This window comes from Apteryx rowi, unplaced genomic scaffold, assembly GCF_003343035.1.
Source record: "Apteryx rowi isolate R43461 unplaced genomic scaffold, aptRow1 scaffold_326, whole genome shotgun sequence".
NCBI classification, from domain to species: Eukaryota; Metazoa; Chordata; class Aves; order Apterygiformes; family Apterygidae; genus Apteryx; species Apteryx rowi.
The window spans coordinates 228,296-281,067 of NW_020449708.1; the positions used below are offsets into that span (position 1 = coordinate 228,296).

At 55.8% G+C, this 52,772-nt stretch overlaps 3 protein-coding genes across 3 annotated transcripts; 2 read left to right on the top strand and 1 right to left on the bottom strand.

Moving 5' to 3' along the window:
• Window positions 1–1,435: 1,435 nt before the first annotated feature.
• Window positions 1,436–43,395, top strand: TWF2 (twinfilin actin binding protein 2). Its single transcript, XM_026071506.1, has 9 exons — window positions 1,436–1,562; window positions 15,667–15,744; window positions 26,677–26,855; window positions 29,011–29,106; window positions 29,914–30,018; window positions 38,559–38,684; window positions 38,781–38,931; window positions 39,517–39,638; window positions 40,299–43,395. The coding sequence occupies exons 1-9, from the start codon at window positions 1,451–1,453 to the stop codon at window positions 40,464–40,466; spliced, it is 1,137 nt and encodes a 378-aa protein (XP_025927291.1). The 5' UTR covers window positions 1,436–1,450; the 3' UTR covers window positions 40,467–43,395.
• Window positions 43,396–43,420: 25 nt separating this feature from the next.
• On the top strand, window positions 43,421–46,741 carry LOC112968850. The gene is made up of 4 exons (XM_026071508.1): window positions 43,421–43,696; window positions 44,219–44,518; window positions 45,288–45,706; window positions 46,335–46,741. Exons 2-4 carry the CDS (start codon window positions 44,288–44,290, stop codon window positions 46,372–46,374), a joined length of 690 nt encoding a protein of 229 aa, XP_025927293.1. The 5' UTR covers window positions 43,421–43,696; window positions 44,219–44,287; the 3' UTR covers window positions 46,375–46,741.
• A 72-nt stretch (window positions 46,742–46,813) lies between these two features.
• Window positions 46,814–50,006, bottom strand: LOC112968847 (hyaluronidase-like). Its single transcript, XM_026071505.1, has 4 exons — window positions 49,992–50,006; window positions 48,156–49,013; window positions 47,897–47,986; window positions 46,814–47,191 (listed from the first exon to the last, which is right to left on the bottom strand). Exons 1-4 carry the CDS (start codon window positions 50,004–50,006, stop codon window positions 46,814–46,816), a joined length of 1,341 nt encoding a protein of 446 aa, XP_025927290.1.
• Window positions 50,007–52,772: the final 2,766 nt, after the last annotated feature.

Below are 52,772 nucleotides of genomic sequence, written 5' to 3' on the forward strand. Positions count from 1 at the left end.
TCCGCTCAGCCCCAAGAGCGCGACGGGGCAGCGCGCTTTCCTCCCCCGAGCGCCTCCCGGTGCTCTCGGCTGCCGGAGCTGCCGGGCCCCGAATCCGTTCCGACGTGGCCGCTGCGCTGGAGCGAGCYGTCGTTTCGGGGGGAAGCTCCCCCTCTCCGCCCGCACCGCCGGCGGGCAGGAGAGCGCCAGGCCCCGGCGAGGCCTGGCCCGCGTTTGCCCGGCCCTGGCGCGGGGCTCCGCTCTCCCTCGGCCCGCGGGTGCCCGTTCCCAGCCGGCCCCGCGCGTCCCGCTGGTGTGGGGAGCCCGCGGGGACTTGGTGCCTGCCCTGCTCCCCGCGTGGGGTAAATGCACCCCCTTGCTCTCTGCTGACTTTTTGGGGCTGCTGTGGACCAGGCGCCCTTGAAACGCACGTGTGTTTCCCTTGCCCGTTACGCCCATGCCACCCCGCTTTGGCGACTGTTCTGAGTCCACTTAAAGCAGTGGAGGATACGGTACCGGGAAGGTACGTTCAAAGAAATATGGAAAACGTATCAAAAGAAAAACAAATGCTGTTAGTAATATCCTTAAAACCCTTTCTTTGGATGGAGAAGGCCAATTCAGAGAAAAAATGAGAAAATTGGGAAAGGACTCAGACTGATGGTGATGACAGCTCTCAGATTTATGAGCGAGTTTGGTGTGTGATTGTGTGCATCTTCATAGTGTTTCCCTCCTACTCCCCACCTGGCAGCTTAATTGACAGTATTAATTAGAACTATAGTTGCTGCATAATTTATGTAACCCAATCATTATGCGAGCAGAGATGTTAGAGATGGAGCCTCTGAAGCCGCGGTCTGCCCAGACAGCGCTGTGCCAGGTCGGGTGTCAGCGGCGTTGGCGCTGATGCACACCGCTGCTCCCAGGGGAAGATCTGGGCAGCAGCGCAGGCTGGTGTCCCTGCTCGCTGCCTCATGTTGAATACCTTTGTGCAGGCGTGTTGAATTTATGGCCACTCTTTCCTCGTGGGGTGACCCTTCCCTTCCTGAACACGTTCCTGTTGCCTGAGGACATGGCCAAGAGCATCCTTCCCTCTCAGGTGCTCTTACAGGGGCAGTGCTTGTGCAGCAGTTACTGATGGTGCTTGGATGTGTTTCTCCTGCTTTGCCTGAGAGGGTGAATGAATAAGGGGTGTCTTGATAGCTGTCAACATTTGGGTTCACATTTGTTGCCTCCAGTTTAAGCCCTAGGCTGAGATGCTGAAGTTCAGGATCTAGTTGATCCTGATCCTCTACTGTAAAAAAACAAAACAAAACAAAAAACAGTGGGATGAAGCCAGACCACAACACCCACTGACCTCTCTGTGGCCCAGTTCCACTGCGGAGAGCTCTCCCATGGGGTCTGTTGCAGAAGAGGTTGGTCTCTGTGGCTATACCCTCCCGTGCCGCTCTGTTAGGACTGTCTTCCCTGGCGGGGGATGCGAATGCCCTGTTGCTTGAAATGGAGCCGGAAGAGATCCACTCACTTTGCAAAGCTGATGAGCTGCTATCAGAGAGCGCCGACCTTCACCAACCTTGGAGTGAATTGCAGTAAGTGCTGGGTGAGGAGGCAGCAAGATGGCTGTGTCCTGTTCCTGCGATGCATTGTCAGTCCTGCTTGAACACAGCCTTTGCCATGCTGCACTGTGAAGTGTGGCAGAAACAGGCAGGGTTAGATCAAGTCTGTCAGTCCAGCTCTTTCCTCTTAGTTGTGTCGGACAACCTGCATTTCATGTCCCCTCTCTTGTCCTCCCTGGTGTTTCTTACGCAGAGTTAGCTGGGAAGTCGCTTGGAAAACTTGTCCATGCGTTAAGCGGTTATGAAAGAGTAACTTGCATCGGATGGTCTCGCTCTCGCAGCATCTCTGACATCTTTCTAGGTGTGCAGGTTTCTGAAGCAATTTCACTTATCTCTGCTAACTGAACTGACTTACTATTCTGGGATGAGCATCAGCATAAACAAATGATGGAGACGCAGGCCATGATCCAGAGCTTTCTGCAGATCTCTCCGTTCTGCAGCCCCTTCACGTGGGGTAAGATCTTTGTGCCTTTCTCTCTGCTTCAGACAAAGAAAGACYGAAGGCTGTTTTGAGCCTCTCCTTCATGTCTGTGCCAGAGCATGGCACGGGTGGCTCAGTTCTCTGAATCTGTGTATCGGTTTTGTGCCATGTGTTATCTCTTCCAGGAAGTGGTAATTTCCTTTCTAAATGCAAATCTGCTTATATGCCTGTGATGCAGTGCTTAAGGGAAACACCTGATTCGTTTTGGTGTCTTTTGGTCTCCTCCGCCACGCAGGCTTCCCTTCCCTGCCACTGCTGTCATAGTAATTCTTTCACTTTGTGGAGAGCCGATTCGACATCGGATGAGAAGCAGCAGTCCCACTGCTACTTTCTTTTCCTGTGCTAAGAGCCTGAGCCTGTCATTTGCCAAGAAGGAGGAATTTTCCAGATCCTCCCCCCTTCTTCTTTTTTTTTTTTTTAAATGTTTGTCTCCCTTTTGCAGGAAGGCATCTGTTCCCAGGATGACTATGATACTACACGTCAGCTGGTTTAGGAGAGGGGCTGTTGGCAAGCAAGCAAGAGATTTTGGTCAATACTGTACTAAATCAGTTTGGGAACAGGGTTAACAGTAAATGCTGCAGGAGCCCTGGTGTAGTTTTCCAGTGCTACTGAGGCACCGCTCTCCATCTGCTGAACTGCAGAACGGCTCTGGAGATCATCTAGTCCAACTCCGAATGGTGCTGAGCTGCGCTGTTGAGACATGGGCAGACACAGGCTTGCTAATAACCATCCCCAGCACAGCGGTTGGGCTTGGGCCTCGACAAGGGGTCTGCCAAATGTCAGCAGAGCAGAGAGCTTGTCATATCGCCAGGGTTGTTTCTAAGAGGCAGGTAGAGCTGTGCAAAGCCTCCGTTGGCTACTCGGTGCCCATTGGGCAACGTGTCAGCTGCAGCAAGAGGTCCGCTCGCAGCAGGCTGGAGGTCTCCCTGTCCCTGCTGGAAAGCAGGGGATGGCTGGAAGCGAGCGAGAGGCTGTGGAAGGAGGTGGCAGCCTTTCTGTCTGGAGAAATGGGCCCTTGGCCTTCCTTTCTGCTTCCCTGCTGGAAGAGGAGCAGGGAGGGCAAACCCTCTTCTCTGGGCAGAAGAGGGTCTGTGGGGCCTGTCCCCCAGGCCCTGCAGAAGGTGTGTGTGTGGCAGTGGGCTTCCTCCAGGTGCCCTGAGCGTGGCCGGGTTTGGGGCAGGTGTGGGAGCTGCGTTTCCCTGCCCCGCAGTCCAGGCTGCCTTTTCCCCCCTTGCCCTTCTGGCTGCTTCTCCGTGGTCTTTCCCTAGTCACCACTTGCTTTGTGGGGCAATAGCGGCTGCTTGGCTTGTTTACTGTGTGCCCAGTGCCTGCAGCGTTGTGGCCACGAGCTGTGACCGTGGGTGCTGCTGGCCACGTGGCTCCCAATGAACAGGTTTTGGATAATCCGTTGGACATCATTAGCAAGCCCTGTCCGAAGCGAGTTTTCAGCAGCAGCTCAGGAGGAAGTGAGAATTCGGTATCAGCTGACAGTTGAAAGGGGAGGGACCTATCTGGGTGACTTGGAAACTCGAGTGACCTCCTTTTCCTTTTGCAGCCAGCCCCGAGAAGTGGGTGTGCTGCCAGGCGTAGGGATCTGCGCTTTTAATCTGCCTAATTGGCCCCAGGGGAGGAAGAACCAATGCTGTTCTGCGTTTGTCGGCTTTGGGGGAAGAGAAGATGCCTCATGGGGAGGGGAAAGGAAGGCAATAGTGGTGCTCGCTCAGGAGCATGGGAACTTGAGGTGTTTGTCAGGGCTGAGCGGTAGCTCGGCTTTTAACCTGGAGGCAAGAGACAGATTTTTTTGGGTATGTGTGGCAGCTCACCCGAAGATGCTGGCGAGAAGACTGGGCTGCTGCGGGTGACTTTCAGGCAGGGTGGAGAAATGCGATGAAGCTGTTTAAGGACTGCTGTGGGTTCCTTATGGCTGGAAACTCGCTTTTTAACTGCAACTGGGATGCAGTTACCAGATGGTGTTTTACAGCCTATATTCTGCCCTGAGCTGTCTTAGATGGAGACAGTGCTCTCTCTCCTGGTTTAAGTCCAGGGTTAGCCACGGGGCCTTACTAAAGAGATGCTGATCATGTAGACCTGAGGCAAAGTTTTGATACTGGTGGGAAAATATCCACTTGCTTTGGGGGAGGTTTTCAGTTGCTTCTAGGGACTCTTTCTGATCTCTGAGTGGAAGAAAAGAAGTCTCTTAACAGGAATTTTTTTTGATCTAGACAGTAAAGAAATCTGTATTTTCTAAGGGGAACTGCTAATGCATATGTTTCTTCAATCAGAAAAAAATAGAGGTTGGTGTCTGTTCTTCCACACAGAGTTTTACTGGAGTCGTAGGAATTAGTTCTGGGGGAGGAACAGGTCGTGGCAAAAAGTGAGGACGGGGGAATGTGGGAAGGACCCTTGATGTGACCATGTGCAACACCTTTGTCGCTCCTGTTCGGCAGCTGACCCTCTCTTGAAGAAGAGAATAAAGAAGAGAATAAAGTGAGGGGAAAAAAGAGCAGAAAGGGGAAAAGGTATTGCAAAATTGCACAACAGACAGGGAGCTTGGGGGATATTTCCCATCCAGTTAATGACTGCTTTGTTTCCAAAACACACTGAGCTCCTGGTCAGCTTGGAGCATTCAGCTTTCCTTGGCCACCCTCTGCCATCCTGCCCAAGCGAGAAAAGGCTCTGTTATGGGACCTCTCCGTAGCTCTGCTCCCCTTTCTGGCAGTCCTGTGAATGAGGCCAAGAAAGCCCTCTTTGGGCAGGGTGGGTCATGCCCACACACACCCAGGGCTGGGCTCATCCCTGCGCTGGGTGGCGGGGGTACGTTAGAAGACACATCAGCTGTTGAGCTGACTAAAGACAGGTCTGTCTTTAAATCTAAACAGGCCCCAAAATAACATGCCTGGCAGGGGACAGTGAGAGCAGCACGTTTTGTAACTTCTGACCTTGGCTTCTGCTATGGGAGAAGGGTCTTCTGGGGTTGCCACCTGGAATTATCACCAGCATGTACCTTGGTTTGCCTGCTCTGAACTGACTGCATCGCTCACAGGACATTTCTGGGGTAGCAGGGGATCTGCTCATAGTGCAAAGCTCACCTTCAAAAGCAGCAGGCTTTCTGGCTCTTCAAATAGAAGAAAGCTCCAAGACCTTGTCCTGCAGAGCATTTGAAGAGTGGCTCCTCTGCAAGCTGCTGCGGAAGCGCTGCTTGCTGTCCTGCTGGCTGGCAGCATGGATGGGGAAGTGATGGGGTTAGGGACAAGCTGTTGCTGTGACCACATGGGGCAGACATTGCCAGATGGCTGAAGCGATGAGGAACTCTCCCCTTCGGCTGCTCACGTGGCTCCTCTCTCCTTCTGCTGGGCTGGGAGGCAGGGTTAGGCGCTGTACATGCGTGGCTGTCCGAATTGGGTGGCAGCTTCAAGCAGATGCAGGAGGTAACCTGCTAACCTGTGGTTACAGTCAAGTCCATCACATCGTTGCTTCAGTGTACAAAGAGGGCGGTCCTTACTGGCAGGGTCCCTGGCACGAGTACAGTGCCAGTTTGCGTTGGAAAGGAAAACAACTGTGGTGATGGGCTCAGCTAGATGGTTCCTGTTATCTTTTGTGGTAGGCTTTGACATTATGATGTTCTCTCCCAACACCAAAAACTGGATCTGGGCTTAGACCTTGCAGTGGAGTTTCATCTCTGAAGAGCGTGTAGAGTCTATGGGTCCACTCCAAGGGTGGTGGCAGATCTGTGCATGTGGGCGGGGAGGAGTTGTGAAGAGCAGAGTAAAGGTGGTCTCTACTGAGGTATGATCAAGGCGACCTGCCCAGTTTCTGCCCGTCACTGCTGTTTTTCTGAGCTCTGCATCCCTGTGGGTTGCCAAAAGCATGTCTCTGAGCAGAGGCAGCAGAGCTCGTTGGGAAGCCGTAATGTGGTGTCATCTGCGCTGCGCTCAGCGGGGGCTGTGGGATGGCGAGGCTGTTGCTTTTCGGTGCATCCCAGACCTGCGAGTGCTGTGTCCTTTGTACGTCGCCCAGCCCAAGATAGTTATTCGTGTCTCTTGGAGCATGTGCTAAAAATGAAGCAAATGCCCTCATGGCTCAGAAAGTGGAGAGAGAGAGAGAGAGGGGGAGAGAGAGGGAGAGAGAGAGAGAGGCTTCAACCCCTGCAGAAGTTGAACCTGAGCTGCAATTTTATAGATGCATAAATAATTAAAGCCCCTTGAATTTAAGCACTTAAAGTCGCTAGAGTAGAGGAAATCCCTTGAAAAGTGTGTTGCGAGCCTTTAAATGAAATGAGATCCCTGCTGGGATCCATCCCTTGGTTCTGGGCCCCTGACACCTGATCCAGTGCTCCCAGTCATGGCTTTGCGCTTGGGAGACTGGGGAGAGGAGCAACAACCAGTGCAACAGTTCTGCAGGGACTGAGTTCAGACAGGACTGCATGGACTGGAACGACATCTTTGCTCTCAGAGGCTGCGTCGTTGGACATCATGGGGCCAAATGCCCTGACAAGTGCTTTCTGGAGGGTGTAGTGGGTACTGCATCTCCTAGGCTGCGGAAAGGTTGGGCTAACTCTGATCAGAAACTGGGAGATGCCGAAGCAGAGAAAGGAAGAGTTCTCAAACATGCATGTGGAGAATGAGGTGTTGCAAAGCAAATTGCTCACAGTAGACAAGTGGCTGAAAGTCTCCAGGCAGGATTTGTAATCTGGGCCAGGAGTCGTCTGCATTAAACCCTCACGGGGAATAGAGCCCAGTCTCGTGGAAAATTGGAAAAAGCTTTGGTTGTGTCCTCTCTTGCTCAGATGTTTTTTTCCTTTCTTTCTATTTTTTTTCTTGATCTCTGAGCTTTTTCTTACAGAAAAATTTTCCTGCAAGGACAATTCTTTTTTTATGGTGAGAAATAAAAACCCCCCTAGCGTCTTAAATTGGCCAGAGCTGTCTGTATAAAAGCATTCTATACCAAGCAGGTTGAGCAGGTGATATGTGATGGAGTTGCATGGGGGCAGACTGAAAAGGAGATTTTTTTAGGAACAGTGGCTCTTTTGTGCCTCCTCTTTCATGGAGCTTGGCTTGTCCAGCACAGGCTGAAGCTGGGCAGAACAGTTTGTGCAGGGATGGTGTGCCTTTTGCAGTGGTAGCCTGGTTTATCCTTCAGCATTTCCTTGACTGCTCTGTGGCCAGGCACCCTTGAGTTAAGTGGTGGGTTTGGTCTGGGCTAGTCAGCCAAAGCCATTAGATCTTGTTTCCACTTTACACAGGGAGCCCAAATGGAGCAGAACCATCTAAATCAGTTGAATGTTGGCAGTCCCCTGACACCTTTCCAGAGGTCTTTCATCTTATTCAGGATGGGCAAGTTCTGCCTGGGTTTCTGGCTTGCTCCTGGCTGCACAAAGGGTCAGCGAGAAGTCCTGGCCAGCCCCACCACTGTGTGCACTGGGTACAGGGTGGTGTGCACAGCAAGGTCCTTCTGCCTGGACTGGAGGGAGGYGAAAACCAACAGACTCTTCTTCTGGTGCAGAATTAACACACCAGTTTTCAAGCAGAAATCGCTATGCAGATTGCATGCAAGCCTGGGGCGTTCTGGCGAGGTGACAGCCTGCTCTGCAGCCTCACCGAGCCCTAACGCTTCCTACGGGGGCGAGCCAGGGTGCCGGGTCCTCGTCAGGAGGACGTCCGCTGTGTTGCTGGTGTATCTCTGCCCATCTCTCTGGGGTCTGCATCCCAGGGGTTGCAGGCACAGAGCACGCACTGCGCCCCCGAGCAGAGGGGCTGCAACCGTGAAAGGAAAGCAGCTGCTTGGAGTCGCTTCAACTTGAAGATTATGTCCGGAGAATGAAAGATTGATGGCCAGGAGCTCAGGTTGCCTGTCAGGAGGCCCAGGTGACTCAACGTGTTCAGGAAGGCATCTGTTTCAGGCAGCATGTATTATTGATCCAGGAGCACCGAGCTGTCATCGGGCCACGGGGTGATCGGGAAGGTTCGGCCAAGCGGCAGCCTGCTCTTCCCCCCCCCCCCAAGGCGGGCGTGCGAGGGGGCTGCGCGGGTCTGGGGAGGTGCCGTTTTGCTTCCCCGGCTGTTTGCACTTCGCCAGCCAGACGGGTGCCTCTTACACCATCACGCCTTCGGGGAGAGCCTGGGCGGTTGCCGTGGCTACGCTGTCACCGGTGCACCGTGGTGGCTCGTCCCCCAGGTTCGGTTGACAGCGGATGCGTTGGGAGAGAGGGCTTGGAAAGCAGAGCTGCTGAACGGCTGCGGCACGGACAGCGCGCTGTGGCGGGCCTCGTACGGCCTGGCTCTGCTTAAATACACTACCTGGGCTCGTACACACTGGCAGGACTTGTCTTGAGGACAGCTTTTGTGCTGGAGCGGTGACCAGTTTGCTGCTGTAGCTCACGGGGCTGTCAGGCAGTGTGAGGCTTGAAGCCCAGCATTTAAGTCTCCTTGGGATAGGTCCATATTCAGGGCAAAATGAGGCAAATAGCCGTGTGTCGGGGTGGGGGAGAAGGTGGCTGCGTTCTGGCTCCAAAACGTGTGTTTGTTGAGTAGGTGGTTCCCCTGCAACCGTTTGGGTGCCCCACTGATCTCGAAGGAGTGGGTCTTTACGCTCCATCTCACCTCGCTTTCAGCTGGTCGGTGTTGGTCCAGAAGGGATGTGCTGTGTTTGCCCCAAGAGCCCCTGTTGTGATGCAGCAGCTTGCCTTCACAAACAGGGCCTCCTGAAGGGCAACCGTCCGTTCTCCCGGCCCTTGTCCTCCCCTGACCSTTGTCCTCCCTGCCATGCCGACAGCTGCCCAGCCTGATTGCTGGGGTCTCCTGGGCTCCTATGAAGGAGGCCTCTCCTCTCCTCTCTGCAGCGTTCCCCTGGGCATGTGAGGCTCAAGAAGCTCTGCTGGCGTCTGCAAACCAGAGTACAGAGGGRAGAGGGAGGTGTTGCATAGCTCAGACTGATTGGAGGGGATTTTTGAGCTAAACATCCGGATTAATGTGATTTTTATAGCAGCAGTGTGTTAAATAATGTGGGAGGGGTGCCTGAGAAGGCATGGGTGTTTGCCCACACCATGCTGAGTGTCTGCATAGCTTTCCATGCTCCAACACTGGACAAGTGTTGAGTAGCTTTAGTGGGCTGCAGACTTCTGGTCTGGACCTAGAAATTGTCTGGAGGGCTCTTAAGGAATAACCTTTTGCAGCTCCTGTAGGAAACAAGTTCACTAGAGATGTCTCTGTGCTCCCGATATTGTTGCATGTTTTTATTGGTATTGCTCTGACCTCCCATTTGCGCTTCCCTAAAATCCTCTGTGGTCAGATGCTGAGGCTACTCTGGCCCAGCAGGGGAGCATCTTCAGAGGCCAGCCGGCTCATGGCTACGGATCCTGCATTCCTTTCAAACACTCTCACCTTAAATAGGAAGCAATCCTCTACGTGGCCAGCTACTTTTGTTCTCTAATTCAACAGTGGCCCTTCCTAGGCGCCTGCCACAGGCTCCTGAGTCAAGTGACAGTGGCTCTTGAGGTGGCTGTGATCGCATGCTGCCTCTAACAGCTGGTCTGGCCCCAGCTCCAAGGTGAGCAGGGTGGGAGAGGACCGGTCGGGCTTCTGACACAGGCCCCCTACTCCGAGCGGGCTGTCCATGTAGAGGGCATGGCAGGGCTGAGTCGTGGAAAGGATGGTCAGAAGTTCTCAAGGTGCCACTTAGCTCAGCCAACCTCMAAGCAGCGGTGTACCTGGCAGGTGTCTGAAAGTCTTTCTGGGCAGGTTGGGCAGGGATGGAGGCATCCTGTCCCCCAGTCTTTTCTGGGGTTTGGTCATCCTTATTGCTAGAAAATTTCCCAAATGCCTAGGCAGGGCCACACTTGCTGCTGTTTAATGCCTGTCAGTTCTGGCTGAAGAACCGATGAAAGTAGTTCACTGTTTCGCCCCTTGTTCTTCTCCCCGTTGAGCTGAGCAACCCCAGCTTCTTCAACCTTCCCTTGTGTGCTGTGTTTTCGAGTATAGTCACCTTGCTGCTGTCCACTAGACGCTCTGCAGCTGGCCTGTGCCTTTCTCCTAGCACAATGCTGAGCCTGGAAGCGGTGCTCTAACCAAAGCCTTGTCAGCACCAAATAATGTGGCTGTGGTTGAGGGCCGTGCTCTTGTTTATGCTTTCAGGAATGACTTTGCTGCTTTTTTTTTTTTTTTTTTTTTTGCAACAGCATGATGTTTTTAACCCGTATTTAGCTTGTGACCCAATGTAACTCCCTCTTCCCCCGAACTGCTGGACCAGCTGTTCCCTACCATGTGTCAGTGTAACTGGCTGTTCTTGTCCCAGTACAGTACTTTGCTCTTCTTCCTATTGAGTTTCATCCTATTTCTTTTTTTCCAGCCTGTTTCTCCAATCTGCTGAGAGAATGATGAACTCTCCTCCTTGTACTCCAGTGCACATTTGCATCTCTTCTAGCTTCCAAGTTACAACTGCAGAGAACACACTATTGCAATTGTCAGAGCTGTTAATGAAAACGTGGACTAGGACTGGACCCACAACAGGCCCTTGGGAGATCTTGCTTGATCCAACCTTTAGTAACTTCTGGAGTGAATTATTGACACAGTATTGTGCCTTGTGCTGTAGGGATTCACCGAGACCGTGTTTACTAAACTGGCTTATGMAACTTGAGACACTTAACCTGAGTGGAGCTGAGATCCACGAAGTCCAGTGCTTCTGCATGGCCCACAGGCCTGTTCCTCTGTTGGAAGGAATTAGATTGATCTGAAGCAATTCATTCTCGATAGATCCCTGCTGGCTGTAGCCCAGCTTGTGTTTATGTTTTTGGATTGTTTGATGATTTGTTCCAGGATTTTCCAGGAACTGATGTTAAGCTGGTGAGTTTCTGATTACCCCCTTCCCTCCCACCCACAAAGGCAGGTGGTATGTATGTCTCCTTCCAGTTTTCTGCTCCGTCACTCGTCCTTTCCCAGTTGTCACGTGGGAGCTGCTACCGGTTCTGAGCCTCTATCAAGCAGCGCTGTAAGTACGCTCTGTGACACTTATAAAGCCCAGCCAGTTTGAAAGCATGTGGCTTGTCTAAGCACTCTCTAAACCACTCTTTGGTGTGGTCATGCCCTTTTTTCCAGGGCTCTCAGCTGTGCTAACTGCCCGCATGCTGTTGGGTTGCTGTAGTGCAGTGCGGGGAGAGCTGTCTGCCGGCAGCATTTGCCCGTGCTCTCCTTGGGCTCTCGCACACCTGGAGCGGAAACGTTGCTGTGAGGATCTGTGTTGGCCATGGTTAGTCCTGCACGTCAGCCCTCCTGGTGCTTTGCCCAGCTTCCCCTTACTGCTCCTTTGTATTCCTCCTTTCTCACCTCACCTAGTTTCCAAATGCAAAAAGGAAGCCTCAGAAAAAGAAGCCCACAAAGCTTGTGGTTTACCCTGGCTGGTCTCTTACTGTCCCCAAATGGCCATGTTGTAGAGATGTGCGTACAAACCGTGGTTTCTCTGAGGAACTGTCAGCTCTAATGAACTTCTTCTGACCTTTAGTCTTGCCTCCATCCTAACCCACTTCCTGACTCTGGCCTCCCCTGGCTTGAAGCACCTTGGTGGTGTTTTGCTGTTTTGATTTGCCATCTCCTCTGTGCTGCTTCACATCAAACTGATCGGAGCTGGTTTTGATTTAAAAAAAATAAAATAAAATTATCACCACTGTGTYCCAAGAACTTGTTGATCGGCTGTGACCTGCTGGAGTTAGCTTCCCACCAGTGCAGTGCACAGGGCTCTGGATGAGCTGGTTGCTGTCAGAAAGCCTCGCTCTGCTTGTCCGGGGTCAGCAGCCGGGGGAGGTCCGTACTGGATTAACACACAGCTTCTTCTGCCCTTTAGCTGGTACCTGGATGGCCTTTCGTACCATCTCTATTGCTCTGCACCTCGGTGCCGAGGTACTGCTCACCTCCATCTCCAGGCTAATGTGTCCTCCCTTCCCCCTGCCAGTAACAGCAGGCTGTTGCCTTTTATATTAATATTTCAGGCATGCAAGCCATCTCCTCATGGCTGCTTGGCCAATTAAGTCGTAATCATGCTGTAATGTAACAGTTGCTGAGCTCGTGCTGAAAACCTTCCTAGCTAGCTTATTCCTCTTCCTCTTCGCTGGGTTGTGATTCTGAGTTGCAACAGACAGAAAGGAATTTCAAAGACACCCAAGTGATTTTTAAAGTGAAAAAAATKTTTTTTTTAATTTCAATGAAATTTATGGCCAGAAGTCTGCTTTGAGGTTTTTGAAAGCTTTCTGTCCCTCAGAAAAATGGTTCTCTGGCCCATGTTTCAATCTTTCCCCAGTACTATGGGGTCCTCCTGGAAGTGATTACCTGCGGTTTTCCATATCCTCTTAAATCCTTTGGAACAAATAGACGTCCAAGTATTAGACCTGTGCTTGAAATGAACAAATGTATTATTCAAGTATCAGTTCAATGCTTTTGGCTAGTCCTAATGTTTTCAGGTATGTGGAGGGGGCAGGAGAGCAGCTGGGCATTTGCCCATGCTCCTGGCCATTCTGCTCAGTGCTGTGCACCCTTGGCCTCTGGAAAGGACAACTTCAGTCTGCTGAGTGATTTTCAGGTCTCTGTTAGCACTGCAGAGCTTTAATCTTTCTTCTCAATATTTGGTACTGTAGGACCATCTGAGACAAATGCTGTTCTCTTCTCTCTCCTGATTTGGTGGTATAACAGGAATCAGTGAGGGTTAAGACTTATGAGGACCTTTTGCTTCTTGTACTAGGCTTCCCAGGTGTATAAGTCTCTCTTTTCCTCTTCCACACCTGTGGGAAACTTCATCAATTGGCAATAGCCACAGATGCTGCTGGAAGGAAACAGCCAGCCTCAATGAGGAAAGGGGGTTAAAAATATCAGAACAGCCTTGGGTGGTAGCTGTGGGAAAAAGCCGAGCTCAGAGCTGGTGCTGGGAGAAGATAAAGGTCTGAGCAGGTGTACTGGAAACAGGGAGAGCCGTGTGCCTGGATGCTGGTGAAGGAGAAAGGACAGTTTTCTAGTGGTGGGATTACCCCAACAAAACTTCTGTCTGCCCTAAAATACCATTGGGGACTGCATGGTACTGTCTCCTCTGTCACTAATGTGCCTTAACCGGGTCTCTGCATGCCCTTACCTGCTGCTGGTGTGCCTGGTGTCCTGCTGAGATACAATCTCTGGGTTTGTATATGACTTCTGTTGTTTGTGGGATAACAGCCTGGGAGCTAGTTCTCTTTCCATTTTTGCCTTCTCCTTCCATAGAAGAAGAAATCTTGAGGGGGAGGGAAAGTATCAAGACCTCTGATCAGTTTGAAAACCAGTTTGAAAGCAGACCTGGTAGACAGTYGCAGCTCAGACTTCTCATGTCAGGAAACAGTCTGCAGTGCAGATGCCTGGCTGTTGGTCTACAGGAAGCACTAGTTCCTTGTTGGGCTCCGCAGGGTGTCCTGTTCCACCTCTGGCTGTGTCATTAGCATTTCGATAYGGACAAGGAGAAAAAGACATGTCCACTTATTTCCTTCTCCCTCAGGGGCTGTGTGAGCTGCAGGTGTGGGGCAAGCCCCTGCCCAAGGTCTTTTCTGGGGGACCGAGAGCACCAGCGTGTGACCAAGTTGGTGGCTCGGGGCTTAATAGTGCGTGTTGCTTGGGCTGGCAGTGTGTAAGCTGCAGGCTTTCTGCCTCTGTCTCCCCTCTGCATGCAGCGATGCAGGAGGCATCTGCATGGGAGCTCAGGGCTTGTGCCCAAGGATGAGTTTTCTTTGCAGCCGTCCCACAGCAGTGCCCAGGTATCCGGTGTCCACGACGCCAGCGTGACTGAAGTGGAACAGATACGGCCCCTGGTGGCAGGGGACCGCTCATCCTGAGCAGTGCTGAGTGATGGCCGCAGCATCTTTCTGCACTGTTCTCTGCTAGCTGAGTAGTGACAGCTTCCTGTGCAAAGCTGTGGGCTGTGGACATGAGAGCTTGTAGGCTTCTCTGCGGGTGCTTGGCGAGCAAAGCAGGGCTCCTTCTTGCAAAGGCCGGCTGCAAACTGCTTAGGAAAGGCCAACTGCAAAGGCGGCATGGCACAGCGACAGGAATGGGGGGCTGCTTGCAATGATCCAAGCATTGATCCTGAGGTGGCCTAAGAGGGGTGGCTGCTTGGGGAGAACTGATCTTTGCAATGCTGGTGTCTATAGTGTTTCTAAAAGTGCTAGAGCTGTCTGCAGCTTGCAAGTCATGGACTGGGATGTTCCAGCTGGGGTGTCCTGGAGTAAGTGGCATGCCCAGGTTCACTGCTTGGAAATGGGTGCACACAGAGCAAGCACGTCAAGAAAGGCAGCTCGGGGAAGGGGCCCCCTCCAGGGAACCTCCGGGCCCTGCTGGGTGGGTTTTCTCCCACAGACCTCCATGTGGCTGGTGGCGGTTGCCTTTCTGAGCCCTTCATCTCTGGGAAACACTGAGTAGTCTGTGCTCCCCGTGGAGCTTTGAACCGTGTTGATCGCAGCTCTCCATGCAGTATCCTTGTCAGCCAGGGAATCCCCTGCCCCCCCCCCCCCAGGAGGTGTTTTGGCATGTCACCGAACTGGCTTTCCATGGGAGCTAGGCGCCTGAGCGCTGGGGTTGGAAATGCTCCTTGTCCTAGGGCTCAGCCCCTCCAACCTGCATCTCTGCATGTTGTCTTCACCTAAGGTCCTCCACGTAACATTTCCTGGGTGGGATGGGGGGGCACAGTGCCAGTGACGCTTTCTGGCAGATGAAAGCCCAAATCCCAGCTTGAGCTTGGTTATTCACCCCCTCGCAGCTCTTCGGGCAAGAGGCAGCTTTCCAGGCCCGGCCTTGCAGGTGCCGCTTCCGACAGGTACAGCAATGCCCGGGTGCTTTGCTTGGTTTCCGCAGCTGTGGCTGCRGAGATGCCAGGGAACGAGCTGGCATGATTAAAACGAGCAGGGCGGTCGCTGCCGATCCTGGTGTCCGAGAATGTAACCCCCTCTGAGGTTATGCCCCGCTGCTGCACATTTGCAAACAGGGGAGCTCCCCGAGCCCTCGCGGAGCCTGGGAGCAGTTATCCCTTCCTTCCTGAGGGGCTCAAATCCAAACTGGTGACTCCAGTTTGGATTGGTCCTGGCCTCTGGCTGCCTGGGGAAGCAGGCAGTGCTGGGGCTCGGCAGCACCGCTGCCGCCTGTCATGAGGCCTGGACGTCAGAGCCATCCGCCTGTCGTGACATATTCCAGCCACCCTTCACGCAAACCTCGCTGCTCTGTAAAGTTAATAAACTTGTCACTTGAGCTCTGCCTGCCTGCACCAGCCAAGCCATCATCTAAATTTGGGTGATTATGTTCACCCAGGCCAAGTATCAAGTTACCTGGATCACATGTGCTCCCAGCTGCTATTTAACTGTGAAGCCTCTGGGAGACGCAGCTCTTCACTGCCACTGATGAAAGGCTAATGAAGCCAGTTGTTTGGTTTTTGTATTATTATTATTTTTATAACTATCTTTTGCACTAGTGGTTTTTTTTGTTTTTTTTTAAGTTTTTGTCCTGCCAAGTTCCTTATCTCCACAGCCTGTGCTGCTCTCCCATTGAAGAGCAGCGTAACAACTGGTTTGATTGCTAAATCTGACCACAATGTTTCTGGTTCTTTCAGCAACCACGGAATTAAGGGACTTTTTTGCCAAAGCCCGAAATGGTTCCATTCGGCTCATCAAAGTCATCATTGAGGATGGTAAGTCCTGTTTTTCAGTGCTTTGATTTATGCTGTTTTGTGTCTCTATTTCACGTCTCCTCCTTTCCACTTTATGGCTGTAGCTGAATGTGGCGTCGTGGAAGAGGACTTGTGTTTCTGGAGACCCCGTGGAAAGTCCTGCTGGGGGTTTCTGGAATGCAGCAGGCCAGAATAGACCAGCGAGCACAGAGCAGGGGGGACATGGATGAAGCGCTACAAGTGCAAAATTGGGGTTGCTGTCGATCCTTGCTGGGGGATGTGGTGCTGGCGAGCAGCTTTCAGCAGGCAGAGCCCCGAAGCCTCTGCTGGGGTGACTCAGGCACGCTGCCACTGTTCAGCATAGGCAGTGACTTTGCTGTTGGAGCAGCTGTGCCTGATGTTGGTGTCTGTGCTCGTGAGCTGAGATAGGTGCTGGGCTCTGGGTGGCTTTTACTGCCTCTAAAGCGAAGTGCTGCGTTGCAGGGTGCCCTGCAATAGGCTGCCGTGGTGACAGGTGCTATAGAAACATGTGCAAAGTGGGTGGCAGCCTCCCAAAGCAACAGGGGCGTTCAGAGATGGCAGCATGCAGAGTGGCTTGTGCTCCCCGCAAAGAAGGCGGGGGGAGAGTGCCTGAGCGTTCCCTGCTGAGCTGTTGAGCTGCGGGAGTGATGCATGGCCTATTCCACAGCTGTCCCGTCCCCCCCTGGAAGAGGCATCCCGAATTAGGTGTATGCTCTGTCCTTCCCTGAATGCAGGCAGAGATGGGCAGGAGAAGGTGCCTTGGCCCAGCACCTTGGCTGCCTGGAGCACGGCTGAGCTCTCCACCCTTGGCTGTGCTTGCAGGCTCTCCCAGCTCTTAAAAGCAGCAATGGGAGATATGGCCATTAAACCCACCTGACTGCAGCACCTGGTTCTTTCTGCTGGTGTTATGCTGGGGGCTGCATGTAGCCCAGTGTGCAGGCCTGCTTGCGTTTGGCCCGTCGGAAGGTGACTTTGAGATGCCTCTATATTTATCGAATAAGCAAATGGAACAAAGCACTGATTTAGCATCTCAGCGGGGAACCCGTGTGGTGTAGGTTTTTCCATAACCTCAGTCTCATACAGTTGCATGAATGATTTTTCTCGTGTGAATGCGGATGTTAGTGCCCTGCCAAGCCGCTGTCACGGGCTCCATCAGGTGGGGAGTCCAGGCACTGGTAAGTGTGAAGTGGTTTGCTTCAGCCGTGCTGGAGCTCAGCAGCCAACACGACTTTTGGGCTCCCTTCCTCCCAGTGCTTTGGGAGCACTGCTGCTCCAAATTGCAGGAGGGTGTTCAGCTTGGCACCGCCAGGGCTTGTGGATGTGTCTAAACCCCAGTGTCTTGCAGGGCAGAGATGATCCCTCTCCTCTGCTCTAGCGTGAAGGAGCCCTGATCTGGCAGACAGTCCTCGAGTAAAACAAGAATAACCTTGCACTGTAGCTCTGTGAACACAAAGCAGCAAACATTGAGAGAGACATGTAATCTGTGCTCCCGCCTCCAGCACTGAATGTGGCTGCAGGAGCTGGGAGGGAGTTGTCTTAAAGGGCCCATTTCAACCTGCAGAGTGGTCTAGGGTTTAAGAAGCATAAAGCCTCTTTTGGAAGAGCAACGTAGCCCTGAATTTGGAAGATCTCTTTGCAGTGATTTTGCTCTTTCAGCTCCTTTTCCTTTTGAGAAGAGGGAGTCAGGCTTCTGTTAAGATAAGTCATAAAGGCTCAGCCTGTAATAAGGTGCGAGGACTTACAGTGCTGACTTCAGATTGCGGCTAGTGCTGCCAGCAAGAGACTCTTTACCGTCAATGGAAACCATATTCCACCATCTCCGCTCGGACTGAATGGGATATATTTATCTGTGCGATGTGTCATTGTCAGCAGCTGCTTTATAGACCAGCCGCATTTGGCAGTGTTTGTGTGTCTGGGTCCAGCCCTCCCCATCCCCAGCTGCCGCTGCCTCCTTCTCCCAGGCCTRGACCAGCAACTGCCACCCTGGCTGCTCCCAGCCCAGCAGGATCTGTCTGGATACCCCCTGCAGATCATGTCCAGAGTTGCTTGGGTGTCTTGTCGTGCAGAGGTGCAGAAATGCCTGAGCCGCACTGCACAGTGCTGGCTCCTGCGCCGCCTCGAACAGCGAGCGTCCCCGCTGAGCAGCTCCAGAGTCGGAGCCTCCTGAGGAGGCAGGTGGAAGGAGGTGAGCTGGGAGCACCTCCACACCGGAGAGGGCTTGGCCCACAGGGAGCAAGTCGGTGGTGATGCTGCTGACATGACTCGAGCGCCTCCCATCACTTCCCCTGCCACTGCCACCCGTGTGACTTGGGGCAAGTTGCCTAGTTCCCCCTGTGCCACGGCTCTTCCTCTGTAGCATGAGGAGAAAAGCGTCATGCAGGAATAAGCCCCCAGGTGGACATCGCAGCTGGACAGACGGACTTGGGCCTGCTGACCCTGGAAGAGAGAGACTCTGAGCCAGCCAGGAGGACTTACCAGCTGCCATGCCTGTGGAGGGGATGGAGAAGCGGAGCCTCCAGCCCTGCCAAATGGGTTGTGGAGGGGACTTCTGCCCTAAGGGTTATCTGTCTTGGGACAGGATGCTTGACCAGTGGATCAGGAGCGGGTGCAGGCAGACCAGAGCAAGGAACAGGCGTGCCGTGCAAGCCAGCCCCACTGGGTGTCCTGAGCAGTGGCACTCGCCTAGAAACATCTTGGGCTATGTCTGTAACTTCATTTGGAGGAAGCTTGTGCACAGGTTTACGCCTGTTTACGGTCCCAAATGCTACTGCAGTGCATGTCAGAGCAGGCAACAGTATGTGGAAGGAGAGGAAGAAGTAAAAGGAGCCTTCTGCATGTTACAGCAGATGCTCTGGGCATCCCCTGCATGTCCCCAGGACGACGGCTGCGGCTGAGCAATGCTTTTAAAGAAGGCCCTTTACACTGACGTTGCTCTTGAGTCTGGCTGCGGACTGGTACTGCTGAGAGAAGCTGAAGTCTGGTGGAGACGGTGCCTGGAGAACAGCTGTGCTGTGGTGTCTGTTGACCTGCCCGTCTGTTCCCCTGTCTGCTGCTTCCCGCCAGCCGCTGCTCTGGCAGGAGCAGGTCACACGCGGCTTCCCAGCTGGGAGCCGCTGCGCAGGGAGGCGAGTGAACCCACAGCAAGCCGCTGGTGCTCRTGAAGTTGTCTGGCAGAGCTGGCTGCTGCTCTGAGGCTGCCCTGGGAAGCTTAGCAACGTTTTACGGGCATGAAAGCGATTTTTGGTACAAAGTGTTTTTCCATGATGGGGGGAATCTGTCCTAGTCACACCTAGGTGTGTGCAGGTGTCTCAGCACAGCCTTCTTGATGATCTTGCCCTGATGGGGCTTTCCTCGCTGGGGGTGAGATTCTTTGCACGCCCACAGTGGTGGTGGTTGTCTGGGAGCCTTTCAAACGGTGGCTCTGAGGCAGTCCTGGGACCGCTGGTATGCCTGTGTATCACAGCTCCTCGTCTGGGGGCGATGGGGCTTGAAGGAGCAGGGGGCTCTGAGGGAGCTGGYCCTCTTCTGCCTCATGGTGCTCCTGGGTCCCGCGCCGTTCCCCAGTGCTCGGGAGGCCAGCGCTGCAGGCAGGGCTGCCTTTTACGGGCATGAGCAAGGGAGCCTGCATGCAGCCAAGTGTCAGGCATGGCTCGAGGGCCAGAAACCCTCCCGGCTGCGCTCGGGTGTCTCCGTGAAGGGTGGTGGGGCTGTCGGGGCAGAGAGGAAGTGTTTCCATTCATGTGTGGTTACGCTTCCGGGCTTGGCAGGGCCTGAAGGCTTGAACACAGCCCCATTCCACCGCCATCCGCTCCCCAGCTACATCTGCTTCRATCTTGAGGAGAACAACTAGTGTTTTCCAGCAGCAGAGCTCTGTGGAAATGAAGCATGTCAAAATTGGGTGCAAGTTGCCTGTTTCTTCCGTCTTACTGATGCTCATGCACACAGAAGTGTCCCCGTGTCTTCAGACTGCAGCAGAAATAGCTGGTGACAGTCTCCATCTCTAAAGACCGTGGCTTGGTGAAGGCRGTTCCCTTTTCTGACACTTCCTGGGCTAACGGGAACACCAGCCATCCCAGGTCATGCATGGAAAAATGCTGTAGTGCCTTTTGCTTTGCTGCATGGGCTAGGGAGGAAAACTTGCCCTGAACGGAGCCTGGTGATTGAGTTGAACTGCAAAGAGGCTGGGGGAGGAAGCACTCTAAGAAGCAAGAAAAGCTAAGGAGTGATGCTGGAGATGTTCCTAAGCAGAGCGAACTTTGGGGGCAGCGGGTACTTGGCTTTTGATCCGTGTTGCTCCCTCTCTTCACAGGGAGCAGAGGTGCTCTCTGCAAGCACCCACTGATCGTGCCTGCTAACAACTCCTGTCCGTGCTGGCCTTGAAGAGAATCGATACAGTTCAGGAAGTCCTGCTGTCTCTGAAAAGAGAAGTCTGATCTTTCTTTTTATTTTTGTTTTCAAAATGACTTGTGCGTCTCCAGAACCTGTCAAGTCTTGAGGTCAGACTTGTAATCCTTGAAGCAATTCAGCTCCTACTTGTCGGACTTGTTGCAGGACCGAACGCTGGAGTTGGTGCCTGGGCTGGCACAGCGTGGCATTTGTGGAATGGCAGAAGTAGGTCCTCCAACCTAGTGAAAATCCCTGGATTGTGGTGCAGGTTGCTGACAACACTGCTGAGGTCTGGTTCCTTCAAACACTGTGTTTGAGCCTGACTTGCACACAGCTTGGGAATTGTGACTTGGAGAGGATCAGCACTGATTTGGAGCAGGAATATGGGGGAGGAGAGTCACCTTGTGCATAGGCTTTTGGGTCACTTAGCAAATGGGGACACCTGCAAGCTGCCAGTGGGTTTGGCCAGGAGAAATTCACTGTGGTCTCTGTGTGAGCCCAGGTCTTGGGACAGAGGAGTATTTTTTTCCATGGCTGCTTCATTTGTTTTAGGAGTACCTTGACTTTTTATGACTCTCTTCTCTTTCTCCAAACAGTTCTGTTGAAGGTAAAGTATTTTTGCACCATTTCTGTGCTGAAAGTGCAGGCTGGGCATGTCTGTGGACCATATGTGGCATGGTGGTACCTCTCTGGGGAAGGACTGGCAGAATGGCTCTGAGCAAGTTGCTAATTGTCTCGAAGCTTGAAGCCTAGTCTGCTTTTTGCAAGTGTTCCCCCTGTCCAACGTGCAGGAAAGCTCCCTTGGGTTTGTGGTGTCCTGCCGTCAAGACGCAGGCTTATGTGTGCAATGAGTGCAAAAGCCTCACTGCTGCCCTTGGGGTACCTAGGAATCTCCTGCTGTTCCTGTCTTGTCAAGAGTTCCTCACACGAGGATGTGGAGAGAGCAGAGAAAGCTAGACCAAGCTCATGCCAGGGAAAGCTGTCATGGTAGAAGTTTGCTCTGAGGCTGTGGGAAGATACTCGTGGAGTGTATGTTTGGARTTGCTCTGATTTTTGTGCCTTACCTTTAGCAGCCCTTGCTGGCATCATGTGTCCTTCATGAACAAATAATTGCAGGTTTTAGCATGTGGTAGCTGATGCCATCACAGGGCTGTGTTGAGGAGGGAAGGCTTCTTCTGCTCTCTGTGAAGAAAATGCCTTAGTCTGATGGTGCCAGAGGGTAGGAGTAATTTATCCCAAAGGTGGAGTGACCAACACTTTATTCTTCTGTTTGACTCAACTAAAAAAGTATTTTCTACCCTGTGTTGCATGAAAGCAGAAGCAGTTTGAAGTGACTTGGGGATAAAGTCAGGCACAAAACTAGTTGTTGGAGTATTCAGTGACTTGTTTGCCATCTCTGCTGAAAGTGCCCCCCTTCCCTCTTGCAACAGGGGCTGTGACCTCCACGCGCATCCTGGAGGAGTCCTGAGCCTGCATGCTCCCTCTCTCGAGGATCAGGAGGCTCCACATGCGTTTCTTGACATCCAGATGGGAGAGGACATGTGTTGGTTATTTGCTCGGTTTTGGGACTGACTGCTGAAGCCGGAGGTGCCTCCCCAAGCCGGGCTGGCTCCCCTCCAGCTGTAGCTTCCTGACTGTGGCTGTGTGTTGGCGTGCCTGAATCAGCCRGGCTTGGTCACCCTCCTGGGACTGGCATGGGGATGCGGCAGCTCTTAATGCCATCCCAGCTTTCCTGCAGTGGGCTTTGAAAGAGGGGTAGTTTGCAGCTGCCGAGATGGAAGGGTTAGGAGAGAGCTGCTTTGCTGGAGAAGCAGCACCAAAGAGTCACTGCAAACAGTAGTGCCGGGCTTGCACGCTCAGGGCGCGCGTCGGCTGGGCCGGACTGCGCCTGGCCGGGAGAGGCAGCGAGCGGGCTGGGCTGGCCAGGCTGGCAGTCGGAAACGTCAGAGTTGCTTGGGAGGCAGCGACCAGAGCTGAGGTTTCCGCTCGTGCTCACGCCGTCGTGTTAACCTCGGCTGCAGAGGCCCCTTCGCTGTGCCTGTGGCTCGTACGTGGTGCGCCTGGCATCACCCGGAGGACCTGCGCGAGGCAGCGCAGCGTGTGAGTGGGGCCGTGGCAGCCGTTCTGCGGCGGGTTCGTGTTGCGGATGAGTTGAAGCCGCCGTGGCTTCTCCAGCGCTACAGTGGCAGCGCGTAGGTCAGCCGGTGCCGGGTGCCCCTGAGTCACGCGCTGGTTTTTCCCGCAGCAGGTTTCACCTTGTAGCACATGCGGAGAAGCAGTCTGCTGTTCATTGTGGTAGTTGTCTTTTGACTGTTCACTGCTGGTTGTTGTTGGGTTGGGGTGTTTTTAATTGCTGCCAGGTCACGTGCAGCCAGCAGCTGTTCAGTGTGGGTGTTTTCTAGCTGGAATATTGTAAGAAATCCTAGATCAGTTTTTCTTTCCCTCACTCTGTTCTCCTTAAACACCCAGTCATAATCTCTGGAGTGAGTGAAGGTGAGAGGTTTGTCCCTGGCTCAGGGGCAGCAGATCTGGGCCAACGCTCAGTGCCCTGGGAAACTCCCTCCTGAAACGTCTTGTCTTATTGACCCTGGCAATGGTTCCTCTGAATTACCCTGCTCTCCCTTCCCTAATCAGGCTTCCGATTGTTTGTGTTTCTTCTCGGTACTCTCACGTTCATTTTGCAAGGGATTTGGAGTATGTTGGGAATTGGTTTCTTCCAGGCTTCTCCACAAGGATCACGTCCGCAAGCCCGCAGTGCCTGAGCCAAGGGGTTGTCCACATGGCGAGCAGCCCCTGTCCTCCCCTGCCGACTCTCCTCCGGGAGCATGGGCCGGCTGTCTGTCCCTGCGTGCCGGGGCAGGCTCGCGGCGGTGCCGGCAGAGGCGTTCTCGCCCATCAGCAGCCCCTGCTAGCTCGCCCCGTCCCGCTCCCTCGCGTGGGGGTCTGTCCCCCCGGCCGGGCACCCCCTGGGCGCGACTCCTGTCGGAGAGCAGCGGGGCTGGGCTCTCGGCGTTGGCGCCCTTCGGCCCGGGGAGGGCGAGCAGCCGCGTCCGCGGTGCATTCCCACGCTGCTCGCTGGGCTCCCTGGCTGCCGCATGCCATCGGGGAGTGTGCAGAGGCGCTGCTCGGCTTAGCCTGAGGCCACAGCTTACTTCTGCGGGAAGCCAGCGTGCCGCAGAGGGCGAGGGCGCGCTCGGGTCCCGTTCCTGCCGCGGCGTCAGCTTCTCCAAGCGTCTGCCTCGCCCGGACGTTTCTCCTGGTCTTGGGCTTCCAGCCTTCGTGGACCCCAACGGGGCCATGGCCTGGGGAAAGCCTCCAAAAGATTTTTTCCTGAATCTTTTTTTGAGTCGCAAAGTCTCCCCCCAACCCTTCTGCGTMTAAAGCGGCAATAAAATACGCCGTTTGGCAGAAACGTAGCTGCAGCCTGGCAGCCAGCCTGCCGCCCCTTCCTAGCAGCAGGGCTCACCAAATGCTGGGCTCTGCTGAGCGGTTGCTTTTCTCTGGGTCCTTCCCAAGCTTTCATTCCTGCTTTGGTTTGGCCCGCACAGATCTTTTGTGTTTATAGGATGCCTGTGCTAGTGTTTGAATCTGTTAAATCCTGTGAGTTTGGGTTATTTATTCTCCCACCCCCCAATAGGGGGAGGGTACTCAGAAGAGCTGAAACTGGTCTATTTTTGACTCAAGTCACCCGTTCCCAGCCTGGTGGGCAAAACGGGTGCGGGGCAGCGTGTGCTGCATGTAGCCCGGAGCAGGGAGATGGCTACGCCACGGTGCTGGGTGTGCCACCTCCAGGCGCATCCTGCTCCCGTGCCCCCCGGCCAGCGGGAGCCGAGCGCTGCCCGCGTGCCTGAGCGCTCTGCTTGGCATTTGGGGCTCCCAGCCCTGTTTATACTTCTGTGCCAGTGGAAAAAAAATATGCTTCAGACACTTGAGACGCTACCACGTGTCTGAAATATGTAGGTCACTTCCAGAGACCCTGGCGCTCTTAGCAACCCTGGCACCGGCAGGGCTGGCCGGGGAGGCCAGGAAGGGCGAGAGCACCGGTGCCACCGCCGTGGGGACAGCCTCTTTGCCCTGGCTGCGGGGGAAATCGGCCGGCAGAGGCCGGCTCTGCCTGCTCGCGTGGACCCCGGGAGGTTGGACCGGCCGTGCTCTTCCCGCTGCCGCAGGGTGAGGCAGTGTCGGTGAGTGCCAGCGCCTTTTCCCACACCTCCCGTTACCCCAGGACAGTAGGTACCACTGCTCCAGGCCTCCAGAAGTCCATACGGACAGACGTGCGTATGGACACAAGTGATCTGCAGCTACAGCTGCCCTGGGCCTTGCTGGCTCTTGCAGCCAGGATAATATCTGCAGGGATGTGGATGCCCTCCCCAGCAGGAGCACGGCACCGGCTGCAAGGTGGCACTGGGCGTGCTGAGCAGCAGTGGCACAGTTTACGCTCTGGGGTGTATGAGGAGCTGGTAAGGAGACCAGGAGAGGTGGTCGGAGCCTTGTGAAATGTCTCTGCCCTCCACACCGTGTCCCACAAACTAGAGCTTTGCATGCCTTGCAGCCRAGCCAGGGTGTCTGTGTCTGTGGGAAGCCTCCAGTTCCCACGGGCGTGGGCTTTGGGTGTCTTCTCTGATTCTGATACTTCTGAGATTATGGAGAGCTTGATGAGGGTAGCTTTAGCTCATCTTCCCGGCCTGTTTGGCTTTTGCTATGGGCTCTTTCTTCAGCACCCTGCATCTAGCCAGACCTGGTTCCACATGGCACCGTGTCCTGGATCAGCAGAGTTGGAGAGGTCCTCTAGCACCAAAGCCCGTCGAGATTCCCCTGCTGAAGAGGCAGGAGGTTTCATTTATTCATTCATTCATGGATCCATTCCCCCAGTCCTTGCAGCCCTGAGCTGCTGTCAAGGAGGGAGGGGTTGAGGGCCACACAGCTAGAGGGAGCAGAGTGAGAAGGCCACTGCATAGCTGTTGGTGGTCTCTGCCAAGAGGAGACACCCCACAGTGAGGAGCACGAGAGGGGAAGAGGTGCTTGGATAGAGGCCATGGGATGTAGAGAGAAAGCCAGGCCCTCCAAGGCTGCCACAGCCCAAACGGAAACAGGCTCCTGGGGAGATGGTGGAGCAGAGCTGTTTGCAGTCGTTGTTTGAAAGCCAGAGGAACCGCTGTAGGGTGAGAAGCTGAGAGATGCAGCCAGTTCTCCAGCGTCGCGCTGCAAGTGGGTGGGAAATAAGTGGCATGCAAATGGCAGGTTCCTGCCCTTGTCCGCAGGCTGGCTTGAACCACAAGCTGCTACCCGGCGCTTAGCGGTTGTGTCCAAGCTGTGATCCTGGAGTGGGGAAGCTGCAGCCAAGGAGGGAGCCAGAGTTTGGCTCCAGACCTTGTTTTGGTGCATGCCTTTAACCTCTCTGTGGGCAGACAGGAGGCTGGGAGCTCTCGCCCTCCCTGCCTGCCATTCCCGAGGTCGCCGAGGCTTTGGCATGGTGTCAGGATTGTCCAGGGCCCGTCCCCACTGGCAGTGCCTTCTCATCCAGCTGTTTGCCTGCTGATGAGGCTTTTAATACAAACAGATGTGAGGGGCCTGTTCAGCTGATGAAAGACATGGCAATTGCCGGTGGTGTTTCGGATTGATCCGGTCTGCTCCTGAAGGTCACGTGCCTCGTGGCCATGCGTGTGTCTCGCCTCTCGAAGGCACTGCTCCTGCTGCACGGCCAGGGCTGTGCTGGTGGACAGGCACAGGCAGAAGCCATGGCTGCTGGTGGGGTTGTTCATCTTTCCTCTTGCCATCACAGGGAGAGCCAGGGACCCTGCTTCGTTTCGATGCCAGCCCCAGCACCCATCGCTTTGCCGGTGGAAGGGCAGCTGGGCCGAGGGGGGTGGTGGGAAGAGCCCTGCTGTCCCGGGGCTGGGTCGCAGCGTGACAGCAGTGTTTGCCCGGGGAGTTGCAGCATGCCGTGGGCTCTGCTGTCACAGCCCTTGTCACCTGGCTTTTCTGGTCCAGTTGTCTTGTCCCATGCACTGAGCTGGCACCTCTTCTTGCAGTCCAATTGCTGTTTCGCTCTTCCTTGCCCCTGCGTCTGTGCAGGGGCAGCAACAAGGCCTCTCCCGTGTGCCACTTATGTCTGACACATGGAGAAAAAGGCACCTTTCCCAGCTGCAGGCTGGTGCCACAGGCCTGGTGTCACTGAGCTGGGAGGTCTGGCCTGCTGGCAGTGGAGGAGGTGGAGGGGTATGGTCTCCTGGTGGCCGTGCACAGCCTCTTGGGGGAAGGAGGATGCTGACAACTGCAAAAGGGATGGTGTACGTTGACGGTACCACCCACGTGGCTCCCAGGACTCCAAGCCAGCCTGGTCACCCGTGAGCATGTGCACACATGCGCCCATGGTTAGAGACTGTAGTGCCTTGATCTGTTTTTGTGGGGGATGGCAGAGGCATCATTCTCAACAGCTGAGCCCTGAAGTTACAGGAAGCCCTAGAGAGGCTGTTCTGCAGTCCTGGACTGTGAGCCAAGTCTTGCCTTTTGTAATGCATCGCGTTTTCTTTCTTCTCCTTCCAGAACAGCTCGTGTTGGGAGCACACAAAGAACTGTCCCGGCGCTGGGATGTGGATTACGATGCCTTTGTGTTGCCGCTGCTGGATGAGCAGCAGCCGTGTTACATCCTGTACCGCCTGGACAGCCAGAACGCCCAGGGCTATGAGTGGCTCTTCGTCTCTTGGTCCCCTGACAACTCGCCAGTAAGCTCTGCTCTCCTTGCGCTCCCCTTTCTGCCCTGCGTGGGGCTGGGAGGGAGAAGGGCTTCCCGCCGCTCGCCTGGGAGCGAGCGTGAGGACACGGGCACGCTCGCAGGGAAGATCTAGCTGGAGATGGAGAGTGAAGGAGATGTAAGCTAAGTTGGATGACTGTGTGCTGAGCCAGTGGAGGAGTCTTCACACTATCTGTTACCGTACCCTGACTAAGAAGTGAAACCGTTTTGGGGATGGGGGAATTTTTTAAGACACAGTAACAGATATACCAGAACTTGCCTCGTTGTCCTCTTCGCAGCACTGTGTTTCAAGGTAACTTTCTGCAGGTTTGTTTAGGAAAGCTGGCGGGGTAGCTAAGCGCTCTGTAGCACTGTTTATTTAGGCTCATTCCTGAATTAGAGCGCTGGGCAGGCACAGATGCTTTATAGCGTGGTCTTGTCCTGCCTGCTGCGAAAGCACATGGCAGGTCCTGGCGGGAGCCTGGGCTGGGATATAGGGAGGGGGAGTGGAATGGGCCAAGAGATCATCCTCTTAAAAAGGCTGTGCAGATCTGCTTCCCTCAGGGAAGATGTGTAACTTCAGACCAGCAATGACACCTGGTGGTTGTTGGATTAGTTTTGGTGTTTCTGTAGCATGTAGTGGCATCTCTAATATACCTCATTTAGCTCTAAGTTACCATGAGAGAGAGGCTTCTTGTTCCCTTTTGCAGGTGAACGGAGGTGACATCTTAACTAAGTCTCAAGCCAGCAGCAGAGCTGGTGCAAAAGGACAAAGTTGTACCTGATGCTACTTTAAAGAATTCTGGTCATACAGCTTTTCCTCTGGAAAATGTTGTTTTGATAAAGGCATCCCCATTAAAAAAAAAAACCTTTCAGTGAACCCCAAGCTTTCTTACCATGCTAATACATGTACTAGTCTAATATATATTAAATAAAATGTGTAGGCTCTTATTGCAAAAGAACCTTGTGCCAAAGGACACTTGCAAAAGTTCTTCTCTAAAGAACATTTTAAAGAAGAATATTGTAAAAGAAGTGCTAAAAGGTGAATGGAAACAAAACATTTTGCCTTGTCAGTGGGAAATTTTTATTTGAAATGTGTTCCCTTGTGAGAGCTCGGAAGGAAAAATATCTCAGTTCTCTTGTTCCCTTGCTACAGAAGTGTTTGCAGGATTCCCTGTGGAACCAATTTCCATCCTGCACTGCTGTTAGTTGATTCAAGGGTGGAAGTTTTCACTAGTATCATCTGTTCTAGCTCTGTTCTGAGGTGATTTGTCTGAGATGTCCCAAAGAGCTTTGCTGCTTGTGGAAATGCTGGCTTGACTCACATGGTGCTCTTTGATAAGGTGGCTGTCTGCTTTTAAGTGATGCTGGCAGTATTTGAACCTTCTCTTGCAGAAACCCAAAGTGCTGATGAAAAATGTTGAGACAAGCCATTGAAGTGCCAGCGCTCTAAGACAAGAAAGCAAAGCACAGAATAAATCTATGTATTGTGGGATTTACCACTCAGATTGAGGACAGAGCATAAGAAGGCTGTGCCATGTGTGCGCGGTCCTGGAAATGGAGCTGATATGCTCTCCTGCCTGCTCTGTGACCTCTCTGACTCGGAGCTAAACTAAACCATCCCCTAAAGCTGGCAATGCTAAGGTTAGAAACAAAATCAAAATAGAAACCAGGCAGTCGTTTCCAGGTGGTTTACAGGGCAATTTTCTGCAGCATGAGCAGCCAGGGAAAGGTTTCTGCTCAAAGAGAGAGGGCATGCGCGAGAGAGCCTGGCATCTCAGCATCTAGAGAGTTTTGATTTTGGAGTACTTATTAAAAATGGTCTCTGGTTAACACATTCTTGAAAAGCATGGAGATGACTTTGTTCCTTGTTGTGCTGCAGAGTTCCTGAAACGAGCCAGTTCCCAGGGATGTCCTGAGTCTTGAATGGCAACATCAACTGTGATTTTAGTCACAAATGAAGGTGGTGGCAGGACAGGCTGTTTGTATAATCTAGAGCTTGATGTTTTGTAAAGCCAGTGCTGCAGCTATCAGCAGATGAGAAGACAACTGCTAATACAAGAGACTGCTCCAGAGCAGAGGTGATGGTCTCCAACCTGTTGTATTCCTCCTCTCTGACTGTATTTGCTGTCTCTCTCCTTGCACAGGTCAGGCTGAAGATGCTTTACGCAGCAACCAGAGCCACAGTGAAGAAAGAGTTCGGAGGGGGGCACATAAAGGACGAGATGTTTGGAACAGTTAAGGTATGGTCACAGTTGCCCTGTGAAGTCACGCTCCACTCTCTAGCCTTTTGGATTAAAATCTGAGCTTCAGGAGCCTGCCCGAGACTCGGGGCTGAGGCCACCTTGGATGTGAGACACTGGCATTGGTGGAGACACTACTGAGGGTTTTTTTTACTGTGCTGCTTTGGTGTCCTGGAAGACTGCTGCCACCTTTTTGTGCAGCGCCTGTGCCCAGGGCAAACATGCCTGGCCAGGTGTGAGGCTGCAGGAGGTGGCGCAGAAGGGGCTGCCTTCAGCCTGCACTCTCCACTGACAGAGGCTGGGTTTGCGGAAGAGGTGGGAGGAAGGCTCCTAAGAGGTCCGGAGAGGTGCTTTGTGTTTAGAGGGAAAAGAAGTTCCACGCGGTGGCAGTGTCACTCCAGAAGCGAGTTGCTGCAGAGCCAGGGCAGTGCTGGTTATCTGGGTGGCCTTCCCTATCTAGCAGTAGTTGGTGGGAGGCTTTTTGGAGTGGTTGACTCTCATCTGAGGTGGTCAAAGTGCTGGGGCATGGCTGCTCCCCTTCTGAGAGGCTGGCAGTTGTGGCTTTAAGGTCCAAGGCTGCCCAGCCTTAGTGCTGGGTTAGCTGCAGCTGGGACTGGTGTTAGTGTCTTATTTCTTAGTGAGAAGAGAGCCAGAGACTGGCCTGGGAGTTCAGACCTGGCCTCGGGGCTGGGGTTGCATCCAGCAGTGCTCCCCTCCAGCTCTGCACTGACAGGCTGGCCTGGCACCACACAGCCGTGCTCACGGGCCCCTGACGCTTCCCCTCCTGCTCTGTCCTTGTGCCTGCAGGAAGACGTGTCCCTCGGCGGTTACCAAAAGCACGTGTCGTCCTGCTCCGCCCCAGCGCCGCTGACCGCGGCTGAACAAGAGCTCCAGCAGATCCGCATCAACGAGGTGGGTGTCCCCCCGTCCCTCAGTAAGAAATGCTCACCGCAGGGCACGTAACACTCTGGGACACAGGGCTGGTTCGCAGAGGCAGCATTGCCTGTGCCCGACGGGAGCTTTTGCCTGCAGAGAGAGTTCGTTTCTATTGAGCTCACTCATGCCTCTGTTCTTTAACCAGTTGTCCTGCTCTTGCTGAGGTGGACTGAGTATCCCCCCATGACTCGTGGTCAAATTCCCTGCATAAAGAGGAATTTTAAGTCGTCTTTTTTTTTTTTCCTCTCTCCTTGCTAGGACTTGTGCTCAGGTGTCTGTTTCACTTGCTGTAATTGGCAATTAGAAGATGGCTTGTCCGAGGCTGAAAGCCGGCATGCAGTCTCTGATCTGCTTTAGGTATCAGGGCAAAAGACAGAACTGAGCTTCAATTGGAGGGGAAGGCAGGAAGAATTCAGACTTATCTTTTGATTTCAGCATTGTACTTTCTCTTGCTCTTGCTCTATAGCTATAAATGAGGGATGCGGTCCCAAAAGAAAAAGTCATCTTCTCAGGCTAAATTTTCAGACTTACGTGCTGGGAAGTGGCGTGGCACAGGATGAGGGACAGCAAGGCTATAACACCACAAGCAAAAACGTAGCCTCCCAGGAGGCATCTCAGTGCAGTTGTGCTAAGCTCCATGTGTGGTACTGAGGAAACACTGAGGCAATGGATGGGATCAGCTCGCTGGGTGCAAAGGCTGCCTGGAAGCAGTCGTACCTGGGGGGGGATTTCATGTGGAAGCAGCTGGGTGCTGGGGAGAACAGTCCTCTGTGGAAATGTCCTGGGCTGGCACTAGGTCTTTGGTGCTCATGGATGGATCAGGACGTGAATGTCTGGGTGACATGAAGCCAAGCAGTCCCATTGCACGAGTTAGTGGCAGAGATGAGACAGGAGGTCTCCACCTGCTGAAGCGGATCTCTGTACAGTGCTGCAGCGCTGAGCTGCTGATCTTCCCATCCCGTCTCTTCCCCTTGCGCTTTCCCTTCCTGCAGGCCCCTGCAGGCGTTGGCCTTCACCTTGTAAATTGGGAAGGGCTAACAGGCTTTTGGCCTCCTTTCCTTGCCCTTTTGCAACAAAGGGCAAGAATAGCTCCTACCACCCATGAACCCGATCTCTCCAAACTGGATTTTTTTCTGCATCCCTTTGCCTTGGTGACACCTAAAATTTCCTTCATCTGCAGACTCAGAGACTTGTGAGGTTTATTCCTTGTCCTGCAGAGTCACAGCTGAGTATGCAGTGGGGTAAACTCTGCTGCCTGCATGGTGCTGTGTCAGCCAAGTGGCCTTTGGGAGATCCCAGCAAGGGGCAGTCTGCACCGGAAGGTCTCTGCGTAGTTCTCCCAGCTCTGGTCCTGGAAAGGTTAGGCAGGATTTGCACTGGAAGATGCAAGATGATGCCTGGAGAAGGGCGAGATCCGTGCTGCGGGTGCCCTGTCACAGTGGGTCTGGCCTCTGCTGCTTTTTCTCTGGCTCCTTTGGGCTCCTGTGCTGTCCCCTTGGCTGGTCAGTGTTGCAGCATTAAGTGCTTTTCTTGGCTGTGTCTTGCAGGGTAAAGTGGCCCAGGTAAGTGATGCCTGTGTTGCTTGTTTTCTGGTTGACCTGCTGTGTTCTGCCCCCCCCCCCCACGCTCCTCCTTGGGTGGGACGACTGCATCTGGGAGATGTGGCTGCTGAGTGAATGAGCTGCTGAAGTTCTTCTGCTTTGTTTTTATTTTAAAGGTACACTGTCCCCTGTGCAAGCCTGTGCAGCAGGGAATAGTCATTTGCATTTAGAGAAAGCAAAATCAATGTTTTGCCTGCAGATTTAAAGGTGTGAAAACCCAAAGCAATCAGTTTGCTGAAGGGTCTCTATGTTGGTCTGAGTGCGACCTCTGCTCTTCCCTTTGCATAGAGCAGGAGGCAGTGGGAACTGCTGCTCTGTCGCTCGGTCCACACTCAGTTGTCTGGGATGGGGGAAAACCTGTAACTCTGCAGTACGTGCAATTCAGAGCGAGTTTCTGGGGCGATGCAAAGTGGAGTATTTTGATCAAGAGGGGCTGCGTGAGCATTACCCAACCTGTAGCATCCTGCTTAATACAGTGATGCCTCCTGTCTCAGCATCAGTGTCGTTTGGGGAAAAAAACTGTTGCATCCTTGTGTGTATGTGCACACTGCATGCATTTTACAGAAGTGTTGTGACACTGGCCAGTAACCTAGAGGTTACCTTATCTTCTTGCAAACCCCCAAACCATGCTGCTCCATGAAGGTACTCGGATTGCAGGCTGGAGTAATTGCACCTGCATTGCAAGTGATGTGATGCTGGCATTTATTTTATCTGGTTTATTTGCTCTGTGGAACATAAGCACTCTTGAATCTGCATTCCTGCCTTCACTCGCTGTCCCCACCCTGTCCAAGCCCCACGTACCATGGCCGTGGTGTCAGAGAGCTCCCATGTGCCGCTTAGCTTAAACACTCAGTTTCTTCTTTTGTGGGAGTAGATAAAGAGGGTATGCGAGCCRATAGTCCTGGCTGGCCAAGACTTGGAAAGCAGCCTAATCTCAGCAGTTCTGTGTATCTGGCCTTCTTACTGCTCAGGAATAGTAACTGCACCCCGAGAAGGGTCCTGCACGTACCCCTGCGTTTAACAAATCGATTAGTATTTTGGAAGTGACACAAGGGACACTGTTTCTTTAAAAGACACTAACCTGCAAGCGGTTGAGATGTCAGTGCTTTACTGTGCGTGTAACTGCCCCTCGCCTGGAGCTGCTGCTTTCGGTGCGCCTCTCATTTTCACTTTCTTATGGTTTTGGTGCGCGACTGTCCAAGATGCTGATCAGTTTTGCAGTTTTCACCCTGAAGGTGGCTGTATTTCTTGTCTGGCAGAAGTTCCCTGGGATCCTCCGTAGATACCAGGCTCAGAAGTGTGAGCAGAGAAGAAGGGGTGGGAGGTGAAAGGCATCAGCAGAGCAGGAGGATGGAGCTGCCAGGCGGTGAGCCTGGCTGGGGCTGGGGGCTGTGTGACACTGAGTTAAGGAGCAGCAAAGCAGACTTCTGCGGTGAGATGGGAAGGAATCAAACTGGGACGCACCTCTTCTGGGTGTAGGCAGGCTTTTTTTTTTTTCTTCCCCCAGACCAGTTTTCAGTTTACATGAGATGTGAAAACATGCTTCTAGGGAAGTGATCAGTGTTAGCCTTTCTCCACCTAAAAAAAAAATTGGGAAAAATGTCTGCAACTTAACCAAACTGCTCTGCACTGCTCTGGGATTAAAAACAAAACCAATGGGCTGAGTCAGGGAGAGAGGAAAAATTTCAGTTCAAGTCAGTGCAAAGGACATAGAAGTTTGCTAACCCCTGGGAATGGGAGTTGCACAGGGGACTGGAAAGCCAACCATGTGGGGCACATGCTGATGAGATTTGCAAGGATCGTTTGTCCCAGCTGGGAAGCTGCCCTACCTCTTGTAAAGCAGGAGACCTTGAGAGGTTTCTGCTGCATTATCTGGGCTTCTACTGCAGTTGGAGAATTGCACAGAGAGAGGTGATGTTGTGTGATACCCTCTTACTTGATTGTTGGGTGAAGCATGGTGGGAGCTCTCAAAAGTTTGCCATTTACTTAATGCTTTAAAATGCTTTGAAACAGCCAGAAAACACATCATCAGCTTTACTGAGTTGGAAGTTGTCAGCAGACAGTAGTCTAGAAACAGCTTTTAATTTCATTCGAGCTACAGTAACGCCCACAAAGGGAAAGTCGGTCTAGAAGCACTCGGCGAGGCGTTGCAGACTCTCGCAGACGTGCGTAGCGGGAGCCGGGTTTATCGGGCGCTGATAAGCATGCAGGAGGGGAAAACACTTATTAGCTGCTCTCCGCAATTCCTCACGTCTCGCATCTGTGGGCATCACGGGGGAAACGCAGGCAGCTTTGGAGCTGTGGAATGAGGCAGAAGGATTGAGGAAAAACGACTGCTGTGGCCCTGAACTGCTGTGTGTGTGCAGGGCGTACCGGGCGTGTAGCTGTTAGCTACTGTGCAGCGTGTTAGGGGACAAGCGGAGCAGAGACTTTGTCATTCTTGCCAGAAACCCCCTGAAGGTTTCCCCAGGATGTAGTGAAATGCTTATTAGCTGCCTTCTGTAAAACTGGTGGTGGAAATGGAGCACCTGTAGCTGTGCCTACAGCGTAGTAGCTGAGACCAACCCCTTGCCAGCAATTGCAGTTACGCTCCCTGGCGGCCYTCTGGCTGGGAGTGTGGGCGCTGGGATGCACTAAGTGTTTTATAGCGAAGTAATGAGCACAAGCTGATGTTCACAGTGAAGCAAAGAACGTAAGAACATGGTAGGTATTGCGGTCCAGAAATCATCAGGGCTGTGGGGGGAGTGTAGCCAGTGTCCTCTATATGTCAGTTTTGTCTACAGGCTTCGGGTTGGCAATCGAGTGTAAAAGAAAAAAAAAAAATCCAGACCCTAAAGAAAAGGAGATAATGTAGAACCCGCACACAATGCTGGAGCCCGCGAGCTGCATTGATGCCAAGGCTTGAGCTGGGAGTTGCAGAATGTGGCACACGCTCAGCTGTGTCGTGCGTGTCTCCTGGGTTGTGTGACGGGGAGGCATTCAATGAGCCAGACACTAACGCTTACATTTTAACAAGGGAAGGAGTAGAAAATATTCCTGGAGGTGGTATGTGGCGGAGTTAACGTTGCTAGGACAACCTTCAGTCTCTTGGGATTTTCTGCCTTTAGCATGCTTAGTGTTGAAGCTTTAGCTCTCCCTTCCTGCTAATCCTTGCAGCCTCATTTAATTTCCAAGGCATTTAAGGGGGAGAAACATGAGGATCTGGAGGTGTTGTGGTAGTAAATTCTTTGCACCACCGCTCTGCTTTTCACAGGGTACAACTAGGCAAGACTGTGTGCTCTCTGAATCCGTGAATGCTTGCCTTGCCTTTGGTCCCTTGCTGATGTCCATGGCATCCCATAGGACCACAGAAAAGCAGAGCTTGGAGGTCAGCCCACCCGTCCACCCCTTCCAAGATGACCCTTGAGCAATTGCTTTCTGAGAGCTGTATGTTTACATACAGTGAACTCCTGGCTAATCCTCCACAAAACTTGGCGTGGAAAAGGCTAAAGATTTGAGCATCTTTTCCCCAAACCTTGGGTGTATGTGATTTGGAAGGGGATAGCCCAAAATCTATTGCTGTGACTGCCATAACTCCTTCATCTCCAGATCCTAAAAGCAGCAACCTTCAGGTCTGGGCTTCAACTCCAAGAGTCTCCCAGGCTTTGTAACAACATAAGCAAAGTGCCCGTCTTTGTGCTGGTGGGTTGTACCAGTCATGGCAGTGGGACTGTCCGTGCGCTTTTCTGCTCCTTGTACGAGATGCCAGCGTGGGATCCTCTGTCACAGCGTGGGTCACGCTTGTTCCTGGCCATGCTGCTTGAGAGGCAGGAGCAGGGCTGGGTGCTGGGTGGGCTCTTCTGGCGGGGTCCCCTGCTCCCACCCTTACCCTTCCTGAGAAGGGGACAGGAACTCATCCGTGCACCTCTGCCGCCCGTTGGTGTCTCTGACAGCACTTGGGGCTGGTCCTGGGACAGGGCTGCGGAGCCTCTGCCGTGAGCGGCTGCTGCTGCCAGAACGGTTTCTCCAGCCCACGCAGGCTGATCCCTGGGTTGGGATCAGCCAGCGCAAGAGGTAGGCCAGCAACTGGCTCTGCATGGAGACACCCACGGAGGTGAGCAGGGCTGCCTGGAGGCAGTGCAGGCCCTACTGGCAGTGTGCAGAGCTGCCATCTCTCCGTTGTCACCTCTCTGCTCCCTGTGTGTTCCCTGTGCCCCCAGCTCGCACACGCCCGCTCCGAGGGGAGCAGGCTCTCCCTCTCGGGCCTCTCTGCTGCTGATGTCTTCCATGTATTTTTTGTTGTTATCCCTACCCACGCTCCCAGGACCTGCGTTCCCTGGCCTCCGGCAGAGAGATGGTAGGCCTCCGTCCTCCCGCGTTGCTCCCCTCCCCGTTTCAGATGAGATTCCCTTTCTGTGCTGCCCACCCGTGCCCTGCGCGCCGGGGGGAGCTGATGGTCTCTCTCCTCTCCCCACGCTCCCAGGACTCGTGTTCGCAGGACTCTAGCACGGAGATGGTAGGCTGCCCGCCGGCTAGTTTGTGCACTCGCCCTGTGCCTGTCTTTCTCTTTCCCTGGAGTATTTTCTGCATGCTCTGCTTCTCTCGCTCCTGTCCCCCCCTCTGAGTGACCCTCTGGGGAGYGTGGCTGGCCGAGCCCCTCGCTCTCCCTTGGGGAATTGCCGAACGACTTTGGGATGAGGCATCCGTAAAGGGTCCATGTCAGATGGAGGGAGAAGCGGGGACTAAAACTCTGGACTGCCTTGCTCCTGACTCTCTTTCTACTTCAGTGAGCTGATGGGGAGGGCTTGGGCTGCCAGCRCAGCGCATGCAGGAGCCCAGCACCTCCCGCACCGCTGCAGAGCTCTGAACTCCCAGCCTGCGCTCAGGGTGGCTGCCGTGGTAGTCCTCGCTCTGCCGCTGATCCCAGGTGTAACCCCTGGGCAAATCCCTGATCTTCCCGGAGCTCCAGTCCTGCCAGGGTTATAACAAGGATCTCCCGTTACAAAGCACGGTGACCGAGCAGTGAATCTAACTGGAGTCACTGAGGGAATGACGCGTGCAGCCTTTCTGGCCTGCAACAGGAGAATCGGACCTCCAGCACTGCCGGCCTGGGGCCCTGTATTCGGCACCTTGCAAGGGCCRCTGACCTTTACCCAGTGAACACCAGACCTCTAGCAAGGCCTGTTCCCACAGCAAATTTCCCCTGTTGCTTCTGGGCCATTTTTGAGATGTGAGCTTGAACACCTCTTGCTGTTTTCTGGGTTTGTTTTTGAGCATGAGTGGATTTTCTTCCCTATCTCYATCAAAAAATGGCTGGACTGTCTTTACCCAAGCCCTCCAAACTAATCCCAAACAAAACCAAACCACACTCGTAGCAGAGCCTCAGGGCTACCATTGCCAGACTGTTTATTAGTGGGGCAAACTGAGTGCCTGAAGCTTTGCAGATAGGTGGGACTAGCTCTTTGGTCGTCRGTGTGACTCCGTCTCCCTGTATTCTGTGACAGATGGTAGGGGGCTGTTGCTGCTGCCCATCGCTGGTAGAGTCCCCCAGCCCCAAGGAGGTACGCCATGCCTGCAGTATGTTGTGCTTTAAGCTCTCTCTTCCCTCTTCACAAGGTCACATCATCCTCTGTGCCATCTCCCATCAGGGGGATTGCCTCTGTCCCAAATGGGGGTGTCCTGCTCGGGACAGAGGCTCCTGGCTGTGGAGAGCATGTGCTGTTGGGGTGATGTGACTTCCCAGTGGGAAGCACCTGTGACTTCTCTGCTCTGTCGCTCTCCCTCTTTGAAGTGGGTTTTGGTGTCCTGGAGAGTGGGTTTGCTGACCTAGTTGTAGGCCTGGCTGCTGTATGCTTCCTGCTCATGCAAAGTGGGGCCTCCGTCTTCTAGGGTTTGCTTGAAAAGAGTGGCTGGGACCTTTCTGAGCTGTGGATCTCTACTTCTGTACTCCCGTGGCAGAGTGGATATCTGTACGCCACAGTTAAACTGACCTGCGATGGGCTTGTTAAGTCCCTTTTTGCAGGCCTCTTAGAAGGGGCCATGGACCCACAAGGTTAAATGTGGTGATTTAAGGGTTCCCCCCCTTCACCCACACATTACTATTGGAGATATTAAGAGAGGAACATGCACTAGCATTGGTTACAATACCCCTCAGCTATCCCACCTTGGGAATTCATTGCAAACACAGTCTTGTGCTGAGAAATGTAAATGAAGCCAATGGGATTTTGAGACGTTCTTTGCTGGGAGCGGTTGTGCAGAGGAGGGGAGGGGGGTCTAAACCTGCAGGGTTGGGAAACACCAGCATGGGGATGCATGGTTGGATCCAGACTCTGACAGATTATTTCCCCAAGAGCAGTGGTACTGTGAGAAACACCACAGTCTTTCTGAATTTTAAATGTTTCTTTCACTGCAAGATGGATGGCAGATGGCTCCTTGTATGTAATGCTGCACAGAAACCTTTTGCAGGTTGAGGTACAGCCGTTGCCTCTGCTTGGGGCATCTGAGGCAGTTTTGCCAGGAATCATCTGCTTCTCCTACATGCCTGCATGTTTTTAAGCTGCCCGGTGTTGATCCCGGGGAGCACTGCGAGGTGGCCCAGGCTGCCTGGTCAAGCCAGAGAGGGCTGTGCCTCTACTGCCTCAGTGACCCCAGGACAGCTCCCACAGGAGGGAAGGGACAGGGCAGGCCCTAGCGCAGGTGAGCTATCCATGTGCTGCGCCTCCCTGGCCCCAGGAAAGGCAAGTACGAGGCTGCTGCCTTTGGCTTTGGGCAGAAGGAAATGCCTGGGCTCACCTGGAATGCACTACAGGCCGATGTGGCTGTGTCCCGGTGGAGCTGAGAGGCAGCGTGGTCGGTGGGTTTTCCTTTTGGTCTATGCCTACCCCTTGCTGCGTCACCTGTCTCTTCTCTGATGCTCAGGGTGGTTTCTGTCCCCAGGTGAAGACAGAGATCAGCGTGGAGAGCAAGCACCAGACCCTGCAAGGACTGGCCTTCCCCCTGCAGCTGGATGCTCAGCAAGCTATCCAGGCGCTAAAGCAGAAGAAAATCAATTACATCCAGCTGGTAGGTCCCTTGTGGAGCTTTTCTGACCCTGTCCGAGTATCCACTGACCGCTGAAATCTCACTCACTTTACCTCTCCTCATACCCTTGTCAATCAGAAGCTGGATCTGGAGCGGGAGACCATAGACCTGGTGCACACAAGCCCCACGGAGATAGCTGACCTGCCCAAAAGGATCCCCCAGGACTCTGCTCGCTACCATTTTTTTCTGTACAAGCACTCTCATGAAGGGGACTACCTGGAGTCTGTTGGTGAGTCGTGGCTGTACTCTTGTCCCTGTGGTTAGCTTGTTAGACCCCCTCAGCCTTCCCGGAGCCGGTGCTCTGCCCACATCAGTAGGGACCAGCCAACTGTCTGCTCTCCCCTGGAGCATTGCTCTCTCGGGGAACAAGCCATACCGGTGATGTGAATGGTGCTGGGGGGCCTTGAACTGGTTCCCATTTGCCATCTTCCAGTGATGGGTGTTAGCCTAACAAGAAGCAAGCCCTTTGGTGCCGAAAGAAGCTGTCAAACACGCACACAAGTTCACGGCGCTGGAGTGTCCAGAGTGCAGCTGAACGTAGTGTGCTTGGAGCTGATGCAAAGCATTCTGGGATGGTTTGGTGGCTGCTGTGTTACAGGCATCTGAGGGCACAGTAGAGCCAGAAAAGATTTGCAGAGGGGTGTCTGGACAGGCTGTATGGTCAGTGGGATAGCTTGACTTCTGTAGCTGAGTAGACTGGGACTCTTCGGACTGGAAGACCAAGCTAGGATCTGCTGGCTGCCCCCTGCCTGGTGCTCCTTGGCCATGAACCTAGGCAGTGCTGTGACCCTTTCTCTTTGCTCTTTTCTTGCAGTGTTTATCTACTCCATGCCTGGGTACAAATGCAGCATCAAAGAGCGCATGCTCTACTCCAGCTGCAAGAGCCGATTGCTTGACACTGTAGAGCAGGAGTTCTGCCTGGAGATAGCGAAGAAGGTAAGTCCAAGCTGCCTGGACATGACTGGAGAGAGCTGTGCAGGGCATCCACAAGGGAATGTGCCATGGTCAAATCAAAGGCATGTGTCCAAAGGGCAGCATGTCCTGTGGGTTTGAATGGGGCCTCCTCCAGGGAAGTCTGGGACGCCTCAAGGATCGCTAGAGTCCTTTCAAAGTGGCCTGAAGAGAGAGCTGGAGAAACTGGGAACAGTGGTTCATTGGCCTGTCTAACCCATCCCTAACAAGTGTTCCCAGTGCCTGTGGTTTGGGGGAAGATTCTCCTACTTAGCGAGAGAGGAGTGGTATTTGCCCTGCATCCCTTCTGGCCTGGAGTTTCTCTGGTCCAGGGCCTTGGGGGAGTGAGAAGACCCAGACGCTTTCCCTCCTGTGAGCATGGCACCCCTTGCGGTGTCCTTCGCCCATCCAGTGGGGAAGCTGAGTGAGGGGCTGGTTGCACAGTGGGGTTGGCGCTTTCTCCTGCGAATGGCCGTTGTCTGGGTTCTCCAGATCCTTGAGCAAACCCCACTGGTGAGCTTAGAGAGGAGGGGTGGGAGATCCCCAAGGGGACTAGTGTTTTGGTGCCCTGAAGAATGGGATGAGGCACTGGCTCTCCATGCAGGAGCCAGCAGCACAGCACTGACTTGTCATTTCCACACGCAGATCGAGATAGATGATGGAGCCGAGCTGACGGCGGAGTTCCTCTATGATGAGGTGCACCCCAAGCAGCATGCCTTCAAGCAGGCCTTTGCCAAGCCCAAGGGGCCTGTGGGGAAACGAGGACAGAAGCGACTTATCAAAGGGCCAGGAGAGAACGGCGAAGACAGTTAGATCCTGGAGGGGCAGGAGGATGGGGCAGGAACAGGGCTGTGAACAGGACAGCATCCAAATGGTGTTTCCCAGCTTCCACCCCTCCACTTCCAGGCCTCTCTGCTGACTTAGGGATCTTTTCCCTCCATCTCAGCCTTTCTTTTCCTTCCCCCTGCTCTTTTCCTTTTCTTTCCTTTTTAAAATCAGGGCAGCCTGTTTCCCTCCTGGGGTGGAGTGGTGGGGAGGGGAGGGCAGGGAACTTGGGTGTATTTTTTTGTTTCTTTCCCGTGTCCTTGTGCAAGTCCTGGGGCAGTTGAAGGAGGACAAGAACAACAGGGAACACTTCCCCAGCTTGTTCTAGACCCACCTGGGTTTGCGGCTGTTGCTCTCGATGCTTCCCCCGGTTTACCTGGTACCTGCACCAACTGAAGGATTTACCTGCAAGTTGCTCTATGCAAAGGAAGGAAATGACATTTGGGATTAGTTTAATATTGGAAAACARAATGTTTCTTTCCCTGCTCCCCCTTCCTACAGACTTCTGCTCTCCCCTTCCCAGTCTCTTGGTCTAAGCAGCCCCTCTATGCAAGTCTCGTAGCTGGCTGGGCACTGTTAGGTTGCGGACAGGACGCTGTCCCTGTGCAGGGAGCTTTGTGGCTGTGATTGACATTTGTGGCAGGAGAGTTTTTCTCTTTTGAGAGCCAGCCCTGTATTTTATCTGGATTTGCCTTTCTGGGCATGAAGATGCCTCTCCCATTCCCCTCTGCTGCTTGTGTACTGTGCAGAGCAGCCTCTGTAGAGGAGCTGCCTGTCTCGAGGCCAGAGGCACCGGCTTCAGGCCCCTGTGAAAATGCAAGCGGTAGCTGTTGTTTTCCAGCTGCTCTGCTCTTGCTGCTTCCGCTGGCTGGCTTTGTGGCTTCCCAAGGGGGAGAAAAAGCAGGGCAGAGACCTTCCCACACAGAAAGGACCCAGCCCGCGGCCATCCCATGCTGTCCCCGTGAGCTGCTCCGGTAGCAAAGGCCTCCCCAGCGTGTCCCGTGCTGGAGTGGTTGTGAAGCCACCACCACCGAGGCTGGGCTTCACCTCCCCTCGCTGCCCACAGGGGTCTTGGTGGGGGAGAGGCCCCCAAGCCCACCTGTGTGCATTGCATTTGCCTGTGCAGAAGGCTGCATGGGAGGCGAGCTGGTAGCTCCTGAAAACTGGTGTCCCTGAGATTTACATCCGGCAGCCCACAGGAGCCACACAGATGTGAAATATCCTGGCCCTGGGCATTGTTTTAGGAGTGAATCAGAGGGAGGCATCACCTTTTCCCAAAGATTTGTGGCTGCATGTGGTTCAGCCAGACTTTGGAGCCCTCTTTTCAYGGCCACCTGCACAGACTTTTGAAGCACGTGCAAGTGGGGTGCCAGGCAGCAGATGGGAAGGAGGAAGGGTTATGTCCAGCTCCGCTTCCTTTTCCTACTCCTCTCTGTTTAGGTGGGAAATGGCAGTCCTTGCCTACAGGAGATAAGAAGGAAGGTGGAAGGCCTTTCGTGAGCCCTGAGCATAGCATCTCCCCTGGAGAAAGGTTACTCTGCCTCTGGCAACGTTTGCGTTCCCCTTTCTAGCCCCCATGGAGCTCTGGCCCTTCCCTCGGAGGGAGCTGTTACAGCCTGGGCTCGCCCCATCTCCGACACCCAAGGCAGGTTAAGGGCAGGAGCAGGCGTGTTCCTCTCCTTGACCTGACGCAAGCTCTGGGCTCGCAGTTACCGTTGGGGCCCCGAGCCCTAGGCCCCCGCTCCAGGTACCCCAGGCCGCCCCATGGGCTTTGGTTTGGGGGAGCTTTTCACCTCCCTGTCCCCGAGCAGGACTCGCCCTTCAGTTTGCTTCAGTCCCATCCCCGAGCTTTATTGGCAGCGACCGTCGCTGTGTGCGTCGCGGGCCGGCTGGTATCTGTTACGGGATCACAGGTACCTTTGGGGCCAGCAAGGGAGGGAGGGAGCTGGCCTCACTCTGCCCCATCCTTTCTCCTGAGTTTTGTCCTCCCTGCGAGAAACTTCTGGTCCTARATAGTCCCAGCGGGGCAGAAGGAGCAGCCGGATAGGTGCCTTCCCAAGGAAACGGTGGGGTGGGTAGGGCTGCTTCCCAGCTCCTCCCTGCCCACCTCAGCCCTCCCGGCAGCACGGATCGGTTGCTTTGGTTTTTAGGAGAGCGTCTGTCCCGCCCTCCCCTGCTCCTGCCTGTGGGTGTCGTGAGGGAAGCGGGTGCAGAGGTGGGGTGAGGCCTCCAGCCTGGCCTCCCTGGGGGCCCAGAGGCCGGGGCAGGAGCTGCTCCGCAGCTGCCCCGTGGAGACGCTGCGCTCGGCTAGCCCGGGCTGGCCGCCACCTCAATGCACCTCTTAAAAATTGCRTGGGCTCCCCCAAATCCTTGCATGGGAACAGCCCTGGAAGCTGCGATGGCCCCCGTGTGCTGCCCACCCCGTTCCCAGCCGGGCTCCCCTGGGGTCTGGGCGCTGCTCTCCGCTCGCCCGAGGGTGGCTGGAGACAGGCTGCGTGCCGGGAAGGGCTGCAGCTCTGGCGAGTGGCCGGTGGTGCCGGGAGACATCGCCAGCCCTCACGGGCCGCCACCAGCCTCGGAGGACGTGAGGTTGGTGCTGTGAATTAGGCTTCCCGAAGGGATGTTGTGGGGAGAGCGAGCCTTGCTGCTGGGCACCAGCTGCGTTTCGAGGGAAGACAACCCTCCCCTTCCCCCCCAGGAGATGAAAACACCAGGTCAGTGAAACCTGCCCTCCGGTCTGACCGACTCGGCAGTGAATGTGCCGACGTTGCCTTGACCTCGCGCGGAGCAGGGCCGCTGCGCTGTGTGAGCCGGCAGCCCTGGCCGCGTGCTGACGGTGGGGGTTTGAAGCCTGGGGGAAGCAGAGCACACTGTACTGAACGCTGTATTTTCTAAAGAATAAAGTATTTTTAAAACAGCTTGCCACCCCGCGACTCCTTTGAGGTCCGCGCCTTTGCTGGCCGGGTTCCCCCCCGGCTGCTCGCGCAGGTTTGGGGCCAGGACTGGGGCAGCAGTTTGTCCCGGGAGCCCCAGCGAGCCGCCACGGGCAGGCTGTACACCGGCCCGCGCTCCCCTTGCCCTTGCAGCAGTTTTCTCGGCCGTCTCCAGTTCCTCTGCAAAGAAAACTCATCAGATGCCGCCAGCCAGGAGACGTTTGCAGCCTGCTGAGCTCGGGTGCGGAGATTTGCGGACTTCAGACCTGGCTTCTGCTCCCCACGGTATGCTGCACGGACCAGGTACTCAGCCCAAAGGGATTTAATGCTTTAATCCAGGCTGGCTGGGACAATCCTTTAATGCCTAGTAGAAGCTTGACTCTGGATCACTAGCAGTGCGTGGGAGTTAGAGATGGCTGCAGGATGCAGCATCTGCTCTCAACCCCTAAGCCAATAATCCCAGCTTTCTTTTTCCCTTTTTTTTAATGGTTGGTAAAAATTTGTGAGGCTGAAGTGCCTCTTTCTGGGGGTGTTGTTTGCTTTGCCTGGAAGCCACCTCAAGTGAGGTGAATGCTTGCACCATGTTGGGGAGGGAAAGCAGGAGATGCTGAGCAAAGAGAAGGTTTGGGAAGACAATGGGAGTCTGCCCTCATCCCACGGCCTGGAGCAGTTGGGTCCTGGACTGGGAAGTCCTCCTGTTCAAGTCGTGCTTTCCCTGATCCTTGCTGGGGGGGGGGGGGGGGTTGATCTAACCTGTGCTGGCACAGAGCTGTGTGTGGACCAACCTTTTGTCATTGTATTTGCTAGAGGAGAAGCTCCCCCATCCTTGGTGTCCCACAAGTCACATGTTGTGCTTTATGCGTACGGGAGCCAGCAATGTCCCTTGGCTGTGGAGCATGTCCAGCCTGGCATGGTGCTACCCTTGCTGCAGAAAGCCTGTGTGAAGCGAGGCCTGGCCTCGGGGCAGGTCAGCGTGGGCCTGGAGCGGTGCCCGTGCCAGAAGGGGAGCTGGGGCACCGCAGAGCCCCTGTGCTGGGACCAGCCTTTGCAGCAGAGCCCTGCAGAGCCACGCAGGGCGCGGCCAAAACGGGGTGGTCCCCAACGAGTGTGAGTTCTCCAAGGGTGCCTTGTAAACCTCAGCTGTGATTGCTCCTTGCAACCCTCCCTGTACTGAATTCTCTAGCTGCGTCAGAAGCCGTTAATCATCTCCGCTGGGGTGCCCCCGACCTCCTCCTGCACGCCTTCGGGAAGCTAAYGCTGCTGCGTGCACCTTGCGGGGCAGGAGCACAGAGCCGGGYTCTTAAGGCGAGGGGCCAGCTGAAGCACGTTCCCAGCAGCAGAGCTTGTCTTTTAAGCCGGCTTTACTGGCTTGCACGGCTTCCGGACTGCATGTCCTGGCAGATACCTCCCCCCGGTTTGCGGCTTCCCTCCAGCTACTGCTGGAGAAGGAGGCACCCAAGGAATCCAGGCAGCTGCTCCACTGCAGTCGCCTTCCCCAGCCCCAGGGCAGCCCCAGCTGGGACGCGGCAGCCCTCCACATGGCCTTTTACAGGGGTAGAGCTACCTGCCCGTGGGACGGCTGGGAGCCAGGTTTCTCGTGCTGCTGCATGGGCTTAAAGCCAGGTGGGACGCGGCCGCCTGCTTTCTGGGGTGGCGGGGAAGGTGCTGCTGGCCGGGTCCCGCGGGCGGGCAGCAGGGCGCTGCGGGAACCTCTCCCTGGTGCAGCGGCGGTGCAAGGCACCCAGGCCCTGCGCGTGGAAGGCACCCGCAGCGGGCTGCTGGCACGGTGGGGGTGGGAGCCCAAGCACCGCGGCACCTGGGGGATGCCGGTAATTGCTCTGAACATGTCAGTGYGCAATTATTAACCTTTCTGCAGCTTCCTGGGAGGCCCGAGCYTAACGAGGCGAGTGCTGATGGATGGGAGGGGAAGCGTGTCCCAGCCTGCAAGACAGACGCCAGCAGCCTCCGAGTCACCCCCGAGCGCTGCCCGTCTGGGTCCCCCCTCGCTCTGCACGCCCTGCCGAGCTGGCGGAGGCGGCTGCAAGTCAGATGTAACCTCTTCTTGGCAGACCGCGTCTCCCTTCAGCTCCCGCACCTGAAGTCTTGCCTGGCTTGGCCTGGCAAGAGACGTCAGCAAATCAACCYGAAGCCGCGCAGACTTCAGCCCGTGCCGAGCAGGTTAAGCTGCCTGCTCGCTGTTGACTCCAGTTTTTACCACCCCGCGCGGGGCAGCCTACGCAAGCGTGGCAGAGCTATCGGCTGGCACGTTGCACCGGCCTCCCCTCCGCCTCCGAGGTGAGATGGTTGCTGTTGTGCCGGTTTAGGCTGGCCCGGCTCTTCCCGAATCCCGGATGTTTGGACTGGGCTGCTGGCAGTTTGGACAGGAGCTGCTGCAGCTCAGCCAGACGTAGGGATTACCTGCGGCTCGCCCGTGGGGTGAGGCTGGCCACGGCGGCAGCGTCTGGCCTGACGGTCGCTGGTGGGGGGCAGAGTCTTGCACATGCTGAGCATGTCCCGAGGCTGGGATGGGCAGAAGAGCTGGGACCTGTGCCTGGGCTGCGGTTGCCCAAGGTGCAATGCCGCCCTGGCAGCCTCGTTAGCTCCTGTGCAATCAAGGGACTGAGCAAAAGCCCTGAATTCCCACTGGAAATGTTYCCAGAAGGCAGCAGCTCAGGCCTGGGAAGTGCAGCCACCTTGCTCCYGTGTGCTCGGCCTCCCCAGCGGGAGGCTGCTCCCCTCCCGGCACCCGGCGCCTCTCCCCAGCCCGGAGCAGGGGGCTTCAGAAAGGCTTGAGGGCGCTTTGGGCAGAGAGGACCTGCTGCCTGAGCTGCAAGCTTTGCCCGTCCCTGAACGAGCTCTTGGAAGGAGCCCAGCAGAGCTTGCTCCGGGACAGGACTGAGGCATAACGCCGCTCTCCTTGCAGCGCCCAGCGTGAGATGGAGGACGCAGGTACCAGGCTGTAAGACACCACTCCTCCACTCGCAGGAAAAAAATGTTTAATACAAAAAAAGAAGCACCCCCCCAACGCGTTTCCTCTTGACGCGGAGATGGGAGCGTGCTGCTACACGCAGGCGGGCCCGCAGCCGCGCGCACCTGCGGGGGCCGCAGGATAGCACCATTCACGTGGGAGGGCACCCGGGAACCGCCGCGGCGCCGGAGAAGTCCCTCGGCGTATAAATAGCAACAACCTTTCAAGCACATTGTGGTTCTCGGAGAGGTGCAAACACTGGCATTTGCAAAGGCTGTAAACGGCTCGTCCTGACTGGGTGGTATTAAAAACGGGAGGAAGGGGGAGATCGATAGAAACAGTTTGGATTTGCACCATAAATATGATTAAAGCTGCTTCTGTGCTGGTGGAGATCCCTCCAGAGGGAGCGAGGTCCCGGGCGCAGGGGACGGGCCTCAGGGTGCCGAGAGCAGCGCCCAGGCCAGCAGGGCGGCCGCGGCCGCGGCGGGACCCCGGCGGCTGGCGGCTGCGGCGCGGGAGCCCCGGGAGCTGGCGGCCCGGCAGCGCTGCCCCCGCCAGCCCTGGTAGCAGTGGCAGGCGAAGTCGCGCGCCATGCGCTCCGTCTGCCGCGCCCGCCCGCCCTCGGCCGCCACGTGGATGTGGAAGGAGCCGGCGTCCAGGTGCAGGTAGGCGTCCGAGCCGGCGCGCCGGCGGAGGCAGCGGCCGTGGCCGTGGCACACGTGCCGGCTGCACAGCTGGGCCGCCAGCGTCACGTTGACGATGTAGGGGCCCAGGGTGCCCAGCAGGTAGTCGCGGATCTTCTGGCAGTTGCTCTGGGGGAAGAGAGGGACGGGGTGAGCACGGCCTCTGCGAGCTCCCCCGSCTCCCGGGCTCTGCAGCCGCGCGCTCCCCGGGGCGCCGGGTTTTAATCCCACCTCCGGGTGCCATGCCGCCTTCCAACTGACCTAACCTAAGGGGTTCCAGCTCTTGGCCCCGAACATCTGCCAGGAGCCACACACACACATCTGCAGCCCCGTCCCRTCCCACGGCACGGGTGGACCTGCCTTTCCAAGGCCCTGGTCCAGAGCCCTTCCCAGCCCTGGGCCTCGCAGGTTCAGCAGCGGGAACGTCACGCTGTCCCGGCCGCAGTGTCACGGAGCCCCGGGACGGATACCAGCTCCCTCAATAACATTAACGTGGGCTGAAAACGTCGGTGTAATTTGCCAAGATCTTTCCCATGAACCTACAGGGAAATCCCCCCTTACTGCCTCATTAACGGAGTCCTTCCACGGGTTGGGCTATAATTTTGGTCGGGACTGAAGCATATTTAAGCCGTCTCTGAGGTGCAGGACGGACTCCGCAGGGGCGCGTGGCGACACCCCGGATGAGGCCCTCCAAAACGCCGAGGCGCACATAAGCCCAGCTTGCTGGTTTTAGATGTCGGCAGAGGGCGGAAGGGGCAACTCGCCTCCCTCCCGCGGGCACGTCGCCCCGACCCCGGAGCCCTGGCGCCCTGCCCCGAGCGGTGCCGCTCTTACCCGGTTGCGCGAGTACTCCACGTCTCCCCAGAGGACGACGCCGTGGGCCCCCGCGGCGGCCGCCTGCCCGATGGTGTGCACCAGGTCCGCCTGCGAGAGAGCCGGCGGCGCGGGTGAGGCGGGCGCCTTCCCCGGGCCCCGGCCGGCTTCCGCGCGCGGGGGGTCCCGGTTCCCTCCCTCCTCCTCGCCGCGCGCGCGCCCGCCAGCAAGACGGCGGGGAGCGCCCGGGGAGCCGCGGGGCCGGCGCGCGCGCCCCCACCTGGCTCAGCTCCTTCAGCGTGTAGGTGTAGAAGGGCCGGGCGTAGGCGAAGACGGGCAGCGAGTGCTGGGCCGACGGCAGCTCCGCCACGCGCAGCGCCTCGCTCAGCTTGGCGCCCACGAACCGCTCGCCCTGCGGGGAGTCGCGGAGCACCTCCTCCATGTAGATGGAGGGGTAGAGCGCCTTGCTCTGCTCCCACAGCCACAGCAGCTTGTTGTTTCGCTGCACCTCCAAGGGGGGGCAGTGCCCCGTGTAGCCCCCAAAGTCGTCCCAGTAGTGGTAGTTGTAGCAGTCCGGGAAGAGGTAGTAGCCCCACCAGCCCCGGGGGCGCAGCGACCGCGCCAGTTTGAGCGTCTCCGACATGAAGTTGACGGCGGCCTTCTCAAACTCCCACTTGGCCCGCAAATCCACCTGCTCGTCGGTCCAGCCGGGGTTGCCCCGCCTCACCAGCTGGGCGGACATGCTCCGGTAGATGTTCTTCTTGTCCCAGTTCCGGATCCACAGGGGCCTCCAGTTCTCCCAGTCGATGACGGCCAGCCCGGCGAAGCTCTCGGAGGGCATGGTCCGCAGGATGTCCTTCACCATCTTGCCCAGGTGGTCCTGCAGGCTGGCGTTCTGGGGGCAGCCCCCGTTGACGGCAGTGGGGGGCACGGAGCCGTTCTGGTAGTAGGGGTAGAGCCCCAGCTGGTCGTAGTAGAAGATGGTGATGTTGCCCCCGGCGAAGGCCTCCCGCCGGTTCACCAGGATGCCGAAGGCGTCCAGGTTGAGGGGCACGTCGTAGGCGCTCAGGCACCGCGTGCTGGGGGCGTTCCAGGCCACCAGGAATGGCCGGTCCTGGATGATGGGGGCCAGCGCGGGCTTCAGCGCGRCAGCAGCGGGCAGGCGCAGGCACGGCAGGAGGAGCAGCAGGAGGAGGCAGTGGTGCGGCCCCGGGGCCGGCGAGGCCAGGGACGGGGCCGAGCAGGAGCATTGCGGCGTTCGCTTGGCACTGCTGTAAGAAGGACGGCAGAGACGGTGAGCGTGTGCCGGGGGGGAGGCTCGGCCCCGGTCGTCCGTGCGGGGCAGCGAGGGCTTTGCTCGCGGTGCTCTGGCAGGGCTGCTCCTTCCCCCCCCGGCGCCCGCGGTGCCGCTGTCGCGCTCACGCGGACAGGCATGYCTCCCCGCCACCGCGCTTCGCCTCCCAGGCACCGGCTGGCCCTCCCGGGCGGCTCTGCCCGCCTGCCCGGCTGCCTCCTGCCTGCCCTCCCTTGCCTGCGCTCCTTTGGCTCCTTCTCCCCACATAGACCTGAGCCTTTTTATCCCCTTGCTTCCTCCTTCCAGTGTCCCCATCTCTTCTCCGGCGCCAGCTGCAGCCCTCCTACCCCAACCTTTCCCAGACTGTTCCCGAGCATCAGCTGGGCTGTGAGAAACCAGCTCCCCCGGGGGAGCTGCGTGGCTGCAAATTGCCCCCCGCTCCCCGGGCTGCCCTCCTAAGTGAGCTCATTTGCAGAGTAATTCAATTTGCGCCGCGCATCACGGCGGCTGCTCCCCTCTGGGGTCGCCGAGCGCCGGAGCTGTTCATCACGCGGCAGCTGCCGGCGCGCCGGGCTGCCTTGGCTGCCGTCACCCCCATGCCGGGGGCACGGCTGCCTTACTGGGCACCAGCCAGGCTACCGGGCACCGCCGGCTCTCGTCACCACCCTGCAGGGCTCGCTGCCACGAAGGTGGCTCCCAGTCTCCCCCGTTGCCCCTTCTAATCCCGGTGGTCCCGGTGGAGCGAAGCTGGTCTTGACCCTGCGGCTTCTCCACTGAGCCTGGCTGGGCTGCTGGGTGCTGCACCGGTGCACGGGGCCGTACCATGAACGTAGCCATCACATCAGCGCCCGGCTGTGCTGTGCAGGCCAATGTAGGGAGAAGGGGCAGCTCGCCTTCGGCTTGGCTGTGGGTGCTCCTCCTGCCCCCCGGCCTCCTTCTCCATCCCTCTCCTGCCATAAAGTAAGGCCTGCTGCTGCCCCTGCAAAGCCCTTTTATCCGGGGCCAGCGAGCAGCGTGGGAGCCGGGCTCTGCACACAGCCAGCCACCGATGCATTCAGCCCAAGGAAGCCGGGTTTCCCGCGTCCCGCTGGCATGGCTTCCCCGATGCCTAGGCAGGGCCGAGCCCATGCCCAGCCCTTCCCGCAGCAGGGCCTTTGAGCGAGTCCCTTGGAAGTGAGCACCTTTGAGCCTTGTGCCGTGACGCGCTGCGGCTGCCTGGCCGCGCTGTGCCCCCGCGCAGGCCGGCCTCCTGCCGCTCCCTGCCCGGCCGGCCGGCGTGCCGCCCGCAGGCTTCTCCCGCAAAGGCGTTCTATCACTGTCAAGCGCGCCCGCCCGAGACCGGGTCCCTGGGGAGCCCCGCTGATGGATGGCTCTTCCACCTCCTTTTGGAGACTGCTCAGACAGCTTTAATCAGCCTAATGCGTGCCTTGTAATGCAATTGTTAAGAATTAAGCTGCTACGTGGTACTAGGCGCAATGCCGTGGGGAAAGGCAGGTTTATTGTGTCGGCGCGGTTACCCCCRTCAGCCAGACCTCTGGTCCTGTACAAAAGCACAGGTCTGTTCCCCACAGTTTGCCTTCTGCKAAACCTGGTGTTTGTTATCGCTTCTAACTCTGTGATCCAGGAGCAGCTCTGCAGACGTGCCAGGTGACTCTGGGCCAGGCAGCACGGCTACGCGTCCACGCRCTCGCTCGCTGGCTGCAGGAAGCCTGCAGCGTTTCCTGGCTGGACAGGACAGGGGTGCGCGCTGTGGGGCACGTTCCTCCGTGCCCGGCCATGCACCAGGTTAGAGGTCCCCAGCTCTGCCGAGGCGTCTCCACACTCTGCCCTGCAAAATAACACGGYGAGCGCTGCCGCCCGGGCTGGAGGCATGAACGGGGAAGCGGGAGGGTTTGTACAGGGGCAGCAGCRTGATGTGGCAGGGCTGTTATCATCCTTAATTATCTCCGTGCCTTTCCTGCCACCCAAAATCTTCCTAATTCTTTAGAGTATCTTCCTGCAGACGAGAACAGATTTGAACTCTTTCTATGCACTTTACAGCACGTCAGCCAAGGARGTCTTGTGCTACTTTGAGGTTTCTTTTGTCTCTGCACGGTATAAAGGAAACAAGAAAATATTTCCTCCCTTTAGACATCTCTCTTATTTAGTCTTAGATCACAGCTTCTTATCTGTTGCTTCCCACAGTTCATCAGCCTTTCCCAAAAAAGGAAATTCAAAGCCAGAAACTGCCAAGGGCAGTTTCCACGTGAGATTATTTGTGAAAAAAACAGAAACGCAAAKTTATAAAACCCCGAACTTGCCCCACTGCATGCCCGCACAAGTGCATGCAAACCCCGACCATGCTCACATTTAGGACAACCARCACTTTTCACAGAATCACAGAATCACAGAATCGCTGAGGTTGGAAGGGACCTCTGGAGATCATCTAGTCCAACCCCCCTGCTCAAGCAGGGTCACCTAGAGCACATTGCACAGGATTGCATCCAGGCGCGTTTTGAATATTTCCTAGGGCAACCGAAAACCTGTGGCCAGATGCTGAGCTCTTGCGCACAGTGAAAATCACCAGAAAGGCGACAAATCTCAGTGAAACTACACGGGYGTGAAGCTGGGACCAGGTCTCTGTGTGCCCTCTGGCCACAAGTTGCCAGCAAGTTTGCTTGAAACAGTGACTTCCGAAAGCTAACRCTTGCTGGGAGAGTAGCGGTGACGAGGAGCAGCAGCCGGACAGCCAGCGCCTGAGCGCAGCAGCCCCGGCTTTGGCGCTACGGCCCGGGGCCGGCACGGCACCGCCCCGGGGAAGGAGCCGYGCGAAGGGCTGGAGCAGCCCGCGAGAGGCGTTGCGTGTTCGTAATGCCAGCGCCAGGCGGCACGGATGGATAGCGGAGAGGAAAGCGCGTTTCCTGAGTAGCGCAGCRCTGGCTTCAGTTGGAGAGAGGCGGGGGATCGCTCCCCTTCTCCCTCCGTGCTGCTGCAACAGATCCCTGCCGACTCTGGCTCCACATACCGCTGGTCTCCCCCGCTCCTTCGGATGCGCTGTGAAGCTATTCTTTTTGGTATTCTTTTCCCTATCGCTTCTTGCCCGTAACTCCCCCTGGGAGGAGAGTGATGCCGGGCTGCACCTCCCTCCCCACCTGCCGCCGGCTCCACGTTTGGCGCCGGCTGGCTCCGAGAGCTGCCGGCACGGTGCAAAGTTGCTCCGCTCCCRGTGCCCGAGGGGATTTCGCCTCTGCCGGCGGCTCCGCGCTGCCGCCGGCGGCTCCTGCGCTCGCTCGCACAGGTGTCCCRCGGGCGTCCCCCGCAGCCCCCGCTCCCTTCGCCCGCGGGTACCGGCCGGCGGGACAAAAGCACCGAGCAGGGGAGCGAAGGGAGGGGAGGAAACCCGGATTCACCTACCAGCGGGGTTTTGCAGCCATGGCAGCGAGAGTGTCCCTTTTTTCCCCTTTTTCCTCCCAGCGGCTCCCCGGGTGCCTTCGCCGTGCCGCCCGGCGGTTTGGGTGGGAGAGCCGGGGTGCTGGCGGCACCCGCCGGGCCAGGCTCCCGGCACGGGGCGCCCGCCGCTCGCCGGGCCTCGCACCTCCCGCCGCCGCGCGCTGCCTCCGCGGG

Coding starts and splice junctions, on each gene's coding strand:
- TWF2 (XM_026071506.1), top strand. CDS start 1,451: ATGCGAATGCCCTGTTGCTTGAAATGGAGCCGGAAGAGATCCACTCAC. Junction 15,745..26,676: donor CAAAGTCATCATTGAGGATG/GTAAGTCCTGTT, acceptor TTCTCCTTCCAG/AACAGCTCGTGTTGGGAGCA. Junction 38,932..39,516: donor GGACTACCTGGAGTCTGTTG/GTGAGTCGTGGC, acceptor CTTTTCTTGCAG/TGTTTATCTACTCCATGCCT.
- LOC112968847 (XM_026071505.1), bottom strand. Junction 47,987..48,155: donor CGCTGAAGGAGCTGAGCCAG/GTGGGGGCGCGC, acceptor GCTCTCTCGCAG/GCGGACCTGGTGCACACCAT. Junction 47,192..47,896: donor TGGAGTACTCGCGCAACCGG/GTAAGAGCGGCA, acceptor CTCTTCCCCCAG/AGCAACTGCCAGAAGATCCG.